At 41.4% G+C, this 72,089-nt stretch overlaps 3 protein-coding genes and 1 non-coding gene across 6 annotated transcripts in view; 2 read left to right on the top strand and 2 right to left on the bottom strand.

Moving 5' to 3' along the window:
• LOC122541325 (complement C4-A-like) overlaps positions 1 to 24,103 on the bottom strand; it is a 155,384-nt gene extending 131,281 nt beyond the window's left edge. For both annotated transcript variants that reach the window (XM_043677991.1, XM_043677992.1), the window contains exons 1-9: positions 23,966 to 24,103; positions 21,904 to 22,096; positions 21,101 to 21,281; positions 16,196 to 16,266; positions 13,499 to 13,584; positions 11,391 to 11,473; positions 9,753 to 9,840; positions 6,476 to 6,581; positions 3,393 to 3,522 (exon numbers count right to left, since the gene is read on the bottom strand). In XM_043677991.1, the coding sequence (XP_043533926.1) occupies positions 3,393 to 3,522; positions 6,476 to 6,581; positions 9,753 to 9,840; positions 11,391 to 11,473; positions 13,499 to 13,584; positions 16,196 to 16,266; positions 21,101 to 21,281; positions 21,904 to 22,096; positions 23,966 to 24,030 (1,003 nt within the window). In that variant the 5' untranslated portion in view covers positions 24,031 to 24,103. The remainder of the gene's footprint in view (positions 1 to 3,392; positions 3,523 to 6,475; positions 6,582 to 9,752; positions 9,841 to 11,390; positions 11,474 to 13,498; positions 13,585 to 16,195; positions 16,267 to 21,100; positions 21,282 to 21,903; positions 22,097 to 23,965) is intronic.
• Positions 24,104 to 38,880: 14,777 nt separating this feature from the next.
• LOC122541243 (signal-regulatory protein beta-1-like) lies at positions 38,881 to 48,070 on the top strand. The gene is made up of 4 exons (XM_043677859.1): positions 38,881 to 39,217; positions 42,244 to 42,582; positions 47,536 to 47,658; positions 48,004 to 48,070. The coding sequence occupies exons 1-4, from the start codon at positions 38,881 to 38,883 to the stop codon at positions 48,039 to 48,041; spliced, it is 837 nt and encodes a 278-aa protein (XP_043533794.1). The 3' UTR covers positions 48,042 to 48,070.
• Positions 48,071 to 53,580: 5,510 nt separating this feature from the next.
• Positions 53,581 to 53,653, top strand: trnat-ugu. The gene has a single exon. It is a non-coding gene; the product is annotated as a tRNA-Thr (tRNA).
• Positions 53,654 to 71,698: 18,045 nt separating this feature from the next.
• The window catches only part of LOC122541165, a 12,051-nt gene continuing 11,660 nt past the window's right edge, over positions 71,699 to 72,089 (bottom strand). For both annotated transcript variants that reach the window (XM_043677781.1, XM_043677783.1), the window contains exon 7: positions 71,699 to 72,089. This exon is cut by the window's right edge and continues 61 nt beyond it. In XM_043677781.1, the coding sequence (XP_043533716.1) occupies positions 71,983 to 72,089 (107 nt within the window). In that variant the 3' untranslated portion in view covers positions 71,699 to 71,982.

Below are 72,089 nucleotides of genomic sequence, written 5' to 3'. Positions count from 1 at the left end.
TGGAGCTGCTCCCCATCTCCACTTTGTCATTTGCACTGCTACTTTCCCTGTCTGCTCTAGAAGAACTGGAGTTATTAACACCGTGATAAATGCACTTGCATTTTGCAGTGACTTTCCTGAAAAGTTGATCTTCCTAATTCTGCTCACTCTTTAGTGGCCTATTGGTTACATGCAAAAGTGCAACATTGATCTGTCATTCAATATCTGTCAGCCAAATACATACCTTTAAAGCTCTTACATCAGTGCTGTAGCAATACTTCTGAGAAATATTGACAGCACCTCCTTGATTTGTTTCCCTATTTGTCCTGAATATAGTCTCACAAGTGATATTAAATATGCCTTTGTCCTCTTGCTTGAAGCCAGGAATTGGTGCCACTCCATCATCATTGCATTAACTTGAGTTCATATCATGGCAAATTTAATGTACTGCCCATCAACTCACATGCTCTGCAAATCTGTCTTTGTGGACATTAGATTTCTTCCCTGTCTGCCGCCTACTATTCCTTCTCTGACCTCTATGCTTATGTGCGAGTCTATGATTCTAGTGAATCACAGCGCAAACTGGAGGAACGACATCTTACCTTCAGATTAAGCACTTGACAGCCTTCTGGACTTAAGACACAATGTGAACCAACTCCAATTTCTTCCCTTTCTTTTAGGTTGTTACGTTCTGTTATCACGTCCTCTCTCCTTATCCCCACCCCAGTGGCTGTAGGCCATTGAGCCAGAGATTTATGCAGCACGGAGGCAAAAATTAAGGCATACCATGCCGACCAAAACGTCCACCCATGCAATCCCCATTTCCCTGCACTTGGCTCATACCCTTCTAAACCTTATCTATCCAAGTTTTTGCCCAACTGCCTTTTAAATGTTAACATACCTGCCTCAACCACTTCCTTTGGCAGCTCATTCCATATGTGTACCACCTTCTATGTAAAAAAATTGCTCCCCAGCTTCCCTTTTCTTCTTTCCCCTTGAACCTTAAACTGATGCCCTCTAGTCCTCAATTCCCCAATGACTGAGTGCATTCACCTAACCCATGCCTTTCATGATCTTAAACACTCCTATAAGATTCCCCCCCGCCCCCAGTCTCCTACGCTCTAAAGAAAAAGTCCTAGCTTATCCAACCTCTCCCAATAACTCAGACACTCGAGTTCTGACAATGTGCTTGCAAATTTCTTCTGCACTCTTTCCAGTTTAATAACATCCTTCGTATAACAAGGTGACTAAAACTGAACACAATGCTCCAAGTGCAGCCTCACCAACGTCCTGTACAACTGTAACATAACTTCTCAATTTCTATACTCAATGTCATGACTGATGAAGGCCAGTGTGCTAAAAGCTGCCTTCACTGCCCTGTCTACCTGTGACTCCACTTTCAGATAACCGTGCACCTGAAATCCAAGGTCCCACTGTTACACTACACTCCTTACACACTACCACTCACCATGAAACCCCGACCTTGATTTGACTTTCCAAAATGCAAGCCCTCTCATTTATCTATATTAAGCCCCATTTCCCATTTCTCGGACAACTTCAATATTATGTCATTTCAAGTGCCCATCCATGTGCTTTATAAAGTTCCCTCTCCCAGAAACATATGAATCCCTATTGTCAACCTGATTATTGAGTCTTCCTGAATGCTGCACTTCCAAAACTTAGCATTCAAACGAATTAGCCAAATATACAGGATGTTGGAATGTCATAGAGTCATAGTGATGTACAGCATGGAAATAGACCCTTCGGTCCAACCCATCCATGCCGACCAGATATCCCAACCCAATCTAGTCCCACCTGCCAGCAGTCAGTCCATATACCTCCAAACCCTTCCTATTCATATACCCATCCAATTGCCTTTTAAATGTTGCAATTGTACCAGCCTCCACCACTTCCTGTGGCAGCTCATTCCATACACGTACCACCGTCTGTGTGAAAACATTGCCCCTTAGGTCTCTTATATATCTTTCCCCTCTCACCCAAAACCTATGCCCTCTAGTTCTGGACTCCCCCAACCCCAGGGAAAAGACTTTGTCTATTTATCCTATCCATACATCTTATAATTTTGTAAACCACTATAAGGTCACCCCTCAGCCTCCGACACTCCAGGGAAAGCAGCCCCAGCCTGTTCAGCCTCTCCTTATAGCTCAAATCCTCCAACCCTGGCAACATCCTTACAAATCTTTTCTGAACCCTTTCAAGTTTCACAACATCTTTCTGATAGGAAGGAGACCAGAAATGCACGCAATATTCCAACACTGGCCTAACCAATATCCTGTACAGCTGCAACATGACCTCCCAACTCCTGTACTCGGTACTCTGACCAATAAAGGAAAGCATACCAAACGCCTTCTTCACTATCCTATCTGCCTGAGACTCCACTTTCAAGGAGCTATGAACCTGCACTCCAAGGTTCCAAAGTCTCTTTGTTCAGCAACACTCCCTAGGACCTTGCCATTAAGTGTATAAGTCCTGCTATGATTTGCTTTCCCTCACATTTAACTGAATTAGACTTCATCTGCCACTTCTCAGCCCATTGGCCCATCTGATCAAGATCCTGATGTAATCTGAGGTAAACTTCTTCACTGTCCACTAAACCTCCAATTTTGGTATCATCTGCAAACTTACTAACCATACCCCTTGTGCTCACATCCAAATCATTAATGTAAATGACAAAAAAGTAGAGGTCCCAGCACCGATCCTTGTGGCACTCCATTGGTCACAGGCCTCCAGTCTGAAAAACAACCCTCTGTCTTCTATCTTTGAGCCAGTTCTGTATCCAAATGGCTAGTTCTCCCTGTATTCCATGAGATCTAACCTTGCTCACCAGTGCCCCATGGGGAACCTTGTCAAACACCTTACTGAAGTCCATATAGATCACATCTACTGCTCTGCCCTCATCAATCCTCTTTGTTACCTCTTTAAAAAACCCAACCAAGTTGGTGCAACATGATTTCCCATGCACAAAGCCATGTTGACTCACCCTAATCAGTCCTTGCCTTTCCAAATACATGTATGTCCTGTCTCTCAGGATTCCCTCCAACAACTTGCCCACCACTGACATCAGGCTCACTGGTCTACAGTTCCCTCGCTTGTCCTTACCATCCTCCTTCATCAATGGCACCACGTTAGCCAACCTCCAGTCTTCCGACAGCTCACCTGTGATTATTGATGATACAAATATCTCAACAAGAGGCCCAGCAATCACTTTCCTAACTTCCCACAGAGTTCTAGGGTACACCTGATCTGGTCCTGGGGATTTATCCACCTTTATGAGTGACAGAACATCGACTAGTAATCAGTGGATAAGTATGATATAATATGGTGTGCATTATCTTTGTCCATAACTGGAAAATGATGATGAAAACAGATAGAGCTATGATGAGCTAACTTACTGGCTGTTTCTAAAACTGTTACTGCCATATAGAGATGGTACCCAACAAAGCCATTCATTTTTCCCAATGTTTTGAGTTTTGTTTCCAGATCTGCAGTTGTCAGTGAAGATGCGGCTGATCCACGTTTGATCTAGAAATGAGCAACAATATTCATGTTTTTAGTTTATGCTTCAGAGCATTCATTTTACCTCACCTTCCCCTTTTATGCCTTTGACTAACTGATTTATGTTGCAATTTCTACAGTGTATAACTGAGGATATGAAGCCACACTGGTTACTAATGCACATTATGTGGAGGTGCTGGCATTGAACTGGGGTAAAAATCACACTGCACCAGGTTATAGTCCAACAGGTTTACAGTATTTGGAAGCACTAGCTTTCCAAGCACTGGTTCTTCATCAGGTAGCTGTGGAGCAGGACCATAAGACACAGAATTTAGAGCAAAAAAAGTTAAAGTGGTCATGCAACTGAAATGATATATTGAACAAACCTAGATTGCTGTTAAACCTTTCATCTTTTAGAATGAGTTGCATGTTTCAGTTCATTAATATGTAAATCCCAGGACTTCTTTCAAGTCACATTCTCGAGATAACTTAAGGTTTTATAAAAAAAGGTGACATCTCAGCTCAGATGATGTCGCATTGTATGAGGTTTGAGTCTGTCTGTATCCCAATCTTAAACCAGACTCATTCTGTTTACAATTGCAATTGTAATTGCAGATACAGTACATTTTATTTTGTTCAGAAATCACACAATCTGCAGGCAGTCAATCCATGTAACATTTTATAAATTCCTACTTTGGAAATAGAACTAGTCTGACTCAAGACTGGGATACAGACTCTAACTTCACACTTTTAACACATTATCTGACCTAAGATGTCACCTTTTTGTTATAAAACCTTAAGTTATCTTGAGAATGTGACTTGAAAGATGTTCTGGGATTTACATATTAGAGAACTAAAACCTGGAAACCATTCTAAAAGATGAAAGACTTAACAGCAATCTAGGTTTGTTCAATATATTCTTTCAGTTGCATGACACTGTGATCTTTTGCGATAAATTTTGTTTCTTATGATCCTACTTCACAGCTGCTTGATGAAGGAGCAGTGCTCCAAAATTAGTGCTTCTAAATAAACCTGTTGAACTGTAACCTGGTGTTGTGTGATTACTCATACACAATAATGCACTAAATCATGTGTTGGGTATGAAATAGCACCGAGTTTGCAAGGGAAAGGGAACACATTACTTACTTTCATTGAAGTCAACTGAATGAAGCATCTGTCAGTGTCTATAATGGGTGTTCAGTCATTTATCTTTTGTCACAACCTTGCACACATGTCCAAACCATTGTATTTATAGAGTCATAGAGATGTAGAGCATGGAAACAGAGCACATGCCACCCTTTCTGTGAAAACCTTGCCCCTTAGGTCTCTTTCTCCTCTCACTCTAAAACCTATGCCCTCTAGTTCTGGGTTCCCCCAACCCCAGGGAAAAGACTTTGCCTATTTACCCTATCCATTCCCCTCATAATTTTGTAAACCTCTAACCCAATAGAAGCATTTCTGATTTGGTGTATTATTGTCGTATGTCCCGAAGTACAGTGAAACGTTTTGTTTTGTGTGCAGTGCAGGCTGACCATACCACACAAAGTACAGTAGGGTAATAGAACAGAGTGTGTAAAAAAATGTTACAGCGCAGAGAAGGTGAACAAACAGCAAGCTCAATATTAAATTTACATTTATTGGGTTCCATTCAGAAATCAAATAACGGCAGGGAAGAAGCTGTTCTTGAATCTGTTGCTGTGTGTGTTTCAGCTTTTGTATCTTCTGCCTGATGTAAGAGGCTGGAAGAGATTATAACCGTGGGTGGGAGGGGTCTTTGATGATGCTGGATGCCTTCCCGAGGCAGGGGGCTGTATAGATGGAGTCAATGGATGAAAGGTTGACTTGTGTGATGGACTGAGCTGTGTTCACAACTCCTTGTAGTTTCTTACAGCCATGGCTTTCCAAGCCGTGATGAATCCAGAGAATATTTTCTATGGTAAATCTATAAAACTCTCAAATTACTTCTCTGGAGCATCTTAAAGCGAAGCATGTAACAGAGCCAAATAGGCCAAAGTTAGGTGAGAGTCGAAGAGGAAGAGGAATCAGCTCAGAGATCCCAGTGTTGTGGAGTTGGAAGTGGTGACAGAATGATGGTGGCTTCAGGTGATGGAGGGGTTTGCAAACAAGGGTCTGGATTTTACTAGCACTCGCTCGAGCAAGAGCCAGAATAGGTGAGAACCCACAGGGATGAGATGAGCTGAGAGAAATTTAGACGTGGGCTTAGGATGTCTTCAAACTTATGCAAAGTGGGATGGTGCAGACTGCAATAAGACAAATGGATTTTCAGGTAACAAAGGCAGAAATGAAGGAGTTTGGTAGTTGAAAAGCTGACGCAGGGTTGAAGTGACAACAAACATTGTGTCATGAAACTGACTGCCGCTTCAATGGGAACAATGAGCAGAGTCATAGAGATGTACAGCACAGAAGCAGACCCTTTGGTCCAACTCGTCCATGCTGACCAGATATCCCAACCCAATCTAGTCCCACCTGCCAGCACCCGGCCCATATCTCTCCAAACCCTTCCTATTCATATACCCATCCAGATCCCTTTTAAATGTTGCAATCGTACTAGCCTCCACCACTTCCTGTGGCAGCTCATTCCATACATGTAGCACCATCTGCGTGAAAACATTGCCCCTTAGGTCTCTTATATATCTTTCCCCTCTCACCCAAAACCTATGCCCTCTAGTTCTGGACTACCTCATCCCAGGGAAGAGACTTTGTCTATTTATCCTATCCATGCCCCTCGTGATTTTCTAAACATATAGAAGGTCACCCCTCAGCCTCCAATGCTCCAGGGAAAACAGCCCCAGCCTGTTCAGCCTCTCCCTATAGCACAAATCCTCCAACCCTGGCAACATCCTTGTAAATATTTTCTGAACCCTTTCAAGTTTCACAACATCTTAATTTGGGATTTCTGCTGTTTATGCAAAGCTTCTCATTGGTCAGTGACATTCTTTGAAGGTGGGAACTTTCTCACCTGCAATTGCTGTTCTAGGCCCCGAATATAGGTGTGATTCTTCATGTTGTCAATAATTCCGAATCTCACATAAGCCATTCCTTCCACCGCCTTGCCATATGTATGTCTTTAATAAATAATCAACAGGGAGATGTACTGAGTGAAAATAAAAACTCTATTCCTATGGAGAAAAAGACGATCACAGGAACAGGAGTAGGCCATTCAGCCCCTTGAGCCTGTTCCACAACCTGACTCCATATGGAGTCTTTGGCCCATATCCCTTCATACCTGTTCTTGTTATAAAAATTATCCATAACCATTTTGAAATTAAGAACTGATCCAAGAGCAACTGCTGTTTGTGGAAGAGAGTTCCAAACCTCTACCACCTTTGGTGTATAGAAGTGCTTCTTCTGAACGGTCTGGCCCTAGTTCTCAGAATATGTACCTTAGTTGTAGAATCCCCAACCAGTGGAAACATTTTATCTTTGTCTACCTGTTTTTTCCAGTTAATATCTTGAAAACATCTTTCCGACCACCTTTAACCTTCTAAATTCTAAAGAAAATAGGCTTAATTTGTATCATATCTTCTCACAACTTAACTTCTGAAGACCGAGTATCATTCTTGTAAATCCATGCTATACTCCCTCCAAGACCAATATATGCTCCCTCAGGATTCTAACAACTCAGTTGTTTTAGATCAGACTGTTGCCTCCGCCTCCGTCTCGCCTAACTCCCGAGTAGGAGAGGAATAAGCAATATGAATCAGTTTCCAAATAACTCAACATTTCATTGATCAGTTATACGAGGGAACAATGCAACATTAAAATATCATTATATAGAATTTAGAGTCCTCTCAAAATCCATCAGCTGGGAGTAGGACCACTGCACTTGTTAAATGCTTCAAACTGATCAATACTTTATATTTGGCCACCAAAACATGTGGACCCAAATCTCTTATCGAGTCCTAGAGATGTACATCACGGAAACAGACCCATCGGTCTAACTTGTTCATGCCTACCAGATATTCTAAATTAATCTCATCCCATTTCCCAGCATTTGGCCCATAACCCTCTGAACGCTTCCAATTCATATACCCATCCAGATGCCTTTTAAAAGATGGAAATGTGCCAGCCTCCATCACTTCCTCTAGTAGTTCATTCCATAGACGCATCACCCTCTGCATGAAAATGTTGCCCCGTAGGTCCCTTTTAAATTTTTCCCCTCTCACCCTAAACCTATGCCCTCTAGTTTTGGACTCCCCCACCCCAGGGAAAAGACTTTGCCTATTGCCCCCATCCATGCCCCTCAAGATTTGATGAATCTCTATAAGGTCACCCCTCAGCCTCCGACGCTCCAGGGAAAACAGCCCCAGCCTGTTCAGCTTCTCCCTGTAGCTCAAACCCTCCAATCCTGGCAACATCCTTGTAAATCTTTTCTGAACCCTTTCAAGTTTCACAACATCCTTTCTTTTGGAAGGAGACCAGAATTGCGTGCAGTATTCAAAAAGTGGCTGAACCAATGTCCTGTACAGACACAACATGACCTCCCAACTCCTATACTCAGTGCTCTGACCAATTAAGAAAAGCATACCAAATACCTTCTTCACTATCCTGTCTACCTGGGACTCCACTTTCAAGGAACTATGAACTATGAACCTGCACTCCCCAGGACCTTACCATTAAGTGTATAAGTCATGCCCTGATTTGCTTTTCCAAAATGCAGCACCTCGCATGTATCTAAACTAAAGTCCGTCTGCCACTCCTCAACCCATTGGCTCATTGGATCAAGATCCCATTGTAATCTGAGGTAACCTTCTTCGCTGTCGACTAGACCTCCAACTTCGGTGTCATCTGCAAAATTACTGCTGGCACGTTCCGTATTCACATCCAAATCATTTATATAAATGATGAAAAGCAGTGGATCCAGCACCGATTCTTGTGGTACTTCACTGATCACAGGCCTACAGTCTGAAATGGAACCATCCTCCACCACCACCCTCTGTCTTCTACCTTTGAGCCAGTTCTGTACCTAAATGGTTCGTTCTCCCTGTATTCCATGAGATCTAAGCTTGCTAACCAGTCTCCCAAGGGGAATCTTGTCGAATGCCTTACTTCTTCAAAAAGCTCAACTAAGTTGAAGTGAAAATACAGAAAAAAAATGTTTGCAGCTTTTCATTAATCATTATTAAAATTAATTGAAGTGAAGTCATGTTGGCATATTCCTGGATTGTTACTCCACAGTTTTGATGTTTAAGGCTGGCTGATAGTCTATGACAAATATAAAACCAACAGAAGACATTTTTCATGTTTTCCACAGGAGTAGACATAGGTATGTGATTAAACTCACTGCAGAATATTATTTGAACCACAGACATTTGTAACCATTTGAAAATTAACTATAACTATAATATTCAGTGTCTTGAGAGTACATTAAATTGGTTGTTGGATATTAATAGATCCAACAAAAACATCTGGATAAGTACTTAAAATGCCAGGGCACGTTAGACCATGGCCCAACTGCAGGTAAATGGGATTAGTATGGTTTGGTGTTTGTTGGTTGGAATAGATATGGTGGGCTGAATTGCCTATTTCTATGTTTTATGAGATCACGAGCAGCACAGTGGCTCAGTGGTTAGCACTACTGTCTCACAGCTCCAGGGATCTAGGCTCGGTTCCAGCCTCAGGTGACTGTCTGTGTGGGGTTTGCATATTCTCCCCATGTCTGCATGGGTTTCCTCCCACAGTCCAAAAATGTGCAGTTATCAGTGAATTGACCATGCTAAATTGCCCCATAGTGTTCAGGTGCATTAGTCAGGGGTAAACATAGGGCAATGTGTCTGGATGGGTTACTCTTCAGGGTAAAAACAATGACTGCAGATGCTGGAAACCAGATTTTTGATTAATGGTGCTGGAAGAGCGCAGCAGTTCAGGCAGCATCCGAGGAGCTCTTTAGAGGGTTGGTTTGGACTTGTTGGGCTGAATGGCCTGTTTTCACACTTTTAGGGATTTTATGACTCCAACTCTATGACTTCAAAACTTCATTGATTGGCTATGCAATTCAATAGGACATCGACAAGTTAAACTCAGTTAGTTTTTTTCTCTAAGATTTAAAATAGAACTGAATTTCATAAAGTGTGAGGAAAGCGGTTCAGCACACATCAAATAATAACCATAAATAATCTTAAAGCTTAATGTTTTCAATAATCATGGAGATGAAAGCCCTACAGTACACAAACTATGCTGGAGGTGCTTGGTCATTTTAACAGGACTATTTAATTCGATCTTCATATTTGACTTACCGTGCCGAGATTTCAAATTTGAATTTATCGTTTGTTATCAGATAAAACGTATGTTCCAACGTCACCACGACCTCGAAACTGGGGAGAACTAAGAAACGTTTTTTTCTCTTTACTGAAAAATAACTTAGGAAATCCATAGCAAACAAGCATAATGGAAAAACACAGAGCTTCAGAAATGTTCACCCCAAAACTCAGAGAACACTCCAATAGTTTACATGCTTCAGTTAATATATTGCTAACACAATTATTAAGGGGTTATTGTAATATTTTGCGACCTTTCTAACTGGTCTATATATTATTAGTCATTCCAATTTGCTTCCTATTTGGTCAGTAGTCTCTGCCATGGTGGTAAATATGAAAGGTGAGTTTATTGCTAGATCCACATACGTGGGCACAATATGTTAAATTACCCTCTTTATATTATGGAATTCTATGTAATTCCCAACTTAGAACACCCAATTGTATTTCACATAAAGGTGTTTCCCTCAGCAAAAGAAAAACATATTGAAATCAATGCTACTTGCTTTTGAGCATTACATTCACAATATAAATCATACTGATCAGTTAACATTGTTCTGTAAGTTAGTCTTTATGAAACTTGACATATATAGCGTGTTCGAAATAGATTGCTAAATTTACTTTTGATCATTCATTTTTCTTGTAGTGACATCCTGCTCAAATTTCAAAGACAATAATGTTGACGCTGCTAGAGAGAGCCATACAACATGGAAACAGACCCTTCGCAATCCCAAACTGAACTAGTCCCACCTGCCTACTCCTGGCCCTTATCCCTCCAAACCTTTCCTATTCATATACAATGTCTTTTAAACATTATAACTGTGCCCATGTCCATCATTTCCTCAGTAAGTTCATTCCAAATGCAAACGACCCTCTGCACAAAAAATGTTGCCCCTCCTGTCTTTTTTTAAAATCTCTCTTCTCTGTACCTTAAAAATGTACCCCCTAGTCTTGAAATCATCTATAGTTAATTCTACATATGCCCCTCATTGCATAAGCTTCTGTAAGGTCCCTTGTGAACCTCCTAAACTCCAGTGAAAACAGTCCCAGCCTATCTAACCTTTCCTTATAACTCAAAGCTTCCCTACCTGATAATATCCTGAGAAGAGTCTTTTGAACCCTCTCCAGGGCAATAATATTCTACCTATTGTTTCAGACTATAAACTGTATGTATTGTTCTTCAACATACAATAAAAAAGGTACAGAATTACCTGGCAAAGTGGAAAGCACTAAGCCTTATTTATTTTTTAAAATCTTCATTAATTTCATGTAATTTGCGTAGTTTCAAAGGTTTGATTACAGATACCAAGCCCACGTCTGAATATTGATCTTATATTTCTTGTTAAGATGTGAAATGTTTCCATGCATTTATAACCAGCTGTTGTTTGTCTCAAATCCTGTGGGCTTTATTCCATAAGAACTCACTGTGGGAGTCAGTACCGTGCAAAAGGTATGTAGCTTTATGGATTTAGTATATAATTGGCAAAAACAAATGCCTCAGTTAACAACCCAAGGTAATTTTATGCACATTTGAATCATTCTCTTCTCCCTGCCCACATTTACTGGAACACATGATAAATGATACATGTGTCTTAAATACAAATTGTTAATGAGGGTTACCGAATTCCTTGACCTCAAATTGTGCAGATACCATGGACATCGGTGAATCCACAAACTGCGCTTCAATGCGCCAGTTGCCAGGCCTGTTGATGAAAGAACAGTATTTAGCATTTGTTTTTGTTTTATCCTCAATGATAAAACCATGAGAGAACTGTACAATATGGAAGTTCCTGGTTATACACTACTTCTGATGCCTGATTCCATTGAAGTCGAATAGACAGTGCTTATAGAATCTCTACAGTACAGAAAGGAGCCATTTGGCCAATTGGGTTTGCACTGACCCTCTGAAGAGCATCTCACCCAAACCCAGACACATGTCCCCCTACTCTATCCCTGCATTTCCCATAGCCAATCCACCTGTACACTATGGGGCAATTTAGCACAGACAATCACCTAACCTGCACACCTTTGGACTGTGGGAGGAAACTAGAGCTCCCTGTGGAAGCCCAGTAGACATGGAAAGAATGGGCGAACTCCACACAGACAGCCGCCCGATGCTGGAATTGAACCTGGGTCTCTAATGCTGTGAGTCAGCAGTGCTAACCACAGAGCAGCCGTGCCACTTTATGGGTGGAGCCATTCTCTGCTAATACCCAAACCAATTTTCCATCTATTACACTCTTGGCTGTCTTCCCCTATAGGATGTCTAACTCTTTTTAGTGATTGGAGAGCAGGTTTTCATGAACTGAAAGGTAGCTTCATAGTGCATGAACCTGTCTCCAACTGTAAAAATTAACAAAAGCTGGGGCACAAGTCAAGATTGTGATGGATGACTGCTGAGGAATGTGCTGACAATCAAGCAAACTGCTTTGTCAATATAGTAGGTCAAACCTTGCTTTTTTTTCAATTCATGGGATGTTGACATCACTGGCTGAGCTAACACTTCCTTATTTGCCCTTGGAACTGAATGGATTTCTAGGACTATGTCAAAGGGCAGTTAATAAAAAAACACATTGATGTGAGTCACATGATTGCCAGATTTGTTGAGGATGACAGATTTCCTTCCTGAAAAGAACATTAGTGAACCAGATGGATTTTTATCACAATCGTTAATGGTTTTATGGTTGCCTTTGGACTAGCTTTTTTTAAAACTTCCAAATTAGATTGAATTTAGAATTCACTATCTCTCTTGGTAGGATTAACACTAATATGTCTCAATCATGTCTCTGGGGTGGCACAGTGGTTGGCACTGCTGCCTCACAGCACCAGAGTTCCAGGTTCAATTCTAGCCTCGGGTGACTGTATGGAGATTGCACATTCTCCCCGTGTCTGCGTCGGGTGCTCCGATTTCCTCCGACAGTCCAAAGATGTGCAGCTCAGGCAAATGGCTATGCTAAAGTGCCGATAGGTGCATTAGTCAGAGGGTAGTGGGTCTGGGTGGGTTACTCTTCGGAGGGTCGGTGTGGACTGATTGGGCTGAAGGGCTTGTTTCCACACTGTAGGGAATCTAATCTAGTGAATTCCTTGTGTATTGTTGGAGCTGCAATCATCCAGGAAGTTGGACCTGATGCATCACTCGCCTGGCTTATACCTTGTAAGTGATGGACAGCTTATGGGGAAATATATGGATTTTAGTGGAGTGTTAGGTAATGGTCATTCCACTGAATGTTAAGGAATGATGTATAGATTGCCACTTGTTGGAGAGTGTCATTGCCTGGCATTTGTGAGGTATGTGCATTGCTTATCACCTGAAATGTAACCAGGTCTTGCTGCATGCAGACAAATGATCCTGCAGTATCATGAAATAACGCTGAACATTGTGAAATAATCATGAAGAGCCCAACTCTGAATTATGATGTGAGAAAGATTATTGATGATGCAGTTGAAGGTGATTGGATCTGGATTCCCTTTTCATTATTTAGATTTGGTTCTTAGCTTTCACAATTTGGTATTGAAAATGTATACGTAGTAACATTAGAATCAGTTGTTAATGTTTTCATTGATTTGCAGCCGAGGATAGCAGCTTGTTCTTTTACCTTTATCTAGCCTATTAGTCCATAATGGGCATATCATTACCAAAAACTGGCATGTGCATGTTAAAGAATTATAAAAAATAAGTAGAAAAGTTGAACAAATACAGGCACTATTGAAATATTCTTGCAACTCACTTTGCGATATCTGGAATCTTTAGCTTCTGGGTCAATCCGTATTTTGACTTCAATAAATAGCTGGGAAACTGCATACCTCTGGAGTTCTAACAGGGGAAGGTGATACATTTAATTTTAGATGTGATTACAGCTCTGGCTCTCAACATGACTCAAACTCGACAATGTTATATGGAAGTCTCTCACAGAATTGTTACAGCACAGAATGAGGTCATTCAGCCCATCGTGCCTGCACTGGTTCCGTTGCCCAAACCCCGACCTTTCCCCACATCCCTGCGGACTATTATTATCCAAATAACCATCCAATGCGCTCTTGAATCCCTCAGTCAAACCTCCTTTCTCCACAATTTCCCCGCAGTGTATTCCATGTCCGAATATCTCATTGCATGAAATATTTTTCTATTTCACAAGAACCTTTCTTTATTTGTACACTTTAAGGTGTGCTTTCTTGATTTTGTTTCTTTTATGAGCTGAAACAGTTTCTCTGTCCAACCACCTTATAATTTTGTTATTACTTATTTGGCCTCAGAGTCTGCTTCTCTGTGGTAGAATTTGCTGTCATTTCAAAGATTTCATTTTCTGACCTCAGGACATTCCTCACTGTTTACAGTTTCATCCCCTGCTCCCCTTGCTGCCAAGAATCTAGTGCATGAATCAGGAGAAACACTTCAAAACTTTCCTGAGAAGATCAAAGAGGCATGTTGTCATTCAGATCTGATGAAGAAGACTTTTTTTCAAATACCTACAGTGTGGAAACAGGCCATTCGGCCCATCAAGTCTACAACGACCTCTGAAGACAGGTTACTTTTTGAAAAATAATCTTCATGGGATCTGGACACCACTGGTAAAGCTAAATCCAGACCCATTCCCCTACATTTACTCCTGAGTAACATACCTAATCTACACACATTCCTGAGCACAATGGGCAATTTAGCATGGCCAATCCACCTACCCTGCACATCCTTAGATTGAGGGAGGAAACCCACACAGACACAAGGAGAATGAGCAGACTCCACACAGACAGTCACCTGAGGCTAGAATCGAGCCCAGGTCCCTGGTGCTGTGAGGTAGCAATGCTAACCACTGAGCCACCATGCTGCCCAACACAATACAATGTTGGCACATTAGCTGGATAGCTGGCTAGTGTCACTTAACAGAATATGCTGAGTTCCACATTGGTTGAGGTTGCTTTGATGGTTTACTCTTCTCAATCTTTCCCCTCACCTGAGTTGGTGACCCTTGGGTTAAACTTTTACCAGTGCCCCATATCAAGCACTCTATCCAGATGAATAACAGCCTGGTACAGCAACTACTCTGCCCAGGATTGTAAGAAATCACAGAAAGTTCTGTGCATAGCCCAGAGAATCACAGAAGCCAACCTCCCATCCACAGAGCCCACCTTTACTTCTCATTGCTGCAGAAAGGTTGTCAACATCATCAAAGACTCCTCTCACCCAGGTGATATTCTCTTCCAACCTCTTTCCTCAGGCAGAGGTACAGAAGCTTGAAGCACACACACTGACAAGTTCAGTCGACTGTTAAATCAACCTCTCTAATTTCAAACTGAATGTTGATCTTGCTTTGCAGCCATAGCCTTGTGTACCTCACTTTGTCAAAGCAGCCTCCGATCTGTACCTCCTTGTTTGCTATGACCTTCCTCTACTGCTCGCAAAACAAAACTTTTCACTGTACTTTGGTACATGTGACAACAATAAATCAAATCAAATTACCACCTCTCTGTAACGGAAGAATAGTCCCATTGGACCTTTGTGACTTGACATTTTTCAGTACTAATCAAAGTCTCCTACCTGAAGACACGAACATTTTGATTCAAATATTCATTCATAGACATCATGTTCACAAAACCCTAGAATGCAAACTTAGGTTCATAATGGCAGTCATGAAACTTATCAGGGCTTTTGTGAAAGCTCATCCAAAATGGTGACCATGCAACGGTTTTTTATACTTGTACAAAAGCAAACTTTGGTTCACTAATGTCCTTTAGGGATGGAAATCTGCTCTCCTTGCCCGGTCATGTCGAGATGTGACTGCAGACCCAGAGGAGCGTGCCTGACTCTTAACTGCCCTCTGACATGGCATGGCATCACATCAGTTCAAGAGCGATCAAGGATAGGCAATAAATGTTAGCTTTACCATTGCTGTCTAGATCTCATGAAGATGAGTTTTCAAAATGTGACCTGTCACATTTGCAATTCTTTCTGTCTGTTAATGCATCATAAACTGGAAATGGGTACATAACAAAACCGCATGATTGCACTTCAGCGGTATCATGTTAAATCATTACAGAATCCCTACAGTGTGGAAGCAGGCCCTTCAGCTCACATCAACCCTCCAAAGTGTTTCCCACCCCATATTTGTCATGGCCAACCCACACTTACTTGGATTATGGAGGTGAAGCCACACAGACACAGGAAAAACATGCAAACTCCACATAGACACTCTCCTGAGGTTGGAATTGAACCAAGGTCTCTTATGTACTGAGGGAGCAGCGCTAACCACTAAACCACTGTGCCACCCTAAACCCTTAGCACCATACAAACTCTGGGCATCATTGATTAGGAATGAATGAATGCAGCAAAGCAAATCACTGATCAAATTTACATCATCTGTTCTACTGGAGTCATGAAATATATTTAAGAAGCACGAGGTTGCTGCCATATCATATCCAAATGTACTTACGTATGTAGTTATTCTGATGGTCTCATCTACTGGTCGCATGTAATTGTCAAGGGCAAAGATCCTGAACTGAACTGTAACATAAAACAAAACAAATGGACTCTAGTCAACACATTGGTTTGTAAGGTTAAGGGAAGTGTAAATGGAATTTTATGGAATTTGTGGAATCATAGAATCACAGATCTGTTACAGCTCAAGAGGAGGCTATCCTGTCCATCATATCTGCACTGCTGGTTAAATGAACATCATTATCTAGTGCCAATCTCCTGTGTCTTTCTCACATCCTTTCACATTATTGTTACTGAAATGATTATCCAATGCCTTCTGGAGTGTCACACACCCTCTTGAAAGTCTTAAGTTTTCAATGGTGCCTGAAAGAGCATTATGTATGTATTTGGACTCAGAAATGTCATTTTACATTTGAACATAAAACCTATCTTGTTCATATGAGTAGGGAGAGGGTAGAATCCATTATCTGCACCATGACTTACAGCACTCATTTCCCTACTGTTAGCAACACTGCTGCTGCCTGAAATTCCCTAACCTTTAGGATCTCTGCCCTCCAGCAATTTTGACCTGTTTACAATTCCGTGTTTCATTATTTCTCCATTGATGTTGTGCATCCAGCTGTTTAGGCACAAGGGTCTGGAATGAATATCTTCAGTACCTCTTCCTTTTTAATTCTCGTTGCTCTTGTTATTGTTGTTTGAAACCTACGATGTTACTCACGTTTATGGTCATTTGACCTGATATCCACTGTCTCAGTGTCAATGTCCTCTGCAGTGTCTGGGGACGTTTCAATACACATTACAGGTGTTATTGAAAAAACTGCAGTCGATAACCTGTTATGGAAAGGATAGAAACCCACTTGGTTTCTATCCTTTTGGGCTTTTGGAAATCATAAAAAGTAACCGATATAAGTCTTTTTACCTTCATAGACTTCTTCCAAACTTTGTTTCAATGGGTTTCACTAGAATAGTCATTGAGTCATACAGCATGGAAACAGATCATTCAGTGCATTTTGTCCATGCTGACCTTAATCCTAAACTAAGTTGGTCCCATTTGCCTGCATTTGGCCCATATCCCTCTAAACCTTTCCTGTCCATGTACACATCCAAATGTCTTTTAAATGTTGTAACTGTACCTGCATCAATCACTTCCTCTTGCATTTCATCCCACATACAAACCAGCCTCTGTGTGAGAAAATTGCCCCTCCGGTCCCTATTAAATCTTTCTCCTCTCACCTTAAAAATATGCCTGATGAAGGGCTTATGCCTGACTCGTCGATTCTCCTGTTCCTTGGATGCTGCCTGACCTGCTGTGCTTTACCAGCAACACATTTTCAGCTCTGATCTCCAGCATCTGCAGACCTCACTTTCTCCTTAAAAATATGCCCCCTACTTTTCAACTCTCCTACACTAGGGAAAAGGGATTTGCTATTCACCTTACTTATGCCCAGCACAAACCTCGAAAAGGTCACCCCTCAACATCCTACACTCCAGGGAAAGAGATCCCAGCCTATTCAACCTCTCCGTAGAACCCAAACCCTTGACGGTGCAACCTTGATTATCTGAACATCAATTATCTGAATGTTGGATTATCCAAACAAGTTCTCAATGTGCTGTTCAGTCAACTTGTTAACCAATGAGAGAGGAGAGATCGCGAGAGGACATGGCGGAGAGATAGCAAGATGACATAGTGGAGAGATCGCGAGAGGCCATCTGTGAGGAGTCGGGGTGACAAGGGCCTCACTGGCCTAAGAAACGACCGTCCGTCCCTTCCATGGCTGTGGTTGTTGGGGGAACCTCAGGAAGAGTTTGTCCCTCCTGCTCTTCATCACAACACAGCTTGCCCACAAACCACTGACCACCGATCGACAGCAGGCACCCCAACCGAGAGCCTGATCTTTAAACCGCCACCGACAGCCTACAAACACACAAAGGTCCTGGTGGAGATGGGCGAGTGACATGCTGAAAGGAGTAGGAACCTTGTTGCAGCAGGGGTGAGGGAATCCAAATGATCAGTTATCCGAACAAATTACTCCCCGCCTGTTGGATAATCGAGGCTGCTCTGTAGTTCGCAACACCATTCATGTAAATCTTTTCTGCACCCTCTCCAGTTTAATAACAACCCTCCTATAGCAGCTGGCTGGCAGAGGAAGCTGATTGGGTTGGGGAGTGTGGTTGCTGGTCGCTGAAAGGAACTGGAGCGGTGTTTGAAAAGGGCAACCTAAGTTGACTAAGTTGAATGCAGAGATGTGTCAAGTGATCTATGGAAAGAAGAATAGTGCCAGGCTATCCAAATAAAATGCTGGAAATGGAAAGAGCCTGTGGAAACAGACAAACATCGGGGAGTACCTCTTGCTCAAATGCTGCTGGAGAAGCTAACATATGCGTGCTTTCCTTCTTGCACTCAATAGAACAGAATCACAAGAATACAAAGCCTCAATGGAAATAGCCATTTATAGTGCTTGTAAAACTGGAGCTGATTGGTCGGCAAGTGAGTTCTGTCGGCAAGTGGAAATGTTGTCTGCAGTTGCACCCAGGAGCAGTTGAGTCTCCATGTCAAAAATATGGTTGCAGGTGTGGTTGCAGTTTTGAAAGCATGTAGCCTGACAGACACAGTGCAAACAACTGGTTGAACTAACAATATTTGAAAGCTGAATTGCAGAAAATGTGGATCTGCTGGGGTTCACCAATGCAGCTTTTGCTGGTAACAAGAAGTTGGTTGATTTTTGGACCAGTGGACGGCCATCTTTAAAACTGACCACCTTGCCTGCCAAAATTGGTGATTGGTTCAAAGATTCTCCCACAAAAGAAAGTACTCTCCTCACCAACCCTGTCACAGTTCCTCAGGATCTCATATTTTACATCTTATCAAGCTGAACCAATTTATTTGAGTTGTTTTGAAACAGTAATATGTGCTGTGGATAAAGAGGAGTCTGTCAGGCTACCATACCTGGATTTCCAAATGAACTTAACAGAGCGCCACATAAATGATTAATATGCAAAGTAGGAGCACATGGTGTTGGATGCAACATCTGAATACGGATAGAAGATTGGCTGTGATGGAAGAGAACAGAGCAAAGTCCTAAATGTGTCCCTTTCTAATTGGCAGAATATGACGTGGATTCTGTTCCGACTCTTAGCTTCTTACAGTCATTGAGATGGATAAGGGGAGTGAAGTCATGATTACCTTTTTTTTTTCAAACAATAGAAAGATACACAGAGATGTGTATCAGAAGAACACATAGGAAATGGCAGATGCATATAGATAAGTTGAGCAACTGGGCAAAAATCTATAGATGGAGTATAACCTGGGAAATGATGTTACCAAAGCATTGTCAAAATAGTGAAGGCCTGTAGGATTCAGAGGTGCAGGAAGAACAATGTATTCTCATGTATGTGTCACAAATGTTAGTACTATATTAAATGTGTATAATATATAATTATCACGTGGATTTTAAAGTATAGTGAATTAGTTTTCACATTCAGTTCTATGAATGTATTCTTTTTAATAAAAGAGGTCAGAAAATTGCTTGGAGTGGTGAACTGAATACATCATGTACAAGATAGCATGTCACTAATGTTAAATACATAGTCAGGCACTGGTAAAAATAATTGATGAAATGCTTACTATACTGAGAATTAGTTCATACAGAAAAACAAATGGTCAGAAATCATGGCTAGGTTTAGTTCTGAAAATAAGAAGTTTTCACTTTGCAGAAGAACAGTTTTCCCTTATCAGGGCAGAATATAATGATCTTCAAAGGTAAGAAATCAGGTTCTAGAATCCCCAGGTTATGGGTCTGTAGGAGTGTCGTATCAGTACTGAAAAGAAATTTGGACTCTCAAAACTGGAAAGAGGTTGTAGGTCCATCCAATGTGGAAAGATTCTGTGAAGTAAGAAAATAATTAGTTCAGATAGAACGTACTTCACTGGTATTGAATATCTGCAAAGGGTGTTGTTGAGAAAGGATTGGTTCCTTGTTTTTGCGACTTTCATTAATTACATTCTTTTTATGTTTTAGTTAAAAGGGCATTTACAATCTTTTTGAATATTTTCAGCAACTAAGCTCCAGGATAACCAAAGTGCTAAATTAAAACTTATGGTACCTAAACTGGTATCATAGGAGAACACAGGTACATCAAATTATTCAGAATGCTAATTAAATGTCATCCTTTATTATAAGAGGAATTGACCACGCTCTAAACACTATGCATCATTTTGACCTCCCTATTAAAGGAAGGATGAAAACACATTGGGGGCAGTTCAGAAGAGGTTCACGAGATTGCTACTTGCACTGAATGTGTTTTATGTGAGGGAAGGTTGGACTTTTTTCCATAGGAGTTTGGAAAAATGTCGACTTGATTGAAATGTAAACTTTTGGAGCAATCTTGACAATATTGATTTGACAATGTTGATGTTTTCTTTTGTAGGTGAATCAAGAATTAGTGGGCACTGTTTAAAGAGTAGGTGTCATCATTTAAGTGAAGATGACAGGAGATTGTTTTTCCTTCTCTCGGAGGATGCTACAACTTTGAAAGCATCTACCTCAGGTGGTGGTCACAGTGGAACAATTAAATACTGAGGCAAAGGTAGGTACATTACTTATAGACAAGGACATTGCAGTATATTAGAGGAAGATGGAACTGTGAAATTTGACATGCAAACACATTAGCCAAGATGTCCATATGTCCCCAATCTGTGCCACCCTGCAGCTACATCTCTGAAAGGTTAAAGAAAAGTTTTCAATCCTGGATGAATGAAGGGAAGTGCTCACATTTATTTCAGAATCTATTCTGTATGAATTCAGTCAGTCAGCAGTGAAAACAACTCTTGGTTCTTATTTTGGATATTATTAAGTGAACGTAAATATTGAAATGTATACATTGTTGTCACACTCACCATTTTCATTGGGTGTGTATATTGGTTTGTCCGTCTGAATGAATATGTAACCTTTTTTTGATGACAGCAGGATTGGAACCATTCTCCTTTTTGTAAACAGCTCTGGACATTCAGCAACAAGAGAAATGTATTTGGTTCGACGTGACCAAATGTTAGCCTCCTTGATGGGATGAGGAAGAGCCTGTGGGATTTCATATCGTGGAGGTTAACAATGGTAAAACTAGTTAATTCATTCAAGTATTTCACTGAGTCACACCATGACCCATTTGCAATGTGATATGGTCACTGAAAATAATTTTCAGTGTCAGCGGACAGACAGTGTCAGCAGAGTTGCACACCTGGCCAATGGAAACCATAAAAAGGACAGTTTCCATCTATTATCTATTTCCAATAGAGTAAATTTACCGTATTCTAAAACATGAAATGGTCCAGGTTCTAAGGCTTGGCACATCATACTGTTTAAGTTACTTTGATAAAAATGCCATTCTTCACCTCTGAATGGGAAAGCTTTCTTTAAACTATTGTTCACTCAATAATTATAGAAGTGATTTGACGCATGACTTCCTGTGTGCATCTTGGTGGGTAGATGCCTGCCAAAGTTGTCAAATTTCCCATGGATATATTTCTTTTTAATCCTTCAGTTGTTTTCACATTATTATATTGAATCATTCTCTAAGTAAAGGATAATATTAGCATAGTAATGACTTTTTAAGGCAGTGTGTCCTTTGAAAACAGAAAACATGAGAGAATCCAGATAGAACATACAGGTACAGTTTCATTTTCACAAACTGATTGTAACTTACAGTCACAGTTTTAATTTCCTGATAGTTGTTCCCAGCATTTAGTTCAAAGTCAACTTCTTCTGAACAACGCGTGTATGTCAAAGTGTCCAATAAATAAACTTTGATTTTGACAGACTTTTCTATTCTGTCCAATTGAATGGTGATAGTCTCTGGCACCCCAGCATGAATAATATTGGGGGCAGTGATTAAGTATCTAGGGAAATAGAAATGAGAAAACACGCTGTAGTCAATGTGCTAAATGGACACCTTCACTGAAGGATACACACATCCGAATAGAACAATGGGTGGTGGATTTCCTCCAGCGTTGGCCACTTGATCCACCTTTTTTAGTGTTTCTCTGAGCTTATGATAGCACATACAACTAGCATGGGAGGAGCATGGGAACTTAAATGTGTATTTACCAAGCCTTCCGCTCTAAGTTCAACCTTTGCAAAACTTGGAGCTGAGACTAGCTAGTTGTCTTTTACCTTGTACAAATTGACACATAATAGCAGCATCAAGTATAACTTAACAATTGGTATTAATGACTGGTTGAACTTAACTACATTAAACGCGTCTTTGAGGGATCACTTTGTCTTCATCAGATTAGATCGAAATTGGCTTGTCATCATCCTAGCTTGCAACTGACCCAGTTCAATAGAGCAATTGTGGCAATTGCACTGTAGGAAGACTGGCAAATTTAAACAGTTGGCTGGCTTTGCGCCCTGGCCAGTTTTATCATGCTGTTGTCACAAAGATAATCATCTTCTCTGATGCACAACAGGAGGCAATTAAGCTAAAAACTCTCTTGAATGCTATTGGATATCAAGAACTGCCAAGTCCACTAATAAAATGAAAATAAGCCCTTGCATATTGCTGATGTTACAAAGACATCTGAAATTCATAACGAGCCAACTTTTTTAAAAAAAGGTTGCTCCTTCGTTGCAGAAAGTTTAAGTGGGCAATTTTGGAGGTGGAGGGTAATGTGAATGGATTGATAAAATGACTGATTGTAACCTAGAATCCCAGGTGAATGCTTTGCGGATCTGGATTTGACTTCCGTCATGGCAGATAGTGACATTGGTCTTTGTTCCAGTCAAAAATTGAATTCGATCAAAATCTGGAATTAAAAGCTAGCCTTATGGTGACCATTTTTATTTGTTGTTAAAAAAAAATGTACACACCTACTTCATTGATATCCAACAAGGGGAGAAAATCTGCCATTTTTCCACGGTCTGGCAAATACATGACTCCAAACCCACAGCAATGTGATTGACTTGAAATTGAGTTTTAGTCAATTCGGATTAGACAATAAATGCTGGCTTAGGCAACGGCACCCATATCCCATGAATTACACAGATAAAGATTTCACCAAAGTGGAATGCAATAACTCTCACACGTTTTAATGCTGTTAACTGAGGTGGGGTATGTCAGTAGAAAGTGAGGACTGCAGATGCTGGAGAGCAGAGTTTAGAGTGTGGTGCTGGAAAAGCATAGCAGGTTAACATCCGAGGAGCAGGGGAATCGATGTTTCGGTCATAAGCCGGAATGATTCCCGATGAAGGGCTTATGCCCGAATCGTTAATTGTCCTGTTTCTTGGATGTTGCCTGACCTGCCGTACTTTTCCAGCACCACACTCCCAACTCTGAGGGGGTATATCAGGCCACCCTGTTGGACTTAGCTGGTTCAATGCTATCTAAAATCATTTGCATCCCAGTCCCTGGGCACACCACATCTCCATGTAAACTTTCACTTGAAACCCTCTTGAATCTTAGACTTGAAAACCTCACTGTCTTGTACTTAGTTGATAAGTCAGGGAGCAACTGGGTAACAAACGAGCAAGTGGACCTGAAACTACAATTTAAAAGGCCATGATCTTCAAGAATGGTGCATCCAACAGAAAGGATCCAATAACCTGCTGTGATGTTCCCATAGTCTTAAAACATAAATTAGACCATGCCCTCGTGAGGAGAATGCATAAGCACTTTTGTAACCTCCCGAGACAGGGGATCAAACCATATTTATGTTACCCATTATGTTGATTACTTAGAAGGGGCTCTAAAGAATCCATAAAATACTTACAACGGTGAAAGGACTGTTGGAGTTAAAAACACAGAACAGCACAGAAGGAAGAGCAATAGATCCATTGTTGCAAAACAGTCAATGTCAGCAGGTTGGAGAAGTCTTGGGAAATGATCTTTCTGTGTCAAGCTGACTGCGTTGAAAACAATCTTTCACAACTTTTTATATGTACGGTTCTGCAATAGTGTTGACTTATAGTTACTTATTTATCTCGATGTCTACTCCAGCCGCAGTGAGAGAGCAAAAACAATCTTGTTTATTTAGTTTTCTTTCAGATCTTCTTTCACATTCACACTCTGCGATTGTCCTTTGATCTTGCACCTCGGCCTGTAGAGGACAATTGAGAGATTCGACCTCAACACAATTTCAAGATTGTCAGCAAGAGAGCTCGGAGGGAGATGAGGAGAAACTTACTTGCTTGGAGTTGTCAGGGAAAGTGGTGGAGGATACCATAGGCAGTCCCTAAAGAGAACTGGATATTTGAAAGTAATGACTTTAGCGGGCTACGGAGAATGGGATTGGAAAGTGGGACTGGCTGGGTAGCTCCTTCAGTACAGACACAGCAGGTCAAATAGCCTCCTTCTGTACTGTAAGATTATTTGATTCTAACAGTTCACAGTAGTTCACAATATTTGCAAGTTCAACTCCATAAATTTCATTTTTTGTGTTTAATAAAACTGCATCTTCTGAATAGATCTTTAGAATAATAGAATTCCTAGTATGCAAACAGGCCACTCAGCCCATCAAGTCCACACTGACCCTCTGAAGGGAATCCCTCCTAAACTCAGCCCCTGTAACCCTGCATTTGCTATGGCTAATCCACCTAGCCTGCACATTGTTTGGACTGTGAAAGGAAAACACAGCACCCGGAGGAAACCCACATAGACAATATGCAAACTCCACACAAGGGTGGAATCAAACCCAGGTCTTTGACGCTGCTTGGTAGCAGTGCTAACCACTGTGCCACCTCGTTATTGCTTAATAAACAGCAGATTAACTTGATTGCTGGTTCGTTTTGACTTTGGGCGCCAAATGGCTTTTCATTACTATTAACAAAAAAAGGTCTGCAGATGCTGGAATTCAGAAACAAAAAAAATGGAAACAGTTAGAAAGAAAAACTCAGCAGGTCTGGCAGATTCTGTGGAGAGAGAAAGTAGAGTTAACATTTCGGGTCCAGTGACCCCTCTTCAAAACTGATGGTAGTGAGGAAAAGATTGATATAGAGGAGACGTTGGTGCAAATTATAGGTGGAGATAGAGATCAGAGAGAGAGAGAGAGAGAGAGAGAGAGAGAGAGAGAGAGAGAGAGAGAGAATGAATAAGAGAACAGTGGGTGGCATGATAGCACAGTGGCTCACAGCGCCAGAGACCCGGGTTCAATTCCCGCCTCAGGCGACTGACTGTGTGGAGTTTGCACGTTCTCCCCGTGTCTGCGTGGGTTTCCTCCGGGTGCTCCGGTTTCCTCCCACAGCCCAAAGATGTGCAGGTCAGGTGAATTAGCCATGCTAAATTGCCCGTAGTGTTAGGTAAGGGGTAAATGTATGGGTGGGTTGCGCTTCGGCGATGTGGTGTGGACTTGTTGGGCCGAAGGGCCTGTTTCCACACTGTAAGTAATCTAATCTAATCTAAGCTTTCAGAGTAAAGCATTATGTGGAGTTTGCACATTCTCCTCGTTTCAGTGTGGGTTTCCTCTTGGTGCTGCAGTTTCCTCCCACAATCCAAAGATCTGCAGGTTAGATGAATTGACCATGCTAAATTGCCCATAGTGTTCAGGGATGCGCAGATTAGGTGCATTGGTCATGGATAAATACAGGATAGAGGAATGGGTCTGGGTTACTCTTTGGAGGGTCAGTGTGGAGTTGTTGGACCGAAGGGCCTGTTTCCGCATTGTATGGATTCTATATTTCTGATTTGCAACACATGCAATTCTTTTGCTTTTTTTGTAAGAGAACAGCAGTTTGACAGACAAAGGCATGGGTAAAGGTCAGCCTGGGAGAATGAATAGCTGCTATTGGGGACTGTTAGTGACTGACAATGGATTATTTATGATAACACCCCTTTTGATCATCTGGCCTTGTGTGTGGGGATTGGAATAAGGACATGGGAGAGGGTGGTCAGACCCTAAAACTATTGAACTCGTTTTGAATCCTGAAGATTGCAGAGTCTCCAAATGGAAAATGAGATGCAGTTGTTCCAGTTTGTGCAGTGATCTGCTTTCTCTCCACAAATGCTGGTAGCTATACAGAAAACAATACTCTGTCCCACAGTATCTATGCTCGTCCTGTGAAAGAGAGAAAAAAAAACATCTATTTAAATCCCTTCCTCTTCTACTGACTCAAAACATTTTTCAGGTATGCATGGGCATCTGATTTTTTTGTTAAAAGTTACTAAGTGTACCTGAGCCACGCTCTCAGGCTGCACATTCCAACTCCTATAACACAAACCACATTCAAAAGAAATCCATGTCACATTTGATCCTTTTTTGCAATCCATCTCAACCACTGCTTATGGGAACAGAGCCTGTACACCCCCTCTCTAATGGTTTCAAACATTTTAACACCTCTCAGCAATTGTTTTTTTCAAGATGAATTACAACCCCATGGAACAGGCTCTCTCATCATTGAGGTATTTTGGTAAATGCACTTTCTCTGCAGCCTTCACATCCTCCCTCACTCTCGATGCCAGAATTAGATATTCTGTTAAGTTCATGCTAGCATTTTGCAATTGAATTCAGCAAAGCCTTTTTTTATTTTTGGACTTTATTCATCCATTTATAAATCACAAGTTCCTGTGTGCATTTCAAACAGATTCTCAACCTGCCATGCCACCTTCGAACAACGTGCACAAAGATCCCACTTCTTGATCCACTATAGAACTGACCTCATAATTTTCTGCTAGGTTTCTTAGAAGGATGGAATCCTTACAGTGTGGGAACAGGCCACTCAGCCGATCAAATTTGCAATGACCCTTCAAAAAGCATCCCACCCAGACCCACTCCCCTCACCATATCCCTACATTTCCTGTGGCCACCTAAAGTGCACATTGCTGGACCTTCGGAGGAAACTGGAACACCAAGAGGAAACCCACGCAGACACGGGGAGAGCATGCAAACTCCACACGGGCAGGCATCCGAGTCTGGAATGGAATCCGGGTCCCTGGCACAGTGAGGCAGCAGTGCTAACCACTGAACTACTGTGCTCTGGCCATGCTGTACTTCCTTCAAATATGGAACATATCACACTTTTCTTCAATTCCTCCAGTCTGCCCTTGGCCTTTTGAAATCGTCCCTCTTACAGTCCACAATATTTGCAAGTTTGTGACACCCGCAATTCTAAAACAAAATATCTCCTGTTATCTAAATGTAGGTGAGAAATAAATAATAAGATAAGTATTTGTCCTGGGACAGACCTCTGGGGAAATTCCATTCTAAACTTCTGCAACTCCCAAGAATGACTACTCTCCATTATGTTCTGTTTCTCCTAAAACTCAATGAATTCACAGCGTCAATTTTATTTTCACAGTCTTTGAATTTCCTGCCAAGCCTATAAGCCGATGAGCAATTGTTGTATTTTCTTCGTTATCTGACCATTTTTGATTGATCAGGCTGCATTAATTTGTCTAAATTAATGACAGCTGAACAATTTTCAAAGTTTATAAGTGTGTAATTATCTTCAAACTTTACAACGTGCTGAAGTTGGTATAAGTGCTTGAAAATTCTTAACATTTCTCCAGTCTTTATGCAGCTAAAATTAACTAATCTGTCCAATATTTTTCCTTCACAATTGAACTGCAGTCTTCATTATTGATGCTGGACATCTGAAAAATCTGGAGAAACTCAGAATGTCTGTTGTACCTGAAGAGAGAGAAACAGTCAATGTTTCAAGTTCTTTGGAATTAAACAGAGTTTAATATTTTGGTGCTGTTGACAGAGGGAGAGCAGGAGCAAATGGAATAGATGGTGTGAGACGCGAGAGGAAAAGACAAAAAGGAGGGATAATGATAGTAGAAGAGTGATATTGATGTGCAAAAAGTGTTAATGCTAGGTGTGAATCATAGAAAATAGGTCAGCTCAACTGAGAGTGAAATAATGCAACCCAACACCTAGTGGGGAAATGAGAGGGAAGTGATCATCAAAACAGAGGAAGGTGCTTTTGGTATGAAATTACTGACCTCAATACTGAGTCCTGAAGCTGTAATGAGCCTTGGACAAAATTAAGATGCCTTCCTTCACTGGAGCTTTGCAACAGACCCGATTTATATGTGGAAAGGTAGAAAATAGGAGGAGGAGCATGCAATGCAATATGATCATGGCTAATCATCCAATTCAATAGCCTGTTCCCACTTTGACCCCACTTCTGTTGAACCCATTAGTGCAAAGAATTACACCTAACTCCTTCTTGAAAGCATGTAATGTTTTGGCCTTAATCACTTTCTGTAGCAGAGAATTCCACAGACTCATCACTCTCTGAGTGAAGACATGTCTCTTCATCTCAGTCCTTGTATATTTAGATTATGGTCCTTGGTTCTAGACTCCCTGGTGATCGGGAACATCCTTCATGTACTTTCAAAATTTTGAAGTGCTTTCAAAATTTGATATTTTATGAAATCTCCCTTCATTTTTCGAAACACCAGTGAAAATAGTCCCAGCGCATCCAATCTCTCTTCATATGTCAGTTTTGACATCCAGGAAACTAGTCTTCATTTATCTCTCTCCTTAGCTAGAACATCCTTCCTCAGTTAAGGAGACCAAATCAGTGTACAATTTTACCAACTGTAATTTCACCAAAGTAAAATTGCAGCAAGACATCTCCTCCCATGCCTTCTTCACTAGATGCTGTACCTATCTTTACATTCAGCAACAAGAATATTCAGGCCTCATTGCATCATCCCATTTCCTGATCCATAAAGTTTCAGATAATAATCCGTCCACCAAAGTTGATACCCTCCCTTTTCTCCACATTACACATCATTTGCCATGCTTTTTTCCCTTGCCCTCAACTTATCCAAATCGCACCTCACCCTCCTCTCAGCTCACCCTCCCATCTAGTTTTGTGTCATCTTCAAAACTGGAGATATTACATTCAGCTCTCTCGTTTAAATCATGAAAATATATTGTGAATAGCTAGGGTTCTAACAATAATCCCTGTAGCACTCCATTAGTCACAGCCTGCCATTCAGAAAAGAGTTCCAGTCCTTCTGAAGAAGATTCACTAGACTGCTGAGATTTTCCATAATTGCTGTTTCTCACCCAGAAAAGACCTGTCTACTACCCTTTTCTTCCTGTCTGCCAACTAGCTCTCTATCCATGTCAGTACACTTCTGCACTTTAATTTTAATTCCTAAGATCTGATGTGGGATCCTATGAAAAACTTCTAAGAATCCCACTATTTCACATTATACTTCACCTATCACGCATTTATCCATTATTCACATTATTCCCGGTCCAACTTTGTTGATCAGAAGTCTATTTTATTTTAAGTTTAAAATTTAAAATATCAGTAATGTATTTTCATCATTTTTACTTTGAGACCAACCTCTGTGTGATCAGAGGAAACGCAACTGAAATGATCCTTGCGCTCACCTGAATGTGGCTAAGAATTCGAGACGATTGTAATGAGTTGCACATTGCAATGACATCACTGGGCCAAACAATTTCGAGAGTTCAAGGTTGAGTGACATTAATCAGTAACAAGATATTTAACTTCAACCACTGTCAGTTTGCAAGGCAGTTACAAACAACACCACCACGACATTGGGCTGAAAATGAGCACAGAAATGTTAACAACCAATTATAACTTGATTCAAAATACAGATTTGTTGCATAAAATTTGAGGTCATAGCACTATACTTGACAAAGAAACTACTGCAATCTCTCAAAGCTCATATCACCGAATGTATCTGTTATCATGCTGTATAAAACACAGAAATACCACAACAGTACAGCTTAATTTAGTGGAATACCAAGTGCATTTTGAAACGGAATAAGTTATATAATATTCCAATTGATAGATTTTTTTTGCTTTCAAGTGCAAGGGATATAAATTCCTAAGCTTGTCTTGGATTGTGTTTGCATGGTAAATATCTCCAAATTGTCAGTGGCAGTTGAAAATTATTTTTACTTTTGGGAACAGTGCCCTTCTTGTCATTTCTTTCCAGACTATGCATCTGACTTACTGGAAATTTGACACGGCGTCATTTTGCAATATTTACCATTGACCTCTGCCCGAAGTGCCACAGAAATAAATAACATTACTAACTAGAGCCAATGATAGGATTTCATTACATGCCCTCTGAGAAGATCTGGCTGATAGACAGCAATCAGCAGAATGAGTTAAAATGGACACAAACAAAACTCCATTTATAAGCATCTTTTCGGAGAGTTGGATTATTTGTAATTTTGGGGATTACCGTAGGATGGTGCCATGTTATAAGTGCCATCCAGTTCCCTATTCTCTTGGCTTCAACTGAGCTTGACAGTCCTGCTGGTCCAATTGTGTCTTTATGTATCCTTCATTGTTCACTGATCCCTGGGCATTCCCCAGCATCTTTCTATATATTGTTCCAGATAAACAAGTCATCTTCTTCCCTTTTGGCACGTAGTACCATCCAGATACCTTATTGGCAAATCATCCTCACATGAACTGAAGTGAACAGAATGCGTTGTGAAACCGCAAGGCCTTGTTGATTCACTGGTGTTTCTGAAGCAAGTCCTTATTCGAGCCTCTTTAAAACTCTAGCTCACCAGAAGATGCGTAAGAGCTGAAACCAGCGTGAACGCTGACCACTCAGTGTTACAGGGGACAAACAGTTCGTGTGATGTCTTCAGTTTACCCCGTCGGTATCATCATCACAAAAAACAATGGTCATCATTTAATCTGCAGGTTGTGAATCAATATGAGGCCTGGTACAGTTACGGTGGAGAGAATGCGCTCCAGCCTCCTACTCTGGATACTGACTCAAGTCTTTGGTAAGCTGCTTCAGCAAGCCCCATATCGAGTGGATTGAATGTGCTTTTAGTTCGATGTGGATACACATGAAAATTCAGGTCAGTGCCCCCAGGCAAAATGAAGATTTTTTTAGGGATCCATAGGCACCAAGGGGCCGAGGTATATCACCACCCCCCTGGTAATGATGCAATTTTGATCAGTTGCAATTGTGTGAGCTTCCATTAAACCTTTGACTTTCGTGTTTGCTACAGTAGCTCAGCAGTCCAAGTTGTCAAATTAAAGTCTGATTGCAAGTCAAGATGCTGGAAATCTGGAACAAGCACAGAGAATGCCGAGGAAACTCAGCAGGCCTGTGCGGAGAGAAAAACAGAGTTAAAGTTTCGCATCCTCTCGTTAGCTCTCTCTTACGCTACAAATTAGCTCAGATTGTCGGGCGGGTGGTCCACAGCGTAGAGTAATATCGACTGTATGGAGGCCCTTCCTTCACTGGTTGAGGTTGCCATGATGGAGTCTCATTCTCAACCTCTCCCCTCACCTGAGGTATGGTGATCCTTGTGTTAAACCACCACCACGCATCTCTCTGCAAGAAAGCAGCCCTATGGTCTGTTAGGACTGTGTTGAACTTACTGTTTACCCTTAAATCCATTGAATCTTTCAGCAAACAATGCGTTTAAATTTCATTTTGAAAAAAAAATAGGAGATATCAGCACAACCCAATTATTTGTTAGAGGGAGACTTTATCTTTTTTTCTAACACACGCAGAAGCTTAGCAAGATTCCTCATTGTTGACTGGTTAGCAAGATTAGATCACATGGAATCCAAGGAGAACTAGCCATTTGGATACAGAACTGGCATGAAAGTAGGAGACAGAGAGTGGTGGTGAGGATTGTCTTTCAGACTGGAAGCCTGTGAACAGCAGTGTGCCAAAAGATCGCTGCTAGGCTCACCGCCTTTTTTCATTTATATAAATGATTTTGTTCTCAGCAAGAGTAGAGAAGATGGTAAAAGAGGCAGGAGTGTGGTATTGTTAAGAGGTATGGTTAGTAAGTTTGCAGATGTCACCAAAATTGATGGTGCAGTGGTGAGTGAAGAAGAATATCTCAGAGTGCAACTGGACCCTGATCAGATAGGCCAAGGAGTGGCAGATAGAGTTTAGTTTAGATAAATGTGAGATGTTGCATTTTGAGAAGGCAAATCAAATCAGGACTTGGATTTACAATGATGTTGCCGGAGTTGGAGGGTTTGAGCTTTAGGAAGAGGCTGAATAGGCTGGAGCTGTTTTTCCTGGAGTGTCGGAGGCTGAGGGTTGACCTTATAGAGGTCTATAAAATCATGAGAGGCCTGGATAGGTCAAATAGACAAGGTTTTTTTCTGGGGTGGGGAAGTTCAGAACTAGAGGGCATAGGTTTAGGGTGAGAGAGGAAAAATTTAAAAGGACCTAATGGGTAACTTTTTCACAAAGACTGTAGTGCACATAAGGAATGAACTGCCAGAGGAAGTGGTGGAGGCTGGTACAATTACAACATTTAAAAGGCATCTGGATGGGTGTATGAATAGGAAGGGTTTAGAGGTATTTGGGCCATGTGTTGGCAAGTAAGACTAGATTAGGTTAATGGAGCTGAACACGTGGCTGCAGGGATGGTGCATGAGGAAGGGTTTTGAATTATTGGATAATTGGAGCTTTTTCTGGGGAAGGTGGGACCTCCACAATCAGGGTGGTCTTCACCTGAACCAGAAGGGTCCCAATATCCTGGGGGGGATGTTTGCTAATGCTCTTCGGGTGGGTTGAAACTAAAGCGGCAGGGGATGGGAACCTGAATTGTAGTTCTGACACACAGGAGGTTGAGGGCAATGTGGTCAGGGATAGGTTTACAAGTTTGCACGGCAATCATGATGTTAGTTTGAAATGCATGTACTTAAATGCCAGGACCATCTGGAATAAGGTGTGTGAACTTGCAGTGTGAGGTGGTCACTGGGATTTTAATGTGTGGCCATTTCAGAGACATAGGTAGAGGAGGGACGGGAGTGGTTGTTGCAGATTCCGGGTTTTAGATGTTTCAGCAAGAACAGAGAAGATGGTAAAAGAGGCGGGAGTGTGGCATTGTTAATCAAGGTTAGTATTGCAGCAGCTGAGATAATGTTTGAGGACTCATCCATTGAAGTAACTTTGGCTGTGGTTAAAAACAGGAAAGGAGAGGTCACCCTGTTGGGAGTTTTCCATAGGCCTCCAAATTGTTCCAGGGATGTAGAGGAAAGGATAGCAAAGATAATTCTCAACAGGAGTGAGAGTAACAAGGTAGTTTTAGATTAGATTACTTACAGTGTGGAAACAGGCCCTTCAGCTCAACAAGTCCACACTGACCCACCAAAGCACATACCAACCAGACCCATACTCCTACATTTACCCCTTCACCTAACACTACGGACAACTTAGCATGGTCAATTCACCTAACCTGCACATTTTTGGATTGTGGGAGGAAACCAGAGCACCCGGAGGAAACCCACACTGACACGGGAGAATGTGTAAACTCCACACAGAGAGTCGCCTGAGGCGGGAATTGAACCCAGGTCTCTGGCACTGTGAGGCAGCAGTGCTAACCACCGTGCCACCGTGCCACCCACTAGTTGTTATGGGGGACTGGGAATGCTATAGTTCAAGTAGTTTAGATATGTCAGTTTTTGTTCAATGTGTGCAGGAGAGTTTTCTGACTTAGTATGTAGATAGGCCAACAAAGAGTGATGTCATATTGGGTTTGGTACTGGAGAATTAACTCAGCCAACTGTTCGATTTGGAGGTAGATGAGCACTTTCGCGATAGTGACCATAATTCGTTTATGTTTACCATAGCAATGGGCATGGATATATGTATACACTGCAGGGAAAGAGGGATAACTGGGGAAAAGGCAATAATGATGTGATTAAGCAAGATTTAAGATGCATAGGATGGGGAAGGAAACTGTAGGGGATAGATACTCTTGAAATGTGCAGCTTACTCAAGGAACAGCTACTGCGGGTCCTTGATAAGTATATATCTATCAAGCATGGATGTAGTTATCAAGAGAGGGAGCCATGGTTTCCTAAAGATGTTGAAGCTCTTGTCAAGAAGAAGAAGAAGGCTTATTTGAGGATGAGGTGTGACAGGCTGTTAGGGCACTTGAAAGTTATAAGTTAGCCAGAAACGATCTAAAGAGAGTGCAAAGAAGAGCCAGGAGGGGACATGAGAAGTTGTTGGTGGATAAGATCAAGGAAAACCCTAAGGCCTTCTATAGGTATATCAGGAATAAAAGAATGGCTAGAGTAAGATTTGGGCCAATCAAAGACAGTAGTGGAAAGTTTTGTGTGGAATCTGAGGGCATAGGGGAAGCGCTTAATGATTACTTTTCATCAGTATTCACATGGGAAGAGGGAAATGATAGTGAGAATACGGAGATACAGGCTACACGATTAGATGGGATTGAGGTTGAAAAAGAGGTTTTAGCAATTTTTGAAGGTCGGAAAATAGATAAGAGCCATGGGCCGGATGAGATTTATCCTCAGATTTTCTGGGAAACCAGGGAGGAGATTGCAGAGCCTTTTGCTTCAACCTTAATGTCACAATTGTCGACAGGAATAGTGCCAGAAAACTGGAGGTTAGCAAACGCTGTTCCCTTGTTTAAGAAGGGGAGTCAGGACAATCCTGGTAATTATAGGCCAGTGAGCCTTACTTCAGTTATGGATAAGATGTTGGAAATGGTTATAAGAGATAGGATTTATAATCATCTGGAAAGGAATAACTTTGATTAGGGATAGTCAACATGATTTTGTGAAGGGTAGGTCATGCCTCACTAACCTTATTGAGTTCTTTGAGAATGTGACAAAACAGGGGGATGAAGGTAAGGTGGTTGATGTAGTGAATATGAACTTCAGTAAGGCATTTGATAAGGTTCCACACGGTAGGCGATTGCACAGAATACAGAGTTTCAGAATTGAAGGTGATTTAGTGGTTTGGATCAGAAATTGGCTAGCTGAAAGAAAACAGAGGGTGGTGGTTGATGGGAAATTTTCATCGTGGAGCTCAGTTACCAGTGGTGTGCCACAAGGATCTGTTTTGGGGCCACTGCTGTTTGTAATTTTTATAATTGATCTGGAGGTGGGCATAGAAGGATGAGTTAGTAACTTTGTAGATGACACTAAGGTAGGCACAGTTGCGGATAATGCCAAAGGATGTTATGGGTTACAGAGGGAACAGGGATAAGATGCAGAGCTGGGCTGAAAAGTGGAAAATGGGGTTTAATGCAGAAAAGTGTGAGATAGTTCACTTTGGAAGAAGTAACAGGAAGGAATGCAGAGTACTGGGCTAAAGAAAACTTCTTGGCAGTGTAGATGAACAGAGAGCTCTCGGTGTCCAGGTTCATAAATCCCTGAAAGTTGCCACCCAGGTTGATATGGTTGTTAAGAAGGCGCATGGTGTATTGGCATTTATTGTGAGGGGGACTGAGTTTTGGAGCTACAAGGCCATACCTCAGCTGTACAAGACACTGGTAAGGCTGCATGTAGAGTATTGCATACAGTTCTGTCACCGCATTCTAGGTGTGGAAGCTTTGGAAATGGTTCAGAGGAGATTTACTAGGATAATGCTTGGTATGGAAGGAAGGTCTTATGAGGAAAGACTGAGGAAACTGAGGGTGTTTTCGTTGGAGAGAGGAAGATTGAGAGGTGGCTTAATCGAGATTTATAAAATAATCAGAAGGTTAGATAGGGTGGACAATAAGAGCCTTTTTCCTCGAATGGTGAAGGCTAACATGAGGGGACATAGCTTTAAACTGAGGGGTGATAGATTTAGGACCGATAGTAGGGGTAGTTTCTTTACTCAGAGAGTAGTCGGGGCATGTAACTGCCTGCCTGCAACAGTAGTAGACTCGTCGACATTAACAGCATTTAAATGGGCATTGGACATGCATATGGATGATAATGGAATGGTGTAGGTTAGATGGGCATCAGATTAATTTCACAAGTCAGTGCAATATCGAGGGGTGAAGGACCTGTTCAGCACTGTAACATTCTATGTTCTGTGATATCTGGTCGGCATGGACTAATTGAAGTGAAGGGTCTGTTTCTTTGCTGTACAACTCTATGATTTATACACTTAATGGTGAGGTCCTGAGGAGGATGGTCGAACAAAGAGATCTTGGGGTGAAGATTCATAGTTATGTGAAAGTGGAGTCACAGGTGGACAAGTTGGTGAAGAAGGCATTGGTCAGTGTATGGAATTTGGAAGTTGGTATGTCATCTTATGCTATACAGAGTATTGATTAGGCTACTTTTAGACTACTGCATTCAGTTCTGGTCTCTCTGCTATAGGTTCAGAAAATATTCACAGGGATGTTGCTGAGGTTGGAGGATTTGAGCTATGCAGAGAGGCTGAATAGACTGGGGCTGTTTTCCCTGCAACATCAGAGGCTGACGGATGATCGATCTGCCTCACAGTTAATAAAATCATGAGGGGCATGGATAGGGTGAATAGCCAAGGTATTTGCCTAGAGTCCAAAACTAGAGGGTGTAGACTTAGGGTAAGAGGGGAAAGATTTAAAAGGGACCTAAATAGCAACGTTTTCACACAGAGGGTCCTGCATGTATGGAATGAGAAGAAGTGGCGTAGGCTGGTACAAATACAGCATTTAAAAGGCATCGAGATGGATATATGAATAGGAAGGGTCTGGGCCAAGTGCTGGCAAATGGGACTGGATTAATTAAGAATATCTGGTCAGCACAGACAAATCAGACCAAAGGCTCGGTTTTGATGCTGCACAACTCTATGACTCAAAGTGTTGTTGTGCTGCCATATTCTTACCAGACCATAGTGGCTGCTCTCATTTTGAGAGAAGCAACTGGTGGTGATTTAACCTGATGGTCACCAGATCTCAGGCAAGGGAAAAGGTTGCGAAGGAGACTCCATCACAGTAACCTCAAATCAGTGATGGGAATTGAATCCATGCCATTGGCATCACATAGCTCTGTAAACCAACAACTCAACCAACTGAGTTAAACCAATTCCTTCTAAGTGCCATCGTGCAACTAAGCAACATTCCAACCACCATGGATTTTTTTTTAAAAAGCCAAGCTCTTCAGAAATGTTCTGACACATCTCTGGAGTTGGTGGGACTCGAACCCAGCTGAGAGGCGGGAATACTACCACTGTGCCACAAGAACCAGCCATTGCACTTGCATTAAGTGTGGATCTGGCTCTGTTACTCAAGTGCCCACTAGTATTTTCTTTTCACAGCACAGGCGATTCCACAAGCCAGCCAGGTTAACATTAACTAGTGGGATCCACAATAACGTGTCCCGATTATGAGTGATAGAAGACCCATTTCCCTTCCTAATTCCACGGCTTCCAAGGTCTGTTAGATTTAACTGACAACAAGCTGGGGAAGAACATTCACCTCAATCAAGATAGTAGGTCAAATGAGAAAGTTACATCTTAAGAGAAAGGTATCCCTCATGATTCTATAACACCGTGACTCACTCCATAGAGGTTATATTAAACATGCAGTACATGTGCACAATACAAAATGAGCTATACAGGCACACTCTTGACTGGATGATCTCTTCTGGCTTGGTTGTTACTGCCAAGATTTTTAAAACAAACTTTATTTTTCAAAACAAAATACATCTTAGCTTTCTTTAAGGAAAGAAAGTAAGTTTGCTCGAGCTAATTCTCAGTTGAAATGTTGCAGTTTTACCTCTCAGAACAATGTATTAAACAACAAAAAAACAATAAATGAAGAGATTTGCTACAGCACATTTAAGGCAGTAGTTTAACGAGGGGACGGGAATAAGAAACTCTGATTAATCCTATCATACAGTCTTATATCCTACATTGGTTCTGCTGAGTGCACACAAATGGAATGACCAAAATAATGCAATTCTGCCAAAAATAAGCTACTGCCTTTAATATGCCATATCAAAGCTCATTCACTTGTTGATTTTTTTTTGTTATTTTTGCTTCTGGAGAATAATAGGCTTGGGGGAATGGGCCTGCATGCGTTACTCTTCATAGGGTTGGTGTGAACCTGTTGGACCAAATAGCCTGTTTCCACACTGTAGGGATGCTAGGATTCCTTTCTGTGATAAATCGATTATCGTGTTTCCTGGAAAGTGGGATTGGAATGGGCAGCTTGTTCATGGTAAAGACACGATGGGCTGAAAAGTGTTTTTTTTTAAACATGCCTGTTATTTCTGGAATATTCCCGACTTTAATTTCAAACTCCTTTTGGAGGGAGGCCAGAGGGGCTTTACAAGAATGATCCTTGGGATGGAGGGTTTACCATATGAGGAGTATTGGTGATTCTGTACTGATGGATGGGGGTGGCTATTATTGAAACTAATACTGATATGCCTGGAGAGAATAGAAGTGGAAGCGATGTTGTCACTAGTGAGAGAGACTAGAATCCAGGGCACAACTTTCTAGTGAAGGGATGGCCCTTTAGAATGGCGACAAGGAGGAATTTCTTCAGCCAGAAAGAATCTATTGAACTTAGAAGGGCTTTGGTGGCCAAGTCATTGAGTGTCTTCAAGATAGAGATAGGTAGGTTCTTTATTAGTAAGGGAATCAAGTGTTACAAGGAGAAGGTAGGAGAATAGGGTTGAGAAACATATCAGGAATGATGGAATGATGGAGTTGCTTAGGGATGGGCTGAATGGCCTGAATCTGATCTTCGACCTCACGGTCTTAACATGTGATGAAATATCATGTTTATTTAAAGATTAAGCAACTAATTTTGAAAGCGTGGCATTTCCTTGACAGATATTAGAGCGGGAGATTTATTTGCTTATTTAAGCTGTTACTGTCTGTTAAAACGAACAAAGCAATTTGGGGAGCTCACATTATGATGTTGGTGTTTCAATGTGGAACTTGAGGAGTGGATGTTTGAACATACTTTACCACACAGAGAGACTTCACTTTAACAGTGTTTGCTCTTTTACAGCAATGAGTACTGGGAACATCAAAGTTCTTCAAAGCCCGGCATTTATGAATGTAACCGAGGGGAGCACAGCCGCTATGCACTGTATGTACAAAGGATCCAATGAACCGAGTGTCTTCAGGTGGTTCAGGGACAGGAAAGGAGGAACCGAACTTTGCAACAGCACAGCACAATACAGAGGCCGGGTCATTGGGCCAGACAGGGAGAAAATCGAGGGAATGACGGGCGCCTGGATTCAACTAACAAAGGTGACAATGAACGATCAGGCGACTTATTATTGTAAAGTGGAATTTGTCTCAAACAGTGAATATTATGGACAAGGAACAACACTCATTGTGAAAGGTGAGCATGCTGCACGCTGTAAGTTTGAAAGGTGAATAGTGGGGTTCTTGTGGGGCAGTAGTATGGTCCCTACCTCCCGGCGAAGATGACAGGGCTCAAGTTAATAGCCTCTCTGAATGAGTTGGCATCAAAATAAAGATGAATTGGTCATCATAAAAGAATGGCCTCTTATGTCTATATGTTGAATTATATGCAGCATATAACAAAAAACTAAGAACAAGGGTCGCCATGACAGTTCAAATTGTTTCAAATCGTTGTTGGGTGCTTAGAATTTGCCACCCCAGTTTGTTGATTGTAGCAGACCCTCAACCCCTATAAAAAGATTGTAGATGTGGTGGAATCAGTACAGCTCCAGAGCAGGTCCTGGAAACTGGGATTGGAATAGGAGGTTTGTTCATGGTGAAGACACAATGGGCTGAATGGCCTTTTCTGTGTGTAACATTTCCAGAGTTCAATCAAAATCTGTAACGTAATCTGTAAGTAGTGTTAGGTAAGGGGTAAATATAGGGCTATGGGTGGGTTGCGCTTCAGCGGGTCGGTGTGGACTTGTTGGGGCGAAGGGCCTGTTTCCACACTGTAACATAATCTGTAAAAAAAACTGTAAAAAACAGGAATAACATTTCAATGTGACCATATGCTTCCTCTATGTCTTCCCCACACCCAATTTTATCAATGTGGAAATGTTTGCAGAAACTACATTTCATCTTATGCCCCAGATCCTTTGATTAGTGCCTCCATACCTCCAATCTACATGGATTGTAGAGAAAAGCAATTAAGCAACTTGTTCTGAGATGTCATTACCTACTTCTGGAACAGGTAGGAAATGAACCCAAGCCTCCTGGCTTAAAAGTAGGGACACTATCACTGCACCACAAGACCTCTATGCATGCTAGCTCTCTCATTCTCAATTGGATCTCATCCACAGCCGTTCCCTCATGTAGAATTGAGACTATTCACAAATGAAGTGAGAAAATTGTCTTAATTGAAGCCTTGAATGGTCAGCCCCTTCTGATATTCTGATGCCTAAAGATGCTCTCTAGTACCATCCTGTGACTTTTGACAGTGTAAAATCTCAAAGAATTCAAAATCTTTCAAAGTAACTGCCTCTGATTCTTCCAAAGTCGACTTGCAATCTGCTCAGGATCTCCTAATCCTAAACTCAGGTTAACAGTGCTTTCAAATTAACCTTTTTAAAGACTACATTTAAAAAAAGAATTGGGAGGTGGCCAGCTCTGACAAGGTCAACGTTGTGTGTTAATTGAAGTAGGAAATCAAGCTTCATATGGAATGTTCAAACCTTAAGAGAAACAGCAATGTGGTCGGTTGGTCTGGGGCTGCTATAATCTGTAAACTTCAGCAGAAGAATATCATTTTCAATTGATTCACGCCACTACATGATGTTCGTAAATAACGAACTGCAGTGCTTCATTGTGCTAGCATCAAGCAAACAGTAAGCAGGGAAGACCGTTGCGGTGTTTTCCAGGCAAAAGTGGAGTGGGTTACGCTTAAACCTCGTGAGGAAGATGTGTCTTCTGGCAATAATATATACAGGAGGATAGTGGATGGAATCTGTTTTACAGCCAAACTCAATGTCCCCTGTTAAAACAGAAAGGCAACGAATTAAGTCAAGCTGTGGAACTGTGCCAGATCTGATATCGCCTGTTTTAAGCAGTGACAGAAAGTTAACATATCACCTAGTTTACATACTGTTAAAGGTCCGGAGGAAACACTATAATCGCTTTACAAAAGCCAAAATAACCAATATAAAGAAAATCAACAAATGAATGAAAGTTGCTGCAACACACTTAAAGCAGTCGCTTACCCAGAGACTGAGAAAAAAAAACTCAGATCAATTCTATCTTTGAGTCTCACCATCTACTTTTTCTCTGTTGAATGCATGCTGCAATTGACATTATCATGAAGCGATCAATATAGTGCATTTCCTCTCAATTTGTAGAGTTTTTTTTAACATGCCTGTTATTTCCAGAATATACCCGATTTTAATTTCAAATTCCCTTTGGATGGGGTCCAGAGGACGTTTACCAGAACGGTCCTTAGGATGAAGGGTTTGTCATATGAGGAGCAGTCCAGGTGACTCTGTACTGACAGAGTTAAGAAGGACGATGAGATGTGGATAGGAATCTGATTGAAGCCAATAGAATACTGATAGGCCTGAATAGAGTAGACGTGGAGACAATTTTGAAGAGTGCTTTTCTACTCGTCCGTTACTTCCGGAATGTGGATGTAAGCTACATATTCTCGACTTTAATTTTAAATTCGCTTTGGATGGGGTCCAGAGGATGTTTACAAGAATGATCCCTGGAATGTAGGGTTTGTCAAATGGTATGCCGTTGAGCTCTCTGGGTTTGGAGTCCATGGAGTTCAGAAGGATGAATGGGGGTGCTGATTGAAACTTACACAATGCTGATAGATTGAATTGAGGTGGAGAAGTTGTTTTCACGAGTCGTAGAGACCAGGACTCTAGGGCACAGACTCGCTGTGAAGGGATGGTCCTGTTGAATTGAAGTGAGGAGGAATTTCTTCAGCTGCAGGATAGTGAATCTGGAACTCAGAAGACTTTCGTGGCCAATTCATTGAGCACCGTGAAGACAGAGATAGGTAAGTTCTATATCAGTAAGGGGATCAATGGTTATGGGTAGAAGGGAGGAGAATGGGGTTGAGAAACACATCAGCCATCTTAAAATGGTGGAGTAGCTTCGAGATGGGCAGAATAGCCCAAATCTGCTTCTAAATCTCATGTGATAATGTGTTTTGTATATTTTCGAGCTAACAAATTTATTTAAATATTAAATAGCTAATTTTGAAAACATGGCATATCCTTGACAGATATTAGAGCAGGAGATCTATTTGCTTATTTAAGCTGTTACTGTCTTAAAACAAACAAATGAATTTGGGGAGCTCACATCGTGACGTTGGTGTTTCAATGCGGAACTTGAGGAGTGGAAGTTTGAACATGTCTAACCACACAGAGAGATTTCACTTTAACAGTGTTTATTCTTTTACAGCAATGAGCGCTGCGAACACCAAAGTTCTTCAAAGCCCGGCATCTATGAATATAACCGAGGGGAACACAGCCGCTATGCACTGTTTTTATGAAGGGTCTAATGGGCCAAGTGTCTTCAGGTGGTTCAGGGACAGTAAAGGAGGAACCGAGCTTTGCAACCGCTCAGCACAATACAGAGGCCGGGTCATTGGGCCAGACAGGCAGAAAATCGATGGAAAGATGGGCGCCTGGATTCAACTAACAAAGGTGACATTGAGCGACCAGGCGACCTATTACTGTAAAGTGGAATTTGTCTCAAACAGTGAATATTATGGAGAAGGAACAACACTTATTGTGACAGGTGAGCATGCTGCACACAGTAAGTTTGAAATCTGAAGAGTGGGGTTCTTGTGGGGCAGTGGTATCGCCCTTATCTCTGGACCAGGGAGACAGGGCTCAAGTTAATAGCCTCTCGGAATGAGCTGATATCAAAATATCTTCAAGATTAATTGGTCATCATGAAAGAATGGTCTGTCAAGTCTATGTGTTAAATTCTATGCAGGACATAAGCACCTCTGGGCAACAAAAACAAAACCTAAGAAATAGAGTCTCCGTGAAAACTCAGCATGTTTCAAATCGTTGTTGGGTGCTTGAAATTCGCCGCCTCAGTTTTTTGATTGTAGCAGACCCTCAACCCCTTTAAAAGATTGTGGATGTGGTGTAATCTGTTACAGCTCCACAGCAGATCCTGGAAGTGGGATTGGAATAGGCGACTTGTTCATGGTGAAGACACGACGGGCTGAATGGTCTTTTCCGTGTGTAACATTTCCAGAACAAGAATAACATTTTGAGTTGACCATATGCGTCCTCTGTGTCTTCCCCACATTCAATTTTATCAATGTAGAAATGTTTACAGAAACTACACTTCATCTTATTCCCAAGATCCTTTGATTAGTACCTCCACGTCTACTGATTGTAGGGAAAAGCGATTAAGCAACCTGTTCAGAGATGTCATTACATACTTCTGGAACAGATGGGACATGAACCCTGCCCCCCCAGCTCAAATGTAGGGACACCACCACTGCACTACAAGACCCTTATCCATTCTCGCTCTCTCATTCTCAATGGGACCTCATCCATACCCAGCCCTCATGTAGAATTGAGAATGTTCACATAAAATGAAGTGAGAAAATTATCTTCATTGCAGCCTTGAATGATCAACCTCTTCTGATATTCTGACATCTATTGATACTCTCTAGTACCATCCTGTTACTTTTGACAGTGTAAAATTCCCAAGAATTCAAAATCTTTCAATGTGATGTTTTTCGATTCATTCAAATATCTACTTCCATTCTGCTCCGGTTAAACTCAGGTAAACAGTGGATCCAAATTAGCCTTTTTAAAGTTTACATTTTAAATACAAATTGAGGGGTGGGCAGCTCTGACAAGGTCAAGGCTGTGTGTTAATGTAAGTAAAAAATCAAGATACATATGGAATGTTCAAGTCTTTAAAAATTGGTAATGACATACCTTTCTCATGGATCGTGGATGTCACTTCCAAGGTCAGTATTTGTGTCCCATCACTAATTATGGTGGAAAAGATGTCGCTGCTGTCCATTTTAAAGATGATGTGGAGATGCCAGTGTTGGACTGGGGTGGAAAAAGTTAAAAATCACACAACACCAGGTTCTCGTCCAACAGGTTTATTTGGAAGAACTAGCTTTCAGAGTGCTGTTCCTCCGTCAGGGAGTCAGCTTGTGCTTTCAAAATAAACCTGTTGAACTACAACCTATCATTTTGTGATTTTTGACATTTTAAGGACAAGTTGGTCATCATGAAAGAATGGCCTTTCAAAGCTATGTATTGATTCCTAAGCAACATCTAAGCGCCATTGGGGAAAAAAATAAGTGGTACAGGGAGACCCACAGTGCTGTTAGGGAGGGAGCGCTAGCATTTTCACTCAGAGACAGTAAAGACGTGGTGATATATTTCCAAATCATGATGGCTTGTGGCTTGGAGGGGAACTTGCTGATGGTTGTGTTCCCATGTATCTGGTGCCCTTATCATTCCAATTAATAGAAGTCACAGGAAAATAAAAATGCAGGACGTTTCATTGTTAGGTCCCATCAGAGTTCAGAGACAGAGAGTTTCTCACCTGTATCGACTTGATCCTATCATTCTAACATATTAACCACATTACCTTCCTGCAGTGTATTTAAACTGATCAATTCTTATTGATTCCAGCATCATGCCACCCATTTTGTTTTTGAATACGTGATGCTCTGCACTAATCAAGGCCTCCTGATATCTGCCCTAATCTTTTCCTGCACCTCACTAAATGTGTTAATCCAAATGTGATATTCTCTGTCTACTGAATCCTCTTCAGATCTGGTGCAGCGCTGAGGCCCATTCCATTATATTCCCTTGAGAAAGGACAATAGAGTAAAGGACAGTTACATCACTCATTTTGTTTCCAGCAGTTTAGATTAAATTTACTTTGAAAACATACTAATTTGGAGTGCATGGTATTTTTCATATATATAGCCAATATAGAGACGACCCTAGAGTCATAGTGTCATAGAGATATACAGTACGGAAACAGACCCTTCAGGCCAGCTCACCTGTGCATGGCAGATGTCGTAAATCTAATTCCATTTTGCAGCACTTGACCCATACCCCTCTAAACCCTTGCTAGTCATATAGTGAGCCAGATATGTTTTAATTGTTGTAACTTTACCAGTCTCTACCACGTCCTCTGGCAGCTCATTCCATATATGCACCACCCTCTGCATGAAAAAGTTGCCACTTAGGTCCCTGTTAAATTTTTTCACTCTCACCTTTAACCTATGTCCTCTAGTTTTGGAATCTCCCACCCCAGGGAAAAAAAAATAACCCTGTCTATTTACTCTTTCCATGCCCTTCATGATTTTGTAGACCTCTATAAGGTCACCCTTTAGCTTCCGATGCTCCAGAGAAAACAGCCCCAGCCTATTCAGCCTCTCCCTGTATCTCAATCCTCCAACCAGGCCACATCCTTGTAAATCTTTTCTGAACCTTTCAAGTTTCATAACATCTTTCCAAAATGAGCGAGAATTGCACACAATACTCCAAATGTGGCCTAACCAATTTCCTGTACAGCCGCAACATGACCTCCCTACTCATGTACCCAATGCTCTGACCAATAAAGAAAGGCATACCAAATGCCTTCTTCACTAACCTATCTTCCTGTGACTACTTTGAAGGAGCTATGAACCTGCATTCCAAGGCCTCTTTATTCAACGATACTCCCCAGGATGTTACCATTAAATGTATAAGTCCTGCTCTGGCTTGTCTTCCCAAAATGTAGCACCTCACATTTATCTAAACTAAACTCCATCTGCCACTCCTCAGCCCGTTGGTCCATCTGATCAAGATTCAGTTGTAATCTTAGGCAACCTTCTTTGCTGTCCACTGCACCTCTAATTTTGGTATCATCTGCAAACGTACTAACTATACTTCCTATATTTACATCCGAATCATTTATATAAATGATGAAAAGCAGTAGTCCAGTACCGATCTTTGTGGCACACTACTAGTCACAGGCCTCCAGTCTGAAAGTCAAACCTCCACCACCACCCTCTATCTTCCACCCTCTAGCCAGTTCTGTATCCAAATGGCTAGTTTGTCTTGTACTCCATCAGATCTAACCTTGCTAACCTGTCTTCCATGAGGAACCTCATCGAATGCCTTACTGAAGTCCATGTAGATCACATCCACCACTCGGCCCTCATGAATCCTCTGTTATTTCTTCAAAAAACACGATTTCCCACATACAAAGCCATGTTAATTATCCCAAATCACTACTTGCTGTTCCAAATACATGTAATTCCGGTCCCTCAAGATTCCCTCCAACAACTTGCCCACCATCAATGTCAGGCTCACTGGTCTATTGTTCCCTGGCTTTTCCTTACCATTTTTCTTAAATAGTGGCACCACATTAGCCAACATCTAGTCTTCTGGCAGCTTACCTGTGACTATCAATGATACAAACATCTCAGCAAGGCACCCTAACTTTTGGCAGAGTTCTAGGGTACACCTGATCGGGTCCAGGGGGTTTATCCACCTTTATGTGTTTTAAGACATCCAGAACCTCCTCCTCAGTAATCTGGACAATTTTCAAGATGTCACCATCTTTCCCCACATTCTATATTTCCATGCCCTTCTAAATACTGATGCAAAATACTCATTTAGTATCTTCCCCATCTCCTGCAGTTCCACACAAAGGCTGCTTTGCTGATCTTTGAGGGGCCCTATTATCTCCCTCGTTACCCTTTTGGCCTTAATGTATTTACAAAATCTCTTTGAATTCTCCTTAACCCTATTTTCCAAAGCTATCTCATGTCCCCTGTTTGCTCTCCTGATTTCCTTCTTCTGTGTACTCCTACTTCCTTTGATTAGATTACAATGTGGAAACAGGCCCTTCAGCCCAACAAGTCCACACCGAAGCAGATCAGAGGCTAGGAATTTTGTATTAACTAACTCACCTCCCGTTTTGCCAAAATGTGTCTATCATCTCCAATGAATGAAACAGGAACATAATGCAATACTTTCAACTTGCCAGGATGGGTGCAGACCCAATAACATTCAATAAGCTGGGTGCCATCCAAACAAAACATCTCACTTGATCAGCACCATATCCACTGCCAATAATTTATCCCCCCATACAGTTGCACAATGACTGCATTTTATATCATCTACTGGATACATTAAAGCTCCTTACCCTGCTTCTTTTAAACCTGGGACTTTTACCACTGAGAAGGACAAGGCGTTGGATGCATGGGTACATCACTACTTACAAATTCTCCTCCAACCCACTTACATTTCCCATGGAATTGTATTCCTCCTCTTTTGCTAGATCAACATCTTGAACCTTGCTGCCCAGCAGTATCATGGATGCCTATGCTGCAATGTCTGTAGCGGTTCAAAACAGCAGCTCTCCACCACCTTTTCCAGGGCAATAAGCGATGGACCACAAATGTTAGCCAAGCCAGCATCCTCTTAATCCATGTTGTTGAGCAGGAGACTGGTTTGTTTTACACCAATATTATTTCTTAATAGATGCAACAGCAAGTGAAATGGGTTACAATTGAGAAGCATTGTTGCATCAGTCATTAATTTCTAGGTAGACATGACAAGTTTCCAATGTCACATTTTAGTGAGATGCATTTTTAACTCAAACTTTGGAGGGCAAAAGGATTCAATAATTGTCATAGCTGTGGTGATAGTGGAAGTGAGGAGAAGAGGGACAATGACAATAACCTTGGCTTCCTTCCAGCAGCGAGGAACCAAACACAACCATCGAATTCTCTGGGCCCACTGCATATCGCCATAAGGGTGATTGTGCTGGCACTGTTTTCCTTCACAGTCACTGTCATCTTCCTACAACATAAAGCTTCAGGTAGGTGTTGTTTATATAATCTCAAATCCTTCACTGTGTGACTGAGAACAATTGCTTTGTTATAAAACCTTACTCTAACTCAGCATTTACACTAGAATCACAGAATTCCTACAGTGGGGAAACAGGACATTTGGCCCAACAGGTTCACACTGACCCTCTGAAAAGTGACCAACCCACACCCATTCCCCTACCCTATTACTCTACATTTACCCCTGACTAATGCACCTAACCGATACACCCCTGAACACTATGGGCAGTTTAGCATGGCCAGTTCATTTCACCCATATTGTACAATCCCAAGTTTAAAGTATGATTTTTATGCAGATATCTTTTTTTTCTTTTCAGGACCATCATTGTTGATGCTGCGAAATAATAAGGAGTAAAATATTTTTATTTCTTGAAAAAAACTGAGATAAATAATTCATGGTTTCTTCATATTGAATATCAAATATATGGCAGTGGTACTAGATATGAAATTGAAATAAAGTTATAAATTGTCTGTGCGATTTGCTCACAGCAGTTAAAGAAAAAATTTATTGCTTGCATGACAGAAACTGAGTAGCTGGTTACTGAGTCCTTTTCTGCATTTATTTATTGTTTAAAATGAATATTGATAGGAAACATGAACCTTTAAAAAAGGTTTAGACAGGAAATATGCATACAAAATAAATAACTTTCGTGTGAGATGTTAATGACTGACAAATATTTATTCATTTTTGTGGCAGCGCATGACTTTCTTATAGAATGGATAAAAATGAGATTGAGTTTGTACAGAAACCGCAGCAGACAAATGCATTGCTATTCTATCAAGTGTACTATAAGCATGTTCACTAACTGGCTGTGAATAATGCTGTGGACCATTTACTAACTTAGAGTCATACAGTGAAGAAAAAAGACGTAAGACCCACCAAGTCTATGCTGACCAGCAAACATCATACTACATCAAACATCCATTTAACTGCACTTGGTACATAGCCCACTATGATCTGGCATTTTAATTACTAATCCAGATGCTTCTTAAATGTTTTGATTGTAACCGCCTCCGTCACTTTCACAGGTAGCACATTCCATATTTCAACCAACTTTGTGTGATTTTTTTTTTCTGTCAGATCATCTCTGAACCATTTGGCTTCACCCTAAACTTACACCCTCCAGTCTTACATGCATCTGTGATAGGGAAGTGATTATCACAATCTACTCTGTCTATGCCTCTCATCATTTTGTACCTCAATCAGGAACACCCCCCCTCCCCCAACACTCAGCCTCCTCCACTCCAAGGAAGACAAACCCAGCCGACCTTATAACTGAAACCTTTCATCCCAGCAACATCCTGGTGAACCTCCTCTGCACTCTATTGCAATCACGTCCTTCTGATAGTGCAGCGAACAGAACTTCTGAAAGTACTCCATCAATGTTAGATAAAGTTGTTACAAGACTTATTCGCACCTATATACTACATCTTGACTAATGAAGACAAATGTCCTGTATGCTTTCTTTCACACCATATTTACCTGTGTTGGCATTTTCAGGGATCTTGTACATCAAGCTTGATTTGTTCCTGGGTTATCTGAAGGGACCTATTATTCATTGTACATGTCCTTCCCTTCTAAGGCCGTCCAGAATGCATCACATTGCACATATCAGGATTAAACATCAATTCCATTTTATAGTGTTGTCAAAGTATAAAGTGCCACCATAGCCTATTTGGCATTACATGAATAATTCAGGAATAAAAAAAAAATCAGCATATATAAGTACGAATAGTATTTTACCATCAATGATCTTGCCATGTTTCCAAGGATAATACTGAAAGGAGAAATGGTACTGAATAAATATTACATTTTAAATTTGGGTTTGCACGACATTGAATTTAAATGCATTAAAAAGTTACAAACTAGAAAAATGTTGTAATTAACTGTTTGGCTGTACTATTATAGGTAGCACATTGTAGATTAATTACTTAACTTTCACTCCAACGAACTTCATTCACAATGTTGGCATGAACTTTGGAGAAAATTACAATAAGTTGAACGGAAATTTCCCCTGCTCAAAATAAACCTTAATATATACATTCCAATATATACCAAATTTAGTTTGATTCATACTTTAAACTTAAACAATTATTCATTTATTTAACATCAACCAATGAATGAATTAGCTAGGAGGATGTATTGTGCAGTGAACACCAGTGAATGAAAAAGTACACCCCATTGTTCGGGTGGATAACAATGTTGCATTTTTAAATGGAATTATAGCCTTGAACTTTTTAGGCACCGACTTTATAAAACTTTCAGTGGCATAATTAATCCTCTATTGCTTCTGGCAACTGTTGGTCAGTGGCTGTTTTCAAATGCATCTGAAACATTTCATACAGATAATACCATTAAAATAAATATATATTTAGATGGCAACAAATTGCTGCAAATGTGAAGAGATTGAGTGGGAATGCCAAATAAAGCATAAGGGTTTAAACTGGAAGTTTTCCTTGTTCTCGTGCCTGGAACAATTTCATTCCCTGATGTCATCTAATGCCTGGAAATCTGATGGAAAGGGTGAAAAAACCCAGGTAACCTCATCCTGTTTCAGCTGGTGGTATCACTACTCCAATGGCTTCCAATAGAACCATAGACACAAACAGAATATCTTTCTTCCTCTAAATAACCTGTTCAGAAATGTTATGATAAATCTCTAAAGCAGTTGGGACGTGAGCCCAAGTCACCTGGCTCAGAGATAAGGACAAAACTACACCACCATAAATTCTCTAAACAAGTTGGGAATATCCAGGAGAAATATGGAAGTCACTGACCTTGTGGTATTATGGCCAGATTATAATGCAAAGATCCAAGAAATGTAGCAATGGATATGATGCATCTGGGCTTTCAGAATACCTTTGATAAAGTCTCACAAGGGTTAAAACTTAATGTACATAGGATCGAGGATAATATATTTATATGGATTGAGGATTGGTTCACAGGCAGAAAACAGGAGGAAAGGTGTAATAGTCACATTTGATGTAGTCACTCAATGTAACATTCCCAAAATTTGAGATGATATAAAACTTCATGGCTATGTGAGTTGTAAGAAAGACCTAAAGATGTTTCAAGCTGATTTAAAGAGGGGGAGGGTAAGTGATTGGGGGATGGAATATAATTGTGGGTAATTGTGAGATTAGCCACATTGTTAGGATGACGAAGATGCAAAGTATTTCTCAAATGGTGAAAGATTGGAAAGCATTGGTGTCCAAAGGGACCCGGGTGCCCTTGTTCATAAGTCTCTGTAAGGTGAACAACTTACTAGCTTTTTTCACATGAGGATTTGAGTATAGGAGCAAAGATGCCTTGTGTCAAACACTGGTCTGCCTGCAAATGGGGTAATGTGTACAGTCCCCATCCTCCCCACCCCACCTCCTCAACCTATGGAAATACACACTTGCCATACAGGGAGCACAGTGGAGATTCACCAGACTAATTCCTAGAATGGTGGAACTATCCTATGAGGAGTGAATTGGAAGACTGGGCCTGTATTCTCAAGTTAGAAGAATGAAAACTCATAGAACATTGCACAATTCTAAAACAGATAGTCCGAATAAATACAGAAAAGGCATTTCCTCTGGCTGTGAAGTCTAGAAACATGGGGCACAATCTCAGAATAGAAGATAAGCCATTTAGAGGTAATAACTAGGATTTTCCTCACTCAGAGGGTGGTGAATCTTAGTTATTTTCTATCCTAGAGTGTTATAGAACCTCAGTCATTCTGTATATCTAAGAGAGTGATTGATGGCTTTTTAATTATTAATGGAATCAATAGATATAGAGATAATGTTTGAGGCAGGCCCATCAGCCTTGCAGACTTAAAGGGCTAAATGATCTTTTCCTACTCCTATGTTCTACACAAAGATGGCAGTATACGTACTTACTACAGACATATGACAAATCACAAACAAATTGAACCTGGATGTTTCCTTTCTCATTCTACAATCCCCACCATAGAATTAGCTGCACACTTCCCTTCTTGTTTCTGCGATGAAACTGTGGAGTGATAGTTTGCTCTCTGATGGCCAATTCTGTGACAAATACTTACCACATGAAACAGATACTGCTGCAGAAATTGCACCATACCTTTAGTGATCTCCGGAGATGCAAATGTCATTTTCGCATCTATTTCATTCAGCGGATGTGGCTCGGCCAGGACTTGTTGCCCACCCCTAACTGCCAATGAGAAGCTGATGGTAAATTTCCTCCTTCAACTCTTGTGATCTCCTAGGCGCACCTACACCCATAATGCTGTGAGAGAAGGAGTTCCGGAATTTTGAGAGCATCACAGTAAAGGAATGGTGATATATTTCCAGGTCAGGATGGTGTAGGATTGGACGAGAACTTGAGGGTGGTGCCTTTTCTACAATAAACATTGTGGGCTCTTGTGATCATGGAAATCTGTAATAAGTCTACAGAGGCCAGTACCCCATCACCAAGGCACCCATTATTTACGTGTGTATTGTACACTGACTGTCGCTCCGATTCAGTCCCTGATTGGCCCAGGTTAACAACCCCATCAAGGATGTCATAGCCAATAAGATTCACTTAGTTGCAATCACTACAGCGTCTCATCAATTGCGAGTTGCCTTTTTTTTACTTGTAAGGTTATAACTTTCAATTGGAACCATTCTGCCAAATATAGTTTGGTGCACTTTTGATATTTTAAGCATTGAAGGCAATATTCGCCCGTCTTCATACCATGTTGCGAAACATATTTGTTATCAGCACTGAATCTTGTATGACAGCTTTATTGCATTGCGGTGGATTGTACCATAATTAACACGAATTTAGACATAGTGCGTCTGCTGAAAGACAAGGTCCCCTGCCCGTGAGGCACATACCGTAAGTGCTGAACTCAATGAGTTACATGCAATGCAGCATATCTGACATGACTTGCAGTAACCTGCAGATGAGAGCCACTGATAACAAAACAATAAAGACATTCAGAAAATAAACTCAACTATCAATATTAACAGTTTTGTAAAGGAAATAAAAACAGACAGAATCATGGATCTTTAGAGCATGTCAATTTATTTCTGCTGAGAGAGAGAAATACTCTCCGGAAATTGTTTCTATAATTATTTCCCTAATGCTGCTGTCGCAGTCTATCTGCAGCTCAATGTCGTGTGCGGCTGTTACATGCGTCACTAGGGCCCTACTCCATTTATAAGTCCAATGAACGACTGGCGATGAGAAATTCAATTTCAAGAAGGCGCCTCCTGCTGGATGTTTCTTCTCTGTTAAAAATGCCCTAACGAACCTGCAATCATATACCGGGAGAAGAAGATAGGATTCAAACGTCCGCGCCCAGCTCATGAGGATTACCACTGTGCCACATATCTGCATTGGCTGGTGTTACCAGACCACTGATTAAACCCACTGATTCATTCGTAGAATTACAGAATCCCCTACAGTGTGGAAACAGGCCATTTGGCCCAACAAGTCCACACCGACTCTCCAAAGAGTAACCCATCCTATCTAACTACTCTACATTTACCCCTAACTAACGTATCTAACCTACACACCCCTGAACACCATTGGCAATTTAGCATGGACAATTCACTTAACCTGCACGTCTTTGGACTGTGGGAGGAAACCCGGGCAGAGACGGGGGGGGGGGGGGGAATGTGCAAAATCCGCACAGACATTCGCCCGCAGCCGGAATCAAGCCCGGATACCTGGCGCTGTCTGCTCAGGTATTCCATGATTGAGTCTTAAATACCGAACCTCAGCGAAATGGTGGTCTTGCAGCCCTTGTAATTGCCACGACATGACTTCATTTTATGTCCGAGAGAACATGATCATTAATTATTTATTGGTCAATTTAAAAAATAACAGGGTCTGTCTCAGTTCAGATGAAAAGTGAACCAATTACGTGCTCGCCTTAGGCTTCATAGCTCAGTGGGTAGAGCACTGGTCTTGTAAACCAGCGGTCGTGAGTTCGAGTCACACTGAAGCCTACCTATATCTATTTGAACATAGTAGTCTTAAGTTTGCACTTCGAATTCCGAAAGAACGTCGTTGATGTTTATCCCTCTGCCAGAGCGAATTTTGCTCCCAGTTTATCGCATAACACGATGAGGCCACTCAATCTCCCAACAGCATTAAGTCATTACTGTAAATGACTGATCCAGATCCTATCTTCATTGACATGCAGTGCTAGGGATCTGTATGTCGTTTCTTAACCCAGGATAGAAAATCTGTTTTGATTTCTGTCTAAAATTCAATATTATCTTTTTATGTATGATATGACCGTCCCCTGTGCCATTTCTGTAAGAGAAACCTTTTGAAAGATCAAACAATTTTTTTAAAAACATAGACCACTGTACCGTACTCTAGACATTGTTATACGAGAAAAAAATGCCTTCCCTTTAATTTCTAGTGTACAAAACACCAAAACACAAATATTAACACTCCATTTGTCTCCTTTAATCTGTTTGCAATTGACCCATTACAGCTTAATGCTTTGGGTGTATAAGGTCGTTAAATGTGTTTGGAATTCTATAGTCTCTATTATTCTCCATTTGGTCATACTCTAATCTATCCATTTTTAAAAATCTAAGATGGATACTCATATACTTGACTGCATTAAGTCATTTACCACAATTTTGACAACTAATCCATCCAGCCTTTTTATTTTATCTCTCGTTTACATGATTTACTGTGCCTCATATCTTTGACTTTTTGTTAAATTGGATATATTTTACTATACTACCTGTTCATTAAAATTTACAGTTTATTGATAGGGATTCAATGGCAACCATATGTGATGCTATAGTTATTTCATTCTATTTTTGAATATTACTATCCCTACTCTCTGTATGCAACAGCCAAAGTAAATGTCGAATGATGTTTATATATTTCCATTCTGTTATCTTTATTTTATGAAATAGTCTTTTACATAGGCCATTGTGGAATGGCTAATTGAAATCCACACCAATTACATGCAAGGAAAGTTCAGATCTACCGTTTTAGTTACCTACACCAACAAATCAATAAGGTTTCTTTGGCCTGATGGATTTTATCTTTCATATCCCTACATTTGTCCTTTTTTGACGGCTCAATTTTTAAAGGCTGTTTTAAACTATCCCAACTTTAAGTACATTTAAGTCGTCATTTGGACAAGCATATGGACGTACATGGAATAGTGTAGGTTAGATGGGCTTCAGATTGGCATGACAGGTCAGCGCAACATTGAGGGTTGAAGGGCCTGTACTGCGCTGTAATGTTCTATGTTCGATGTTCTATAAGACACTGATTCTAATATGCCCCCATAACAGTATCACTTGTTGGCCCTCCTGAGAGGAGTTATAAGGCAGATAATCCATGCTACAAGTCAGTATTCATTACAGGAGACTGCAAGCCAGGGTATCATTAGGGGTTTACTAGCATGTTCCTTATTCAGTACCTTGGAAGACTCAAAAGATAAAATAAAGCCCAATTAGTAATATGTTAAGTTTAATAGGAAGTTACCTCTGATAATAAGATTGAAAATCAATCTATGAACAAATCATATTTGCCACCAAGTGATGAATATACCAGGGGTTTTTACAAACAGTCCCTTAGTAGCACAGACGGTGAACATGTTTGGAAAATGAGAGAAATGTTCTCAAGCCTCTTAATCATGTACTGATCAGAACAAATGAAAGAATGCTAAATTTTAAATGACAGACACGACAGGTGAAGTAGAGATTCATTAGTTGAAAGGTCTTTAATAGACAAAGGCATTGCCTTTCAATAATTTTCTTTTTTTTGTTGTCAATACCTGTGCGATCGACGCTTTTACTAAAACATCATTGCAATTTTAACAACTTGTTGTTTACACCATTTGTGTTTGGCGATGCAAGCTACATTGCCTGTTGCACCATCTTAATCTTCCCAAAGCAGAATTGAATCATTCAATAATTTGCAGAAGTCAGGAAGAACAACATGATGCTCACACTTAACGATGGTAGTGCTGTTCAAGCAAAATCCTGTGTCTAATCCATTACAACCACCGAACAATTACCTTTTGTCAGGGTTCCTTCATTGCTGCTGACGATTCAAATATCACTTCATTCTGTTGATGCTAAAGTGATGCAGCATGTTGGAAAATTCATCATAGAACAAAATTATTATTCCTGCTTTATTTTGTCATGGCACGTGTGAGTCACTGGCTGGGCCAGCATTAAATACTCTTCCATAAGGGGAAGGTCAACTCTCCTGCTCCTTGAATGCTGCTTGACCTGCTGTGCTTTTCCAGCACCATGGTTTTTGAGTATGATCTCCAGCAACTGCGGTCCTCACTTTTCTCCCTCCTGAGAAGATGGTGGTGATCTGCCTCCTTGAGTTGCTGCAGTAATGAAGAAGAATGTTTAAAAGGTAGAAGACTGTGAGACGTATTTGCATAGCTTGGAAATTTCTTAGCAACACTTTGATTAAAGCATTTGAATACAAACTTAGTATATTTTTGATGAAATTCAAATCTTCTTCAATGTCCAGAAATTTGGACATGATTTCTTAAAGGATCCTCAGTGATACTGCCATTTCTGCGTTTGGTACTTTAGAGAATTATGAAAAAAATCTTAAAAATGTTGCTTAGATTTCTCTTTAAGATATTTTATATGGAAGTTTTAAGTGTTGGAACTTTAGTAAACGCATATAATTTCTATCCTCTTAATATGTTTGCTTCCTATCTTCCAGCATTTTGTCTTTCCTTCGTAAATAATGGAGAATCGTGGGACCCATTGGCAAGCTGATGATTAAACCTTTGAGACTGCTCTTGAATGCTTTCTCTGTAACTGACGAAGCCAGGAGTGGGACAAGGGCAAGAACTGAGAAGATCTTCCACTTCATGCATAAATTGAACTTAAAAATTAGGTTAAAATGAGCTTTAATAGTCAAATACACGCTTTTGTTCAGGCAAATATTCGTTAAATAATCAGAATAATATGTATCGTCACTGTATCACATGACACTTAACGTCATACAGGGAGGTGGCATGAAAGCAAGAGAGCTTTAAGATGAGGTAGTGATTTCCCACAGGCAGCGGCACGATGGAAGCAGTCTAGCACGGGTCCTCTGTTTTGTACTTGGCCCGATGTTCAAATCCGTAGAAAAGAATATTAACCCTATCACAGAAAGATCAGCAAATGCGTTACGGCCTGTTCTGAAGCTCCGCAAAACGTTCAAAGTCAACCATAATGAACTAAATCAGAAATAATACAAGAAAATAAGGCCTACAGCAATTGGAAAGTTTCTTGTAGAGTTACAAGTTGAACATGAATTGAGCAGGTGAAATCGACGAAATGAAATAAGCAGGAAAAGGTCATTACATTTTGTGATTTACATCCGACTGATCGGGGACATCAAAGTCCTTACAAAGAAATAACAAGCGATGGAGGAGCGTCGCTCCGGAAGCTAGTGTGCTTCCAATTAAACCTGTTGGACTATAACCTGGTGTTATGTGATTTTCATGGTTTGAAAATGCCTGCCAATTAAAGGTGAAATTATTGCAGTCTTAACCGATCACTAATGGTGGTTCAATCTCAGGATCACCACGTCTCAGGCGAGGTATAGGAAAACGCATCGCAGTAACTGCGTGGTGAATGGATTGAACTCGAAATTGAGATCACACCGTAGTATAAGCTCGCCATCTAAGCTAACAGATCCCTAGCTGCTCAAAGCGTGGAGGAGAACGTATTAAATTGTTCACTATGCCTGTGTGCTCATAGGAGGGGAGTTGAAAAGATTAGAATCATAGACTCACTATAGTATGGAGAGAGGCCACTTGGCCCATCAAGCATACACCGACCCTCCTAAGAGTAACCAACCGAGACCCATTCCGCTATCCTATATTTACCCCTGACTAATGCACCTAACCTGCACACCTTTGGATTGTGGGAGGAAACTTGAGCACCCGGAAGAAACCCATGCAGATACGGGGAGAATGTGCAAATGGCACACAGAATGTCACCTGAGGCTAGAATCGAACTGTGAGGCAGCAGTGCTGACCAATGAGCCACCATGCCACCCCACGTTATGAGATAGAGAATGACAAGAGGTAGCACACGATAACATTTGACTGGCCTGTGAATAAAAATCAAAGCTGTGTTCTTCTGGTATTCTCTGGGAGATGCATTCCTTTTGCAAGCTCTTCCCCTGTCTTTACACGTGATGAATCTGCTGTGAAGTTGCTCACGCTACAAGTAATCTGAGGCCCTTAATCAATGCACAACTGGTAAAATACTTAAAAAAAAACAAAGCTAGACAGAACAGTGGGGGTCGGGGTGGGGGATGTTGAAATTCAGCTGCCTGACCCAGGAAATGAACTGCTGACTCTCACATCGTTATAACCCCTACTGCTCTGTCGCAGTACCGAGGTGTTTAGTTCGCCTCTTGTGGATTTTTAAAAATCAATCTGCTCCGGTGTGAAGCCAGACCTGATAGCTTACAGATAGGGACACTACCACAGCACCAACGTGCCCTCAGTCCGCCTCTTATATAGTTAGTGATTGGCCCGCACAATGAGCTTAAATTACAGCCAACTTAGTTAAAACTGGTTCATTGCCCACAGCTTCTCCGAAATCCCATTAAATCCACTTTGCAGTAAAAACATCCCTGAATAGTAACTCCCCAAGTCTGGTATAGTAATGGAAGCTTCATTGTTTTCAGGATTGGCCACTACCTGCAACACCCGCCCGCTGGCCCCTTGGATGGTCACTTCTCTGCCGTTGGGAAGTCTTAGTGCCATCTGAAGACTCCTCATAACGTGCAGTTCAACAGCACCGTCCACTTCTCGGCGGCCTTAATGTGGAATGGGGTTTCATTTATGGATTTCGTCCGTAAGGCATGACAGTTTGGAAAGGTAGAATGGAACATTGGCAGTGCCTTTACTTCTGGGTTGGCTTCCCCACATCCGGTGCCCTGGGCTCGGGGGGCGCTGTACAGACTCCAACAGGACCTTCTGGAATCCACTGGAGTTCCTTACATGAGTATGACTGAAAGAATTGTTCGCTTAAACTTCCCTTCTCTGCCTACCATTCAAATGGTTGAGGTCGTACAGGGTGTTGGTGAGGCGTCTTCTGGAGTACTGTGTGCAGTTCTACTCGCCTACATCCTTATAGAAAAGACATTACTAAAGTGGAGAGGGTTCAGAGAAGACTCACTAGGATGTTGCCGAGACTGCAAGATTTGAGATGCAAAAGTAGACTGAAAAGGTTTGGAGTTTTGTCACTGGAGTGTAGGAGGTTGAAGGGCGACCGTATTGAGGTTTATAATATCATGAGGGGCAGAGATAAGGTGAATGAAAATGGTCTTTTTCCCGAGAAGAGATCAAAACTATGGGCCATATTTTAAAAGTGAGAAGGGAACTATTTAAAAGGGACCTAAAGAGGAACGTTTTCACACAGAGGGTGGTTCATATGTGGAATGAGCTGCCAGAGAAGGTGAAGGATGCAGGCGCAGTTACAACGTTTAACAGACAGTTGGATAAGTTCATGAATAAAGGTTTGCACCATCTTGGTTTGTGATGTATTATTGTACTGCTTTGTGGACTGCCCGTTTATATTTAATCAATGACCTGATCAATATTTGAGATAATCCAACTACAATGTTCAATATATTTTGGAACTGTCACCACTACCATTACATTAGCTGAACCGAACACTAATTATGTGGTCGTGCTCACTCCATATCCCTTGTAACAGGGCAAGTTCATTCTCCAGAGGATCTCTCTCTCTCTCGGCGGGAGATTGAGTGAACCAACTCTCGCAGGACTAGTGCCATAGTCACCCTATGCAATTACCTGCAAATTTGCGCTGTTATTCTAAAACACTTCCATGGCTGTATGCTCCACACTACTTTGGAAACACGAGACGCTATTTCAAGCTTTAGCGTTAGTGCAGAGGCAACTAAATTTAAAAGGCCATGACTACAGAACAGCACAGAATCTCTACCGTTTTCCCCTGCTGCCGTTTGTGTGGAGATTATGAGTGGAGCATTATATGGTCGAATGTGAAACCAAGACAGTTTAAACGTCATGTATGCAGACTGCTGAGCTTAATAGAAGGACTGCCGAGTTGATTTGGAAATACTCGACCTTCTACAATATAAGTATATATATGTGAGGAATAAAAGTATGATTAGGGTAGTAATAGGGTCAGTCAAAGACACAAGTGGGAAGTTGAGTGTGGACCCTGCAGAGATCGGAGAGGTACTAAATGAACATTTCTCATCGGTGTTCACTCAAGAAAAGGAGAATATTGTCGAGGAGAAGAATGAGGTGCGAGATATTAGACGGGAAAGGATCAAGGTTAGTTACGCACAGGTGTTATCAATTATAGAAGGAGTGAAAGTAGACAAGTCCCCTGGGCCAGATGGGATTTATCTGAGGTTTCTCTGGGAAGCCAGGGAGGAGATAGCAGAGCGGTTGGCTTTGATACTTGAGTCGTCATTGTCTACAGGTTTTGTAGCAGAGGATTGGAGGATTGCAAATGTTGTGCCCTTATTCAAAAAGGGCAGTAGAGATGACCCAAGTAATTATAGATCAGTGAACCTTACTTCTGTTGTAGAAAAGGTTTTGGAAAGGATTATAAGAGATAAGATTTATAATCATCTAGCAAGCAACAATTTGATTTCAGATAGTCAACATGGTTTCACCAAGGGCAGGTCGTGTCTCACAAACCTCATTCAGTTTTTTTTGAGAAGGTGACCAAGCATGTAGATGAGGGTAGGGCAGTTGGCATGGTATACATGGACTTCAGTAAAGCCTTTGATAAGGTTCCACATGGTAGGCTGATGGAGAAAATGCAGAGGCATGGAATTGAGGGTGATTTAGCAGTTTGGATTAGAAACTGGCTTTCTGGAAGAAGGCAGCAAATGGTGGTTGATGGAAAATATTCAGTCTGGAGTCCAGTTACTAGTGGTGTGCCAAAAGGATCTGCTTTGGGACCACTGCTGTTTGTCATTTTTATAAATGACTTAGACACAGGCATAGGTGGATGGATTAGTAAATTTGCAGAGGACACTAAAGTCGGTGGAGTAGTGGACAGATTGGAAGAATGTTACAAGTTACAGGGGGACTTGTATAAACTGCAGAATTGGGCTGAGAGGTGGCAAATGGAGTTCAATGCAACTAAATGTGAGGTGATGCACATTGGGAAGAATAACAGGAAGGCGGAATACTGGGTCAAAGGAAAGATTCTTGGTAGTCTGGATGTGCAGAGTGATCTTGGAGTCCGTGTGCTTAGATCCCCTGAAAGTTGCCACCCAGGTGGATAGTGTTGTGAAGAAGGTATATGGTGTGTTAGGTTCCATTGGTAGAGGAATTGAGTTCTGGAACCGCAATATCATGCTGCAATGATGCAAAACGTTGGTGTGGCCACACTTGGAATGTTGTGTACAGTCCTGGTCTCCCCATTACAGTTGGATGTGGAAGCATTGGAAAACGTGCAGAGGAGATTTACCAGGATGTTGCCTGGTCTGGAGGGACGGTCTTATGGGGAAAGGCTGAGAGAATTTGGTCTGTTCTCACCGGAAAGAAGAAGGTTAAGATTTGATAGAGACATACAAGATGATCAGAGGATCAGATAGGGTAGACAGTGAAATGTTTTTTTCTCGGATGATGATGGCAGCTTGTACGAGAGGGCATAACTACAAATTGAGGGGTGATAGATGTAAGACAGATGTCAGAGGCAAGTTCTTTATGCAGAGAGTGGTAAGGACGTGTAATGTCCTAACTGGTAATGTAGTCAACTCAGCCACATTAGGGAGATTTAAACAATCCTTGGATAAACACATGGATGATTTTGGGGTAGTGTAGGGGGACAAGCTGAGAATAGTTCACAGGTCGGCGCAGCATTGAGGGCCGAAGGGCCTGTTCTGAGCTGTATTGTTCCAAGGTCTATTTTCTACGTTCTATAATTCGGGAGCAAGAAATAATGAAAACATTGAATCAGAAAAGGTTATTAAATACTTTTCAATGGGGTCGACAACCCAGCAATATCACAGATCTGACATTGCACAGCACAGGTAGTGAAGGAAGCTAATATAATACTGGCCTTCATAACCAGAGGGATTGAGTATAGAAGCAAAGAGGTTCTTCTGCAGCTGTACAGAGTCCTGGAATATCCTGTGCAGTTCTCGTCTCCAAATTTGAGAAAATACATTCTGTCTATTGAGGGAGTGGAGCGTAGGTTCACGAGGTCAATTCCTGGAATGGCGGGATTATCTTTTGTTGAAAGATTGGAGCGAATAGGCTTGTATACCCTTGAGTTTAGAAGACTGAGAGGGGATATGATTGAGACGAATAAGATTATTAAAGGATTGGACACTCTGGAGGCAGGAAACATGTTTCCGCTGATGGGTGAGTCCCAAACCAGAGGACACAGCTAAAAAATAAGGGGTAGGCCATTTAGGACAGAGATGAGGAGAAACCTCTTCACCTACAGAGTGGTGGGTATGTGGAATGTTCTGCCCCAGAAGGCAGTGGAGGCCCAGTCTCTGGATCCGTTTAAGAAAGAGTTGGATAGAACTCTCAAGATAGTGGAATCAATGGTTATGGAGATAAGGCAGGAACAAGATACTGAGGATGATCAGCCATGACCATAATGAATGGTGGTGCAGGCTCGAAGGGCAGAAAGGCCTACTTCTGCACCTATTGTCTTGTCTATTTCCAAAGCTGTGCTCCTTTTGGGTGAACATTTTAAATCGTTCATGTCAGCACGAATGTCATAGAGCTTAAAATCATTAATCTCTGCTCTTCTGCTCGGTTTGATAAAACCATGCTCCATCCTGCAGAAATGTAAATATCTGTTGAAACTGTTCAAGGTCACTCAGTAACTCTATCTGATGATATTGAACGAATTGAAATTGATATTGATATAGACATCTGCAGTTGAATTAAAGCTGTTGATTACACAGCTCCATTTATACTCCAGACAATGAGCTCATGAATCAAATTAAAAGTTTTGAGTAACCTTTACAAATCTTTGGTCCAAAACGGCTCTTCAGCCACCGTGTCTGCGCCGGTCACAAATAAGGACCGAATAATTCCAACTCTATTTTCCATCACTTGACCCATAGCCTCATCTGTCTTGATGTCGCAAGCGTATATCTGAACACTTCTTCAATGTTTTGAGGTTTTCTTACAGGCTGTGGTTCTCACCACTGTCCGGGTGAAAAGTTTTCCCTTACATTGCCTCTAAACCTCCTGCCCCTTAACTTAAACTTATGCCTCTTGGTCTTTGATTCTTTCATCAAAAGGGAAAACGTTTTTTGCTGTCTAACCTGTCTATATCTCTCATAATTTGATACTTCTCAATCATGTCTCCTCTCAATCTCCTCTGCTCTAAGGGAAATAATTACAGTATGTCCAATGTCTCTTTATATTTAAAAAACATTTCAGCCGAGGCAATATTCTGGTAAATCCCCTCTGTGCCTTCTCTGTGCTAACATATCCCTCCTATGACGTGGATTCCAGAACACAGTACTCCAGCGGTGTACTCCAACATATAACCAATACACAGTTTGGGAATAACCTCATTGCACTTAATCTCCCTGGTTCGGCTAAGACAGGCCATACCACTGTTTTCTTTCCTCACCTTTTATCCACCTGTCTTGATACCTTAAGGGTCCGCTGGACATATACACTAGACAGGAGTTTATATAACAGAAGCGGGGTCGGTGCAGCTGTACTGCACTATTGGGGGTGAGTGATGCCACAAACTGAGTTATATTTTTCAAGGTCGCCTCATAGAAAAGTATGATCATAATTCCTTCCAACCAGAGCTGGATGCTAAAGTCAGGGTCAAAGTCATTTCTCTCGCCAAGTGAGTTGTTTTTTTTTATCGAAAATGATCTGTTTCAAGAGAAAGGAAATGTCTTGGATTACGCAGATACTGCTGCGATGGAGGTGGAAATCTAAGGAACAAGGAATGGAAAAGGGCAAGTAACAAAACACCCTATGATGACAGTGAGGAGAACAGGGAGAACACATTTTAAGAATTTTTTCACGGTTCACACTGGGTCATTACTGTGGAACTTTGCACGGCTTCTCCTTCCACAGATGCTGTTAGTGCTGCGGCGTTTCTGTTTGGATTTCAGATTTCCAGCATTCACAATACTTTGCTTTTAATTATGTTTATCTCATGTCTTTAACGCAGGAACATGTCCCAAGTGCTTCACATGTAGCAATAACGAGGGGACATTTGTCTGTGAGTGCAGCTAGCTCAGGGTCACCTGCGTGCTATCACTGACAGGTGGACACTTGCTTAACACCTGATTCTGTGAATGACTGCCAGGTTATAATGGGGAACCTCCTTTATGAGGAGAACTGGGACAGTTTTTTTTCATGTTATTCGCACATGAAATGCGGATGCCACTCACTAGGCCAGCATATACCATCTGAAGCTCATTGCCCTTGAGATGGTCCTGTGGGCTGCCTCCTTGTATCGCTGCAATCGGTCTGTTGAAGGTTGAACCACAATAACATTAGGGAGAGAATTTCTGGATGTTGACCCAGCGACACTGAAGGAAGGGCAACATATGTCCAAATTGAGATGATGGGTGGCTTGGAGCGAAACTTGCAGGCAGAGGTCAGCATTGCAAAAATGCAGATTGTCGCTGTGAAAGCTAACAAACCCTTTTTTTTTGGTTGAATTCGTCTGAAAATACAGCAACAAAAGAAAATAAAATTCAGAATTGGAGGGTCTAGTGGATGCCTGGGAAAGACCAGCGATTGAATCAATTGCCAGGAGTGGGAGTTGGGTTTATCTGACTTTTAATTCCTTTTGTATTATCTGTTCATTATGGGGAGGATATTGCTGGCAGGAGAGTCATCAAATCACCCTGAGGGCTATTCGCAAACAACGCAGAGAAACCAGAAAACTGTACAAGAGCATGTTTTCAGAGATGCGTTGATATTAAAATGGCGAATTAATTCAGTAAAGGCGGAGTGATCTCGATCCCTCTGCTTTCTGTTCGTGGCATTATTGGAAATCTGTGCTTCTTGTGTTCCCTGCGAATTTCAAGTACAATGCTGAAATGTTTCGGATTTCAGGGAAGCAGCTCAATCATCCGTACTACGTTTACAGAACAAGATGGATCGAAACATGACAGGAATGTGCTGAATGGTAGTTAGTTAGATAGGTGGAAATTGCAAAATGGAGAAAAGCTTTAATGTTAGTTACTTAGAGCTGAGCAGCACAATTTTAATCATTAAGTGTCTGTATGTGTCTAATAAGTTCACCTGCAAACGCAGTTAGAAGGAAGTTCAAAGCCATTGTAAATTCAATTGAAATGCTTTTATTTCAACAAAAATTAAGGGCAAAGTCGATGTTTTTATCTTCATCAATTTTTAAAAGCTTTGACTAACAAACCCAACTGAGTTCGTCCTTCATTCTTCTGTCAAAAACCTTAACATTGCAAAGGCCACAATTATTGTGATAAAATTTGAAGAATGGTCCTGAGACGTGAAACTTTAATTCTATCTCTGTTTCTGTTTCCCTCTCTCCACAGATGATGCCATACCAGTTGAATTTCTCAAACGTTTCCTGTTTTGAGTGATGAATGAGACCCTTCCCAAACACTTTGCAGTTAACGAGGCCTTTTTCCCCCGAAGTGTAGCAACTTTAGATACAGAGGAAACACGTTCGCCAATTTGTGCACAGCAAGCTCTCAGAACATAAGAACAGAAGGAGACCGTTCAGCCCTTCCAGCCAGTTCTGCCATTCAATGAGATCACAGCTGATCTGTGGCCTAACTCCTTGTACCTGCCCACACTCAAATGCACTGGTGTGCAGACTCCTTGGGATGGGGCTCATTTCTTTTATGGGATTCTGGTATAGGTGGCAGGGCCAGCATTTGTTGCCCTTTCCTAATTTGGTCAGCCAAGACATTTTGAGAGGGCACTTCAGGGACACCCACTTTATTGCAGGAACTAGAGTCATATATTGGGCAGACCAGATAAGGACTGCATGTTTCTGACTTGAATGACTGCTGTGAACACAACTATCAAAATTAATGTTTGATGGGGTCCAATGTTGAGAACGGCATGACACTTCAGATTTACAAAGTATATTCTCAGTCCACAAGCTGAGGTAATGGGACGTGAACCTCTGATTTCTGGACATTTTACTCAGCACCAGATGACAATTGAATGTTGGGACATCGGAATAGGATTAGGCCATTCAGTCAGAGAACCTACTTTTACCCCACTGGCTCCTTCTTTATCCCTACGACGGTTGACACTCTCTACCACATTGATGACGACCCTTACATCATCTAGGTGTGGATGCTCCTGGCGCCTGCATCATCACTGACATCATGGCAACAATTGACATCACCACCCAGTCCTTACAGGGACCTCTGCATTCATGGGGCACAGTGGTATTGCCTCTATCTCTCAGCCAGGACATCTGGGTTCAATCCCCACGTACTCGAGAGGTATGTGGTCTCTGAACAGGTTGATTGGAACGGGGGTCTGAGATACTGAGGGCCGTAAGGCCAGTGGTGCGAGGGAAGGAATGGACTGAGGGGGGTTGGAAATGATCGATTTGAAAATCTTAAAGAATTTGCAGCCACAGTCACTAGTTATCCTGGTGTTGGGATCGCCAAGCTCTCTCTATCTCTCTCTCTCTATCTCTCTCTCTCTGAGTCTTTCCTTACCAGACAAAGAGAGGCATAGAGGCATATTGCCGTTGGATAGCAGGAAAGTGACAAATAAAATACTTACAATGTGTGATGGTACTGTGCCTTTTTAGCGAGAGGTTTACTGTGCTGCTTCACTTGCGGAGTGTTGGTGCCAGAATGTCTTATTCTGACAGGCAGCTACAGTCATAGTTGGCAAACAGCTTGTGTGTTGCCCACTTTTTAAAAAAATAAATAGACAAAAGAAGCATGAGTAGGCCCCACAGGACCAAAAACTTTGGATTTTGATTTCAGTTTAATTTCGAGTTAGTTGGTTGCTGATGTTAATAGGTAGAACACTTTCTCTCTGCTGCGCATTAAGATTTAGACACAGCTTGCCTCCTTTAAAATAGAAGAGGCAGCTTTTTTTTCAGCATTTCTTACTGCAGGACTGGAGAAAGACAACACATAATAAAACTATTTTCCTAAATGTGCTTATGGGATGCTGTCTATATTGGAACAGCTGATGATTAGTGGTTAAAATCATATATTATCTTGTCAAGTATTTCAATCGATTTAAAGTTATGCAAATTTTTCTCATCATTTTTATTTTTACTGCGAACCTTCCTATCTCAGTGATCTCCTCAAGCCTCACAAATCTCCGCAAAATGTACTTTCCCCTAATTCCATCTTGATGAGGATTCTCCACTTTTATTTCTCTTTATAGTGCCTCCCTTACATTCCTGGACCCCGGGCTCCAAAATTTTCTCCTAAATTGCCCCATGTCTGCACCTCACTTTCCTCTCCCCAAAAAGCCTGACCAATCTAAGAGTCATCTATTCTAACATCACCTTCTCATGACCTGGTTTCAAATGTGGCTTGTTATGTTCCTATATTCAGTGTCTCAAAGGTCAATATTACTGAAAAATACTCTGTGGTCATCGGGCTTGTGCCAGTACTGAGCATTCTAATGATATTTTGCACTTGGCCCATAGATTTGTCTGCATTGGCATCACAAGTGTGCATCTAAATGCATCTTATCAGGATTTCTGTGTCTCCCACCCTTATGGACATTGAGGGTCAGTGTAATTGTTACCGTGTAATGAGCGCAGAGCATCTTGGTCTGTGCGAACCAGAGATAACCCACACATTGGGAAGGATGGCAGGATCCCTGAGAGGGGGCTCAGGAGATTTACCAGAACAGTACAAAAAAAGGGGGAATTCAGTTGCAGGCTTAGGGTTTGTTTTTACATTATTCATTCATGTGAAATGGGTGGTGCTCTTATACATCCAGGATATCCATATTCAATTCTCCTTCTCAATCTCTCCCCTTGCCAGTGCTGTAGTAACCTTCAGTTTAAACTACCATCAGTTATATCTCCCCAAAGAGTGCAGTCCTATGCTCTGGTAGGGCAACGGTGACTTTACCTTTTACGCATTGATGCCACTTTGGTGATGGAAAGAGGGGATGCTGAAGGTAGTGGTTGGGACACCACTCAGTCACAGTCCTTTGACCTGTAGGAAATTCACTTTCTTTAACATTGTTGGTGGCTGCACTGATGCAGGCAAGTGGAGAATGTTCCAACACAATCCTGATGTGTACTTTTTAGACAGCAAACAGACGTTGGGGAATCAGGGGTTTGGAGAAACTAAGATTATTCTCCTTGTAGGAAAGGAAATCGAGGGGAGCTGTGGAATATTTGTTCACAACAATTATACATTAAGGCGCTAAAACATACATTCATCTCACTGGTGGTCTTGGGATGTGGGCAACACGTTGGCAATTAGAGTAGAACTTGGGAAAATGTGAACCTGTTCATTTCGGCGGAGATAATACAAGAAGAGAACTATTTAAACAGTGAGAACTGTAGAAAGTTGCACCACAAAAGGACCGGGGGTAGTTGGGCCAGAAACACAGAAAACTAGCACACAATTACAACAGGTAATTAGGAAGGCTAATGAAATGCTGTTCCTTATTTCAAGATGTTTGTAGTCGAACATTTTGGAGTCTGTGTCTTAGTGGAACTGTATAAAGCACTGGTGAGACCTCATCTGGAGTATTGTGAGCAGTTTTGATCCCCTAATTTCAGGAAATATGTCACTTCATTGGAGACATTTCAGAGATGATTCACTGGGATGATCCCTGGTATGCAGGGATGATTGGTTAAGCAAACGATGAACAGATTGTGAATCTGCTCACTGGATTTTGGAGGACTGAAATGTAATCTCATTTAAACGTACAAAATTCTTAAGCAGTTTAGCATGATAAATACTGGGAAAGTGTTTCCCATCCTGGTAGAGTTTATGATCAAATTCTTGGTCAGTCGTGGAATCAAGGGTTTTGGATGTAGGTTTGCTCGCTGAGTTGGATGGTTCATTTTCAGACATTTTGTAATGATACTGGGTAACATCTACAGTGAGCCTCTGGATGAAGCACTGCGGATGATTACTGCTTTCTATTTATACATTTTGGTTTCTTTGGGTCATTTCCTGTGGAGATGTCATTTCCTATGGTGATGTCATTTCCTGTTCTTTTTCTCAGGGGGTGGATTCCAAGTCAATGTGTTTGTTGACAGCGTACTGGTTGGAATGCCATGTTTCTAGGAATTCTCTGTTTGGCTTGTTCTAGGATGGATGAGCTGTCCCAGTCGAAGTGGTGTCCTTCCTCATCAGTATGTAGATCCCCTAATTTCAGGAAATATGTCACTTCATTGGAGACATTTCAGAGATGATTCACTGGGATGATCCCTGGTATGCAGGGATGATTGGTTAAGCAAACGATGAACAGATTGTGAATCTGCTCACTGGATTTTGGAGGACTGAAATGTAATCTCATTTAAACGTACAAAATTCTTAAGCAGTTTAGCATGATAAATACTGGGAAAGTGTTTCCCATCCTGGTAGAGTTTATGATCAAATTCTTGGTCAGTCGTGGAATCAAGGGTTTTGGATGTAGGTTTGCTCGCTGAGTTGGATGGTTCATTTTCAGACATTTTGTAATGATACTGGGTAACATCTACAGTGAGCCTCTGGATGAAGCACTGCGGATGATTACTGCTTTCTGTTTATACATTTTGGTTTCTTTGGGTCATTTCCTGTGGAGATGTCATTTCCTACGGTGATGTCATTTCCTGTTCTTTTTCTCAGGGGGTGGTAAATGGATTCCAAGTCAATGTGTTTGTTGACAGCGTACTGGTTGGAATGCCATGTTTCTAGGAATTCTCTGTTTGGCTTGTTCTAGGATGGATGAGCTGTCCCAGTCGAAGTGGTGTCCTTCCTCATCAGTATGTAAGGATACTAGTGAGAGAGGGTCATGTCGTTTTGTGACTAGCTCATGTTCGTGTATCCTGGTGACTGGTTTTCTGCATGTTCGTCCAATGTAGTGTTTGTTACAGTTCTTGCACGGTATTTTGTAAACTACATTAGCTTTGCTTGTTGTCAGTCTAGGGTCTTTCAAGTTCATTAGCTACTGTTTTAGTGATTTGGTGTGTTTGTGGGCTACCATGATGCCAAAGGGGTCTGAGTAATCTGGCAGTCATTTTCGAGATGTCGTTGATGTAGGGGAGAGTGGTTAGGGTTTCTGGACGCGTTTTATCTGCTCGTTGGGGTTTGTTGCTAAGAAATCAGCGGACTGTGTTCTTTGGGTTCACATTCTTTGTGAATACTCTGTATTGGTGATTTTCCTAATCTCTGCGTAGTTCCTCTATGCTGCAGTGTGTGGTGGCTTGTTGAAATAATGTTCTGAAGCAGTTTCGTTTGTGGATGTTGGGGTGATTGGTTCAATATTTGGTCTGTATGTGTTGTTTTCTTGTAGATGCTGGTTTCAAACTGTGACATCTAGGATTGGCAGTTTGTTGTTGTTTTCCTCCTCTTTAGTGATGAAACATCTGAAAATGAACCTTCCAACTCAGCGAGCAAACCTACATCCAGAACCTCAACTTGAGGTACAAATCTTCTCAAAGCTCGCTGATCAAGGGTTCTGTTTTGGAATTGTCAGGTTTAAGGCAAGACGGACATGGGTAAGGGGTTTCAGTAGCAATTGAGCTGGGGTGAGGTGGAGACAAGCAGTATTTTTAAGATTGACATTCCTGATGTGTGTTATCTGTAGCCATAATGTCAGGTATTTATCTTGGGGGCAGATATGAGAGCAATATTGTGAAGAGTGTAATTCAGCCTCAGGCAGTTCCCAGTGAGAGGGATGGACTCAGTAAAAAGAGAATATAATTTGTAATATCAACTGAAAGTGGCAGGTTTAACCATCACAACGTTTTATTGTAGGTAATTTCAGCTAATTGTGTTGTGGAAGCATGATAACTAGTTTGATAATTGAGTAACAGTGGAGTAATGGATAGGGATGATGGTACCTCCTGGCAGTATGTAAGTGAGAAACAGGTGGGTTAGTGTCTTGCTGTTAAATATTAGGATTGTAGTTAGGATTTCAGATTTTGGTGTTGACCACTTGCATTAGAGTTAAAAGGTGATATGATTATGACTGAGACATGACCGCCTGAATCTACTTGGGTTCTGGATGCTGTCAGAGTACTTGTGACTCCAGGAATTGGCTTCAGAGACTATGAAAATGCTGGATTATATCAGGTAGGGTGAAGTGCTTCCTGGATTTGGTTTCTCTGCATTATGATTGGTCTCACAATGGACATGGTCTATTTGGCCTGTTAGTGCAAGTGGCCACTGATTTTGGTCACTATGATTTATAAACTTTTTTAATAAAAATCAATCTGCCCAGAGATATTATGGAACGTCTCTGGAGGAACTGAAACTTGCACGTGGACCTTCTGGCTCAGGACGAGGGATGATATGGGTGCTCTACAAGAGCCCTCTTAATATCCTTTTTTATATCTAAAAATTTTTTCATCAAATTGTTCAGAAATGTTATTACAGTGCTCTGGGGCAGGGGGGACTGGATAATGGGCCTCCAGTTCCTGAGGTAGGGCACTATCACTGCGCCACAACAGGGCCCCAACAGTATCCTTGACATCTTTTCTGACAATGATGTGGCACCTGGATTTGTTTGCTTGTTTAGAAGGTTCCTCACTGAGAGCTCAGGGAGGAAGCCTTTATGACACTTCACGGATTTCACATATTGGGGTTCCATAATGTCAACAATGGCGGAGGGAGCAGCTGCTAGATGTGATACACTCTCCCCAGGAAATTCCACTATATTTCAGTCTCTTTGCAGGCTCCCCTTTCATTAAAGAGACATATTCCATTGCAGATAGAATTTATCTGTCGGGTTAAATATCATACTGCTCAGACATAGCGTCAGAGTTACAGAAGGATTCGCTCAAAAGGGAGCATCAGTTCGATATGCTGATTGGATTATGTAAAGAAACTGAGCGCATTTGGAGAGCGACGAGCGACTCAAGATGTTGACTGCGGGTTTAACATCTGCTTCAACCTATTTATTCATGTGGTCAAATACCGCACAAAAGAGAGGACGAATACATTTCATGCAAAGGCAGGAAGAGTTGATAACGGAACAGTCTAAACGTGAAGAATTTGGAGAGCTCAAGTCCTCGCAACATATGGGCGTAAACGGATGGAAGGCAGCGAGGCAGATGACACGTGAGCAACTATTTGTCACCAGCACCCTAGTTCCTGTCGCTTCCCAGAGTTACCCTCGAAATTAAAGTCCAGAGACCGGTGTGATGGTGAACGGGAGAGGTCAGGGGGTATCTTCGGGCATGACATCTATCGCCCTCTGGCGGTCCTTCGCTGGGATGAATGGCTCGTTCTTCACTTTGGCGTACACCATCGTCTGCTTATCCACCG

The sequence above is a fragment of the Chiloscyllium plagiosum genome, chromosome 37, assembly GCF_004010195.1.
Source record: "Chiloscyllium plagiosum isolate BGI_BamShark_2017 chromosome 37, ASM401019v2, whole genome shotgun sequence".
Lineage (NCBI taxonomy): Eukaryota > Metazoa > Chordata > Chondrichthyes > Orectolobiformes > Hemiscylliidae > Chiloscyllium > Chiloscyllium plagiosum.
This window is presented reverse-complemented; position numbering and strand designations above follow the sequence as displayed.

Excerpts from the sequence above, each read along its gene's own strand:
- LOC122541243 (XM_043677859.1), top strand. The coding sequence starts at position 38,881 with ATGAGTACTGGGAACATCAAAGTTCTTCAAAGCCCGGCATTTATGAAT. Across the intron at positions 42,583-47,535 it reads AACAACACTTATTGTGACAG|CAGCGAGGAACCAAACACAA; the intron begins GTGAGCATGCTG and ends GCTTCCTTCCAG. Across the intron at positions 47,659-48,003 it reads CCTACAACATAAAGCTTCAG|GACCATCATTGTTGATGCTG; the intron begins GTAGGTGTTGTT and ends TTTTCTTTTCAG.